Here is a 72,089-nt window from a genome sequence, read left to right as displayed (position 1 = left end):
TCCAGATATTCTCGGTAAGGCTATCTCTCACAATCCTTCTAAAATGGGAGATTTTTTCGAAGATGTTTGTAGTTCTCATGGTGATTATGTAGATTCCGAAGATCCAAAGATTGGATCAATATATGAGCGATAGGTATTTTGAGACACCTTGTTCTTCCTTTTGGTTTAATCTTTCGAATTGACAAGTGAATTAAGTCTCAATCAGGATTTGATAAGACTAGTTCCAAGAATATTCAATGTCACAATAGGGGATGGGTGGAGATGGCTTTTATTAAGTCAGATTTCGTTGCATTTACGTAAAAGTGGAGATGTAAAAACAGTTTTAGATTTACGAAAATCTCCTATGGGAAGACCACATAAAAGTCGTGGCTATAAAGGATCCTGAATTAATAAGGAAATCCAGCGAGGGTTTTGCCACCTCCAGAAGCTATAAAAGGAAAACGCGATGAATATCTCCAAGCCCACACCAAATACAATATATCTAAATAGTCTTTATCCTTTTCTTTTATCCTAGCATAGCTTAGTCTAGTCTTAGCATAAATTGCTACTATCTAACATTATTGCTTCGATACTATAGGAGTAGATTAAATGTCCACAATCTTCTGTTACTGAATTCCAATCAACTAAGTTCTCACTTGGAAGATCAAATATTTTGTTCACATCCGATTGACCATTCGCGTAGATTGTCTAGCCGTATGGATAGTTTAGGTATTTATTTATTTTATTATCTAGTTATTTGTTACTCTATCGATTGAGATGAGCTTTATTTATAAATCATTACTACCAAAAAACTGGGAAAAGGCTACGGATAAAAACCGTAGCTAAATGCCTATGGCTACGGTTATAGTCCGTAGCACGACCGTAGCCATTGATGCCGTAGCCATAGGTCTTTAAGCTATGGCTACGGTTTTAATCCGTAGCCATAAATACAATAGCTACGAATTAAAGCCGTAGCAATACTTGCCGTAGCTCTAAAGTATATACCGCTACGGATTATATCTGTAGCTAAAAGTAAAGCAAGAACCGTAGCAATAGGCTGAAATTAGAAACATCTACAGTTTCCAAATAAAGGGCTACGGTTAATAGCCGTAGCAACTGCCTATTGCTTTAAAAAATAATTAAAGAAAATATAATAATGGCATCTCTTACCATTATAGTACATGACCTGATAGATCAACTCATATAAAAGCTAATATAGATAAATACTTCATGACTAAATCATTTATTTATTCAATCAAATACAATCATTCATTCATTCAATCAAATACAATCATTCATTTTTATCCCTTGACAAAAGTACAATACCAACATAATAGTTATATGTCTATTTAAAGTTCTCATTGACAGCAAGATCCAACGCCTTCTCGCAGCCAAATAGCTTCTCAACAATCACAAGCGACAACTCCATGGATGTGCCTCTACTAGTTATCAATTTTCCATCAACTAACACTCTATTCTCAGCTTCGCTTTGATCCGAAAACTTACTGCACATGGTTGACCACCTCACGAACTACGCATTACTTTCATACTGCAAAACCAAACTTCATCAACATACAACAAGTGTGCAGCAGTTATGCTAAAATGCAAAATATCAAAGACAATTCATATGTCAACAATATATACCTTCAGGCTGCTCAACATTTTCACAGTAGCGGGATTAAAATATAGCTGCATAGAAGGAAATTTAGGTAATTAGATAGCAGGCAAAAAAGAAAAAGACATAGGTAAGAAGCAGGACTAGGAGCCAGAGTCCAATGCACAGTATACTCCGGTAGGTAGCGATGTTTTTCTTTCACCCTGACTGGGAATTAGAAAGCAAGTGGTTCATAATTTACCTGATTGGGAACTAGAGAGCTAGGTTGGACATTCCTCAGATGGTAATTCCCTTGCAGGGACAACCGGTAACTCACATTTCACAACCTGCAGCAGAAACTATAATTAACAAAGATAAAATTGGAGCAATTAAAATAACTCTACAGCAAGATTCATGCATTCTTGTTTCTAAATGAGACTCTGTTCCTAGATATCCAACCATCCATTAGTAGTGGATGGGAATCATGTACACAACCAAGTTTCAACTTGGGTCACATGTACGATAGGTGGCTAAGATGTTCCAAACTAAGAGATTTTCCTATGCCAAACATGATATAGTTGATGGTTTTCTATCCATTTTCCTATGCCAAACATGCTTTAGTTAGTGGTTTTCTGTCCATTTTCCTAGCACAAGCATGGCTCGTCGGATGAATGAGTCGGCTCATGTGGCATGGGCATACACATGCTGTGATTCACATTTTTTTCCCCTTCACAAATTGCTTTAGCAATAATATGAAAAGTTCTAAAAAGAGCTTGAAAGGTGTTTAAATGTCAGGGTGCATTTGGAAACTTCGCTTTTGGAATAGAGAATGGGCAATGGGCAAACCCAATTCCAATTTGGGGTAGCAATAGAGCGTAAAAGAAATCTGACTTAACACAGTTTGCATTTTCCTATGCCAACCCAAACCAAGTGAGATAATAATGTTCTAGAATTACAAACCCATTCTTTTCTCATTTGTGATTTGAGCCAAACCCGTTTTACTGATAAAAGTGGAAACTTCCGAACACATCCTTAGTTCTTAAATTTCTGTTTCTTTTTTATTCCAGATCAAACACAAAAAGGTACCTTATAAACGGGCCCAAATCCTCCCTCTCCCAACTTATTTGCCAGACGGAAGTCCTCTGTTGTAGCCCTTAGTTCAGAATAATTGAAATTGTTTGCTTTGGCAGCCATGATTAGACACTCTGCAAATTCAAATACAAAGGAAGATTTGGATCATATTATCTACTTAATCAATGCATGCATGCACAATCTCTATTTTTGAACATGGGCTTCACTAAAATCAAAATTGTATGGCTGTGTTTGCATGCTCAACCAATTGAATTGTGAGCATTCAGTTGCGGCCTGATGAAATAACCAGACCGTAACGACAATCAGTTGCTCTCCTTTCAAGTCCAACCTCAAAATTAATGTATTGCAATTTCAATAATATTCCATTAATATGAATATTTTATAATTTTTCCATTTCCAGTCCACTGAACTAATTATTGCAATATGATTCAATTGTGCATCCAAGCACATCCTAAGGGTGTGTTTGGATGTACCCTAAATCACAATCACAATGGATATTTTGGCAAACCAGATGTTCATCAATTCCGTTGAGTGTTCGAGACAACAGAGAAAATGGAAACTCCGGTATAGAGAGTAGCAATTGTCCACTTTTTCTGCCCCAAGTCAATATTTAGGATGTTTCAGGTTATGTTTGAAATGTTGCGGATATCGACCTAGGTGGAATGGAATCCTGCCCTCCTGGACATCTGAATATGGCCAAAGAAAGCGAATTGACCACAAGAGGTTTTTTTGGAACAAAATTGTAATTTCTCCTGTTTGAGACGGAAGACTATATTCCGCCAATTGAGTTACAAGTGTCTAAGTTGGAGTTTCAATGCATATCGATGAGGTTGTGTTTGGATGCTCAGTTGAATTGAAACGTAATAAACAGAAAGTGACCAAGTATGGTTAGTGTCAAGATTTGCGACAATTTCAAGTTGGTATACATGGAATTGCAATTACGGCATCACCCCCAACTTTGGTCATTCCTCTGCAATGATTTGAATGAATTGCAATCCACTTCAATTGAGCATCCAAATGCACCCTAATTCAGCAATATTGGCATTACTTTCATCTTCATCACTACCCCTTCTCCTGCATCTCCAGATAAAAACTGCGAAAATGGATTTAAAGCTCAGAGCGCCAACACCAACTACAATCCCAATGATCAAACCAGTCTTGCTTTTCTTTCCCCAACCTGGCGGACTTGTAACAGTCGGTATGAAATCTAAATTTTAAAAAAAAAAAAAAAAAAAAGAAAAGAAAAAAGAAAAAGGATATGTATATTCATTTGTTAGTATCAAACAGTTAGAAATTTGTAGAATTTAATTCTAATATTCAGTCCTGGATATATTACCTGGAGTGACACTGATGGCCGAAATGGATGGACCAAAAGTACCTTGATTAGGTGTACAGCAAGTCCCTTTCCCGACCCAAAAGAGATGGATTTCAAGGAAATTTTCAGTTACAATAGTCTGGAAAGTCCTCTGAACGGCTCTCCTAGAGACCCCACCTGCTGCTTTTTTATATCAAAATCTTTCAATTGAAGATTTCCCTGAAGAAGCAATTAATAGAATTTCAAAACTAGTGGAGACTATTCTTACATCAAATTCACAAACTACACTATCAGAAATGCATGTGCCGCCCACATGATCAGAAACGAATGTCCCGCCCAAAGATCAAGTACAGGTATTTTTTTTAGCATTTTAAGATTCGTGGGAACCAATTTCAAAGTTCAAGATGACCCTTATCATGACTGTCCTATCGATGTTCTATGGAACTGTCCGTTTCTTTAGACCACTTAACTATCCCAAGCCTAAATTTTAGTAAGATGTTTAATGGTGATATACTTAAATGGCATTTGGATGCACTATTATACGGATTGGCAATTATTGGTCTAAGTAGAAAAACTAGGTTCTATTTATGATGGATTAGGCTCCAAATTGCAAGTCCACTAGATTTAAGTTGGACTAAAAAGAGACCTGACTTCAATTTAAGGGCCACTCTCTTCATTACAGGAACTAGAAATCGTTATTATTATTTTTTCATGCTTACTTGGCTAAACAAATCAATCACTTATGATCATAGTTGATTTACAACTTATGATTTGAGCTGAACTTAAGTAGAATGATTTGAATCCCATTTTGAATCTTTTTTTATCTAGATGAATCCTACAATTCTATGATTTGAATCCTATGATTTAGATTTAAATCCGGATTTATAATTGTTCTCTTTTGTTTTCAGAAACTAGGATTCCTAGTAGCTGTACTACATGAAAAATGTTTGCTATAAAATATGCACTAATGATTTGGCAACATGCACTTATAAAATAGTATAGCATGGTTGGCTATGTAAATATGAAAATAAGAGAATTTCTCAATGTTAGGTAGAGAAAAATAATGACAACTTAAGATAACTTGAGATACTCATCAATGTCAGCCTTAATCTGCTTTGCTTTCAGAGCACCATCAACCTCAAAGAGAATGCCCGGTGATTGGCTGATTTCAGCCAGCAAATCAATCTGCATTCAGGAGAGAAGAAAGATGCTAGCTTAATAGAGAACTATTAAATATTGATTAGGAAGTTCAAACAAAATCGTAATGCAGCCAACTTCAAGTTGGGAGTAGAAGGATTGGGCAACCTCATGTTTCCTGGGAATGCACTTTGAATAACATTCCGCATTTGAATGCAACTGCGTGGAATCACATCACAGAAGCTGAAATGATAATCACAAAGGAACTCTGGAAAATCATGAAGTAGTACCAAGAGCACCCTTAGAGTGCCTTTGTACAGAAAGTGAACCTGCCCACAAGTAAAAAAAAAAAAACTGATTATACCACAGTTGTGTAAGATGAGGAGAAAGAAGATAATGATGACATTCATGAGTAACACATACCTGAAAGTTGGAACTATCAAGGACAGGGTCAAGGGAACCAAGGTCCAAAAGCCAGTTCAGAAACAATCTAAAATATGCCCTTCGGCTAAAAACAGCTTTCTTCTCTTCTGCATCCTTTTGGATAACTCTCACAATCACTGACAAAATCTGCCACATGTCATAATGAGAACACTGTAAGTAACCATAATGGAAGTAGAAGTATAAATTTTATTTTTATTTTAAAACAAAAAAAAAAAAAAAAAACAAAACAAAAAATTTTCCTTGTGCATGTGTTTCAATTAACCTTGGGCAAGAGAAACACTTACTTGATCCCTGGTCCACCATACAATACTAACAACAACAAAGATAAATGAAGCTACAAATCATCGAATTAATTAAAGCAAACACCTGCTGAGGTTAATGTAACTAGCAACATTTGTTACAACTGAAAGAAATTTCCCATAACCACAAAAAAAAAAAAAAAAAAAAAGATCGCTACCTTAATAATTAAAACCACAAGCTTTGCATACATATCAATAACAACAAATGAGAGATGTTGGACTTGTTGTGGCGTTTATAGGGACAATGAGCTTGGATTAATCATGTCAGTGGCCAAACAATTTGCTACAGAAATTTCCTGAAATTATAGGTAGAAAGAGAAGGAAAACTCTTAACAACTGTGAGGGTCTGGAGGATTCTCATGGAAACATAATACAAACCACGGAAAAAGTTTACCATGAGGATTCGGAAAAAGTGATCCATGAGATCATCCCCTTTAAGCAACCTACTTTGTTGTAACTGTGAGATATAATGGGTATAAGCGACATCAGTATTGCCAGGAAGTTCACAAATCCGAAACCACTCGGCAAACAGACGAGAAACCTGCAGTTTATTCATAGAAAATGGAAAGCACATAGAAAAATCAAGATCAGACTCAAAGAAAAATAAAAAAGCACATAGAAAATGGAACAAGCAATGTTAAATAAGACAAACAAACAAGCACCTGCAAGACAAACAAACAAGCACCTGCACATCAGGAAGGATTTTCATTCACGATTCAACAAACATAAAATTCATTTCATTTCCTTTTTATCACTTCATATGTTCGTTTTTGGGTTTTCTATGCTACTCCAATTTCCAATTCAATAATTTCCAAGTATCTAATTGGTCCCTAAAGAATCTGAAATTTGAAGAACTACAACTGATTTGATAAATAATGCAACATACGTAAGCAAAGGTACTACTTGAATTCTGTGGCCAGGCACATATATTACTACATGCAACTCATTAAAATTATTTTTACTCAAGTATATGCAACAACATATATATGCAAGCAAGGAAAACTATTACTAGAATTCTGATAGAGGACCACAGGCACATAGATTACTTCACTACATCTGCAAGAATTAATATTAGTATTTTTTTTTTTCCATAATCACCACCGCATCATCCTAGCCATTTGAGATTGGTGTTACGAACCCTGTTTCGCTAATCCCACTATTCTCATAAAGTAAAAAAATCCTTCATATCACTTCATAGCTGAAAAGGAGCTACTCCATTAGTCATTTCCATTTTAATGAATTGAAATTTTGCAATTGAATTCAACTGAGCATCCAAATGCAACCTCAATGAACTTGAAGAGATTCCTATGCCAATGAACTAAAAATGTAAATAACCACCATCCCAAAAGCTCTAAATGCCTGAAGTATATAATAAAGCCACTCCACTTTCTTCCCCAAAAGACTTTTTATCTGCAGTCATTTAGAAAGCAAACTAGGTATATATACAATATCCAATTATCCATGTTTGTCTGCATATTGCATACACATGAACATGTTACATATGCATACACAAACACATCTAAACCTACATAAATGGGCTATGCATAAGTGCATGTGGACCTATACAGGTTTATACATACATACAGAGAGAGAGAGAGAGAGAGAGAGAGAGAGAGAGAGAGAGAGACTGTGCTACATTCATTACATGATTCTGTTTTGTCTTCTGAGTTTCAGCCCAATGGTTTTTTTTGGGTAGAATCAGTTTAGGTTGTATGTTCTCGCAACTGTGATACTTCTAATCCAACACAAACTGACTATTTAGGCAGCATTTGGATGCACTATCCAATAAAATTGTAATAACAAGTTCAATAAAGTGGAAATGACCAAATTGCAATTAGTTAGTATTCATATTCAATAAAGTAGAAGTCCGCTATCAACAGCATAAATAAGTAGGCCGGATATCTACCAGGATGACTTTAGAAAAACATGGAACTGGAAGATGTGCGGAAATGATTCTACTCGATGTGCAGTCTCATGAACATATAAAAACTTGCCTCCATACACCTAGCCATACTACACAGACATGGAATAGGAAGATCCCCGTCGTCCATAAAATCAACTTACTTTGTACCTACCTTGGTCGAGAAAGAAGGACATAGTCTCAACTTCTAATCAAATGGGCCATGCATGTATTTTGAATGTAGGCTGTTTTTCATTTCCTTAGATGTCATTTTGATGAACCGCCTACCACACATGGACGCCATGCTTGTGAGTAAGTAGTGTGAGTAAAAATCCAAGAGTATCTTTAAAAAGCCATTGGAAAAAAAAAACCGTGAGTAAGAACAATATGACTAAGAACATGAAATTACCATTGAGAGCAGATCATGAGCTAATAAAAACCAAGTACAAAATGCATTAATAGAGGAAAGAACCATCAAGATGCATATAATTAGGGATTTACGTCGGTCCAAGAGACAACCGTGAGTAAGAATATTAGCTCTGAAAACAAAACAATGAGCTAAATACCATGGATATCTGGCTTCATGGTAAGATGATTTGGACAGTCTAGCTAATTTGCACCAACAGAGATAGCTGTCAGTCCAAAAATACTTACAGGGCCAATACATTTTTTTTTCCTTTTGTCAAGCAATGGATGTCCCACTTGAAAGGAATTTGATTACATTCTATTTACATTTACAATGTGCAAAATGGAGATTTCTGATATGGTTAGCCATAACAAAGCATTTTCCTGTTTACCCTCAGGCCATGACGAATATTCATTTCTCACCAACAGCTCCATATCTCTTTCTACGGAATCACTCATAGCACATATGGATAGCAAGGTTAAAACAACATTTTTATACAAGCGCTTTCTAAAATTTCTAAGTGGGATGGGAATTTCTTAAAAGAAACCAAAAAACAAAAAACAAAAACAAAAACAAAAACAAAAACAAAGCAAAACATAACCAAAAAATTAAAAAAATTAAAAAATAAAAATCATGCTGCATATTGCAGAGTGCAGACATCCAAATGCTATTTTGGGCAAAGGAAAAAACCAATGTATCAGACCATCAAAAAACTAAATTAAAGATCATCAAACATGCTAGCAATTATGAACATTAACAAGCCTGCACATAATACAAAAATGAATAAATTGGGACTGCATCACATCAAGGAAAGCCCTTCTAAATGGTCCATAGAATGATAACAAAAATACTGCAGTACCTTGCTACGATAAAAATATTCATGGCCAATTACAAAAGCAACGGTTCTTTCCATACACAATTATTGAATCACCTCCCTTGATCATGACACACTTTTCCTAAAACCATAGCTTAGCAAAACAATTGAATTGCACAGGCATAGGATATTCTATTGGAACCATAATTTTATTTCTCAAAGCAACTGGTTGATTTTAATAAACCTTTGTAATTAATTGCATGCTCATAGCATCTGTAAGAGCTTTGTGTTCTTATTGCGAAGCCCAAGCTTTCATAAAAGAGTGTTTCCTTAGCATAGCAGCCAACATGCTAAGGCAACTCGTCCCTGCTCCCTAGGCTATATTTTCAATTCCATAAGTCCACAAATGCATTACAACTTACTTCAGTGGTTACACTTCCACATGTTTGGAGGAGGACGTAGGATATATACCTGAAGGTGGTGGCTGTATAACCATATATGCATGTTTTAAGCTTGCTAGTGTTGTGCATATAAAGCATGCACCTGCCCAACAAAACCTACTTGCAATTCAAATTAATGCAACAACAAAATCAAAACCTATGATAACTATTGTAATATATATTTGAAATATTAATGGAAAGAAGTTGCGATAAATACATAAGAGGTGCATGCCTGTGCAACATGCGCTTTGGGAATTTCGTCAAACAGTTAGCATCCCTTCCTCCACATGTTCTTGGTCCCTAGACACTAGATTGATGTTAGTGAAGCAACGATCAATTGGCTCGGGATCAAACCATGCCGCAGCCCACAACACCACATTAAGCTTCACAATAGGGTACACCATGCATTTTCCAAGGGAAATCCCCCTCTACATCATCAGACAACAAATTTACAGATAAATTTTAGAAACTCTAATCTCAACATTCAATTTCAGTAAAAAAAAAAAGTATAAATAAAAAAATAATAATCAGAAACCCCTAAATCTAAACATCCGAAATTTGGAAACAAGCAACAAAAAATTGATTGAAAATTGTTTCTACATAAACTAACCTTTCCTTAAAGAGCTTGTTTGGTGCTCTGCCTGTTACTTTTGCGACAAGTACAGAGAGAGCTCTGCTTTCAGATCTATCAGCGGAAAAGGGGTTTTTGATTTTTTGTGAGTGGGAGTGAGAGAGGGGTTCCGAATCTTTCAGCAGAGAGAGGTTTTAGATCCTTCACAACCAGGAGTGCAAAAACTCGAAATCATCCATTGATGAAGAGGAGTTCATGAGATCGAGTGGGAGGGGATGGTTAGGGAGAGAAGAGGAGTTCGTAAGAGGGGAGATCGAGAGAGAGAGAAAAGGGGTGCGGGAGATCGAGAGAGAGAGAGAGAGAGATAGAGAGAAGGGGCGGGGGAGATCGAGAGATAGAGAAAGGGACGTACCTGAGAGGGAATAGGGTTGAGTGGAGGGAGGGAAATGAATGTTTCGTGAGAGGGGGAAAAGAAAAAAGGCAACGCGGTTTTGTGCTTTTTCCCTGCTACGGTCTTGCTACGGTTTTTAACCGTAGCTAAAATCCAATTTGACCGTAGCCATTGACTAATCCATAAGAGGCCCTCTATGGTTCACATTTGACAGGATTTGGATGTACGACTTTGTCAAGGGCTTTGTGGGGTCCATCTTGATGCAATCGATATATCCACTCCGTCCATTAATTTTGTATTTTTTTAATAGGGAATGGACCCAACATCTAGGCAAATCAAAGGTTTAATTGAACCACACCATCGATCAATGGATTAATCTACACTCTTTCCTACCGTGTGGTCCACTTGTTCTTTCGATCTACTTTCTTTTTTGGGTTCTTGCTCTAAAATACTCTTAAAAAATGGATAGATGTATTAGATGGAGTACATGCATTTTAATGGGCTTCGTAGAGTCTCTTATGAGGTATCCAAGGTTGCATGTATGTCTGGCGGAGTTAGCTTTTAGCTACAGTTTTAAAGCTTTAGCTACGGTTTTAAGCCGTAGCAAATGAGCTACGGTTTATAGCCGTAGCAAAAAGTCAGAATAGTCCGTAGCCTTTGGCCATTTTTTTTGTAGTGCATTATCTAGTTTTTGTCTTATTCATCTATCTTCGTTTTTTTAGAAGTACATTGCCTACAATTATTGATGAAAGAAAAGTCTTAAATGTAAAGCAAAGAAGAATTCATTGGAAATGACTAACCCCCTATCCTTTTACAAATCGCCTTATTGATGTAACAACCGGTGGTTGAGAGGGCGGTTAGATCCTAGTAATCGGTCTATCTCAGCACAGGAGCCACCAGTATTCAATGACTGTAGCATGCCCGCACTTCCTAATTGCACATGTAAACCAAATACAAGCACCCATTGTTTGATTGAATTGCGCCAATAATGCCAATATTCACTGGTCCTGTCATCTAGCTTCAAGTTACCAAATGTCAATGTGTCAATGCATGTCTTGTGCCATGGGCCACTGTACAACTTCAAGCACCTTGCATGTACCATTATACTGCAATTTAGCTTCAAGCACTTATATGTTATGTTTTGTATGCCAAATTGATGTAAAGCGGGTCGCAAATAGTTTCATGGCCAAGATGGACCAGAAAAGGGCCGGTCGACGACAGAAGTGATCCGGACCGTCGGACCTTAGATCGGGCGTATCTCACAATCCGAAATGAGTTATCGAGTGTAAAATATATGACTTTGGGGTAGAACGAGCTACTTTAGCCAACCAACCCTGCTATGCCGGGTTGCACAAGCTAGAATTGCGAAATACCCCTGGATCGCCAGTCATTTCCCTGTTTTAATTTCGTTTTTACTATAAATAGTAAGTTTTAGTTTGATTATAACTCTTCATCCGTCGGGCTTTTGGAGTCGTGCCCAACATGAAAAGAGCTTAGAATAATTAGGAGAACAGTTTGGTGAAGCCAAACAGGACACTTACTATTTTTGGCCAAAAACTTTGTGCACTAGTAGACATCACGACCATCTATAAATAGTAAGTTTACTATTTATAGTAAGTCACGGATTCTAGGAGTTTTAGTTGTAGTTTGATTCTGATTTCTTTCACATTGCTTGATACCCCTATTTAAAGGGTTGTGAACTCATTTTTATTCATTATTTAACCAATTTTGAATTTATTAGAATTATTTCTATTTTCTGCTTGCTTTCCTCGTGGATTCGAGAAGTCTCTATGAGGAGTCCAGAGAAGCTCCGTGGATTCGGAGTAGTTATCCTCATCATGTTCATCCCTACGTCACAAATATAATATTATCCATCTTCAAATATCTCACATGTGCCGCATTTTATTATAGCAAATGCTAGTGACTCCTTTAAAAATAAAAAATAAAAAATCTTTTAACCTAAACAACAAATTTGAAATGATACTCAAATTTTTTGAAAAGATCTCATCAAACAACAAACAAGGTAAGACAAAGGTAAATAATATTTTATTTGCCACAGTTTTCTAAAAATTAGGTTTCCTTAAAAAAACACTATTTTCCTTTCCTACACGTTTCATGAATCCAAACAAGCCCTCGGCAAATACACCATTAAAAAAATAAAAATACAACAACAGTCTTAAAGTCAACCAAGAAAACAAGAAAGATTTTGGGGTTTGGACCGAAGTATTTTCACCAATAGGCCATCCACTGTATCTATAATCATATTAATGGTTTGGATCACTGAACGGTGGATTGCATATGGACCAACTGAAAACCAGAGTTTAAGGAGTGTTTGGCATCATATTATGCAACATACTGCAATTCCTCAGGGGTACATACCCAGTCTCCTTAGGCTACATGTTGTATACATTAAATCTACTCCGTCCATCACGCGATCACCCTCATGTTCAAAGTAGATTCAAAATATCATTTTGATAAAAGACATATGGTCCACATTAACATGAAGAAAGAAAAAAAATGTTCCTAAACCTGGAAGTTCACACACTGTGGCCCACCTGATTTTTGGACCGTGCTGATTTTTGTATATACCCTTTATCCCGGTGGTTAACACATGATGAACGGGTTTGATTAGATATACTAACCATGGTGGCTCCACACACAAACCTATGGTTAGCATTCCATCCCCATTGTTCGGGCAACCTGAGTTTGTGGATCTTGTTGATTTTTGTTTTTTTTTTTTTAAAAAAGATAAAATTTCATATCATAGCATTGAGAAGCACACTCGATGGATGGAGTAGATTTCAAATATATAACGTGGTGGGCCCCAAAAGACTTAGATGTAGTAAGTAGCCTTCGTGCGCCATTCTCTTCTTCCTCCACCGTTGGCCATGTGGAAATCTGGTCCATAATAATAGGACCCGAGTCCTAATTCAACCAGCCTGAGAACTAAGGAATTAGGTTTGGTATGGAACATATCCACCATCCAAACAAGTAGACCAATTTAAATAAGGATGGCCCATGCATGTTTTTGGTGTCGAGGCAGGTGCAACCCCATCTTGTGCTCACTTAATCATTGAAATCGTTAGGGACGTGTTTGGCCGGACCGATCCCATGGGATTGGGAGAGATGGTATGGGTTTTAAGGTAATGATGGCAGTGTCAGTGTACGGTCGGATGTCCAATGGGATTCTTATATCCCAGGACCAAAACCCCCTCTGTTTGGACTGTCACAGCCATCCTAGGATCACGTGAGTGATCCCGTTTGGATGCAGATGGGATTAGATATGAAATCAACTGCAATTACACCCTACGCAATTGGACGTCCGAGTGGTCCCAAGCGGACTGTGGGATCAGCCGTTCGCACGTACGGCTTTGACCGGTCCAAAATGGGTTGGCTACCACACCCAAACCAGTCCACCGTAGCTAGTGCTCGGTGCTCTATGGGACCCACAATGATGTATCTGTTTCATCCGAACCATCCACGTGTTTTACTGGATCATTTGTGGCCACACCACTTGATCTCATCCATAAGCAACATTTGATATGAAATTTGTGCATACGGGTGGAAGTACTATATCAAATCCGTATGAGTGATTATGATATCAGCTAATACTGCAGCACCTACCTTGACTATACTAATGTCTTGAAATCATCCAAATTAAACAAGCTGTTCAAAGTATCTGTTTCAGTAAAACATTCCCAACAATATCTATAATTTAACCATAATATACAATGCAAAAAAAAAAAATAACTATAATTCCAATCAGGAGTGCCAAAAATCTCTCTACGACTGAAGGGGGGAGATCATTAGTAGACGTGGGCCTAGAAATAGTGGCCCAGGCTATTTGTTGGATAGATAGCGTTGCAGAATGATGAACATCAACTATGTCCATTGATGTGGCCACATCTCCCGAGAGAGATCCATGTCCATGTGTCGGTGGTACACTCGCCAGATTGAAAAAATTGTCCCAGCATGCTGTAGCCTCTCTCTAATTCTTGAACGCTTGATGACGGCCCCCACTGTATTCCTCCACCTCGACTCGCGCATCATCCCATGTAAGATAAATTCATGGCCGACGCCCAACCAGGACAACATAGTATTTTTCCTTCGCCATCTGTAAAGAGAGGTCCATTATCGCAATGAATAGTAACAAATTAAGAATCATATGCATTTACAAAGAAAGAGGCACATCCAATCATACGAAAAATATATAATCTAATAAAACCATTTGACATATGTTTGGGGAGCGTACCTTTTCTCCATACGAAGTGTGTGGTCCTATCAAAAAAAAAAGTTACATAACAAAAGCAATTAATCCAGAATTAGATTAAATAATTACATATCAAGAATATCATCCAGGAATGGTCTAAGGCCAGTGTATAACACTGTCCCTACCAGATATGAGGAAAAATATGTGAAAGTTATTACATGCCCAAAAAAAAAGTTTCTTGTAACAAATGTTCGACCACCTAAATTACTATATAAACCGTACCCAACTTTCAAAGTTTTGAAATTCCAAAGATCAACAACCATCAAATAGAACCACCACCATCATTACTCTTCAAATCGGATAGAGTTTTTTTAAGCTAATCAACACGACATTTCGGCCATAGAGCAACAAAAAAGGATGCAAGCTTCTCATCCTTATTCAAGAACTAACCAACCTCAATAAATTCAGCATTGGTTAGCCCCTGAACCTCTTCCAGTATGTCTAAGACCCTACTCGTTCGGTTGACTTCCTTTCCAAGTTTGAAGTTATGCACAGCCTCTGCGACACTTGTGAGAGACATGCCTACGACATCATAGGGTTAAGCAGGTCGCATCCTTTTTGTTGTCGCACTCCCACCACAACTACTATCGGATTTAGTTTTATAATTGGGAGTGTGCTGAAACGACCTATTTTTCTTGTTTGACTGTCAGTTGATCGGCCATAATTGCCAGGTGATTCATAGAGATTTTCCTTAAAGAGGTCCACGGTAGCATCTGTGTCATCGTCTAGCTCTCTCCACGACTCATTCAGGTCTTTATAAACACAAGACGAGGATGTCGCAATGTTCCTACTTCCTTGCGCATATCTGCCTGTAGTCTGGTCAAACCGACAATCACCGCTAAATCATCTATCTGTTCAATTTACTTGCCACACAACCTCTCAGCTCACAGATGAGACTACAAACATATGATAATTTTGAAAATCAGTAAATTTCAGTTAACTATTAATTTTTTATACAACAAAAACTATAGGTTATGTTACCTTTAAATACTCCTCCCAAACATCGTCTGGGGCCGTCACAACTATGAGCTCACTGTCCCATTTGAAATCGCTCACAGCCAGCATGTCCTTTACATCACCGTACTCCCTCTTATGATACCTTAATCTATTTTGGACATTTTGCCAGGTGATAAGAGTCTGTGTACGTTTATGGACCTTGTCGGCGACCGCTTGATATGCTTCTCGTTTGTAGCAATTATCTGCCTTTCGACCTAGCGCAATTTGCTCAATCAAGGTATCGAAAAAAACTTGATCCATAGTTCCAGTCCATTTGATCTTGGCAACGCGAGAGGAAGGCTTTGCTAGGAATTTTACAGACTTCTCACGTGGTGAGCAACGTGTCGGTAGAATCGGGCTACGCAGTGGCAACTACGTGGGAGTCAGAGTGGAACCTCCCAAATTGGCCGACATATCACATATGTATAAATGGGAAGAAAGTTACACAAAGAGAATCATGTGGATACAGTATGTGTCAATTAGAAGATTTCCTAACATTATAGGTAGAGAAATAAACAGTTGTTGATGTTTGCAGAAATTTTTTTTGTAACAGGTTGTACAAATAGCAAAAACTAATATTTCAAATTTGTACAAAAAAACTCAGTGTATCCATTAGTTCAGTCATCCAGTATGTCATTATTATCACAAAAATTGAGTAGGTCTATCGAATCCTACTATTGTTTTGAACGTTTGCCCACATGCGCTCCGCGATCCTGTCACGAGTTCTGATCCAGTCATCCTTCGCTCGTTAAGTGACTTGAACTAGTCATTGCCTTTCATCAATTGTTTATGCCTCATTTGGGGTGGGATTAGCCTCAACGTCACCCAAGTCACGCAAGTCTTGGTCTGATTCATCTTCTCTCCGTATGAAATTATGTAGCACACAACAAGCAACGACAATTTTAACCTGTGTATCAAAAGGATATTGCATAGCCATCTTTAAAATTGAAAATCTCCCTTTCATCACACCGAAACATCGTTCAATTACATTTTACAATTGCATATGTTGATAATTAAATAATTCTTTCATATTCATGGGTGATCTCCTGGTACGGTACTCTTGTAGATGGTATCAAACTCCATGATAAGGGGCCATGAACCCTGGTGAATCAGCGTGACCAGCGTCGACGATGAAGTATTTTCCTATACAATTGCAGGAATGATTCTTTCAGTTTTGCATGAAGACGATAATATGCACCAATTAATCCATGAATGATAATGAATATTAGTTATCGTGGGGTACAATAAGAGGATCGTCAGTTCGCGTCAGGGCATTATGTAGGACTCTCGCATCCGACGCTGAACCTTCCCATCCAGCTAACACGTACAATATTGACATATTAAAGGAACAAGCAGCAAGTACATTTTGCGACAAGATACCCTTTTAGTTGCGGAAGCTTGCATGTTCTGATGTTGCTATGTGTGTCGGAATGTCCCATCGATTGCACCTACGCAATCCTATAGTGGAAGAGTTTTCTAGCCTATAGGATTAGTATCAAATGATATATATTTTTATGTTTAGATTAATGAACGATCAATTGTTCTATAATGATACCTGAAAATAACTGGCCTAATGTGTATTTTCTTGAATCTTAATCGGTGTTTGTGCGCCTGCTTGCTTAACATACTCAGGGTATAGGGAAATAGCCGCATCTAGAACTCGGTGAAAGTGACGGCTTATACTTTCACCAGAATGACAAAATCTGTGTCCTATCACACGATTTCAGACGTTATAGCCGACTGTATGCAGGAACATGACTAGTTCCTCCAAACTAACGTTATGTATATCGCGTAGGGTCGTCTTATCATGCACTACTTCACATAGATGGAAAAATGTGTCCTGCTTCATCCTAAGTTAAGTAATGCAATCCCTATCACCTATTTAAATAGTGGAATTGATAAATCTGGCACGCGCATCATCCCCTATTCGAGCCGGTTCTCTAAATATGTAGTCTCGATAGTATTCCCCAACAGCTGCAACACATGCAACCATTGCAAGAACCACAATGGAATCAACCATCTCTTCCTCATCTTCATCATCCATCACCTGTCACCCACCTACGTATACAGGTGGAAGTAAAGGACTTTAAAATTAGATTGATCCTCCTATTTAAAATTACTTTTTTTGAAAAAAATCATATTGTGAATTTGTTTCCCTTAGTGCTACCCACCTAAAAAATAGATGGGTATATTTTGAGCACCAAGTCTAACTTTTGATGTGAAATCTAATGAGAACACACAAAGACTATGGATCATGTACAAATAAGGGTTTCATCCCCTTCTCAACTGCTTAATTCCCTTGGAGTGTGCTCACTTGAATCACACATTCACCTGGTTTTTTGACCCTGTATGGGCTAATATGGGTCATGCACTTGAAAGTGAATTGCAGGAAATTTAGAACCACACCATGGAAGATCCCACCTGAAGCCCAAACCCTTTACTTGCTTGCAGGAGACCATCAATATTTTATGTAAGCACTCTTAAGGAAGGCAACGTGCCATGTTAGGGTCAGACTAAGCTCCAACCCAGTTATTACTTGGGAAGTAGGGCTGAGCCTAGCTCAGTTAATAATCAGGCCTTTGATTTTAGCCCCATTATGTCCGTTTCAATCTTGCCTCCTGCAATTCACAGGAGGTAGAAACATGAAAACATTTTGCAGATTATAATTAATCTGCTTTCAAGATACAATAAGCTAACCTGTCTAAATAAAGAGTGTGTGGAATTTCAGTTTTAAGATGAAAGCAACGCTCCAAACAACATGAAATATAAACATGAAGTTGGCCTCAGGTGGCCATGCCAAGTAAGACCCTAGAATTACTTTGATTTTCATAAAAATAAAATTTGAAATTTGAACACATGGTCCAAACCTTTAAAAAATCATTTACTTTATTTTTGAAAACCCAATCAACAGAAGATGCATGCATACAAACTTGTAATTGGTGGCATCTGTTTATAAATTTCTAATTGTGAGGAAGTAAAAAAAAATCAAAAAAATAATAATTTTTGAGTATCAAAGGGGCATGCAGATGAATTTCACATATTGCCCATGCACATTATCAACCTAGCAGTGTCCAAATTGAGTAGAATGTATTAGAACATACCGGGACTATATGTTGTAAGTATATGAATGCTGTGTCGCTATAGGCGAATGTCTCACTGTAATCTGCAAAAAAGCCAATAAAAAATATTGAAACATTAATAGTGTTTAAACCACTTGACCATCAAAATATATTTCAAAGTGAAATCAGAGCATTCACAATATCTGTTTGAAGACGTAGCACTAATTCTCCCAGTCAATGCATACATACTTGCTGTTGGGATTTTGGCCTGCGGAATCACACAGATCTAGATCTAGGATAGCAATCCAATGACACCAAGCACACACAAGAGAACACAGATTTAACGTGAAAAACCCTTGCGGAAAAAAACCACAACACAAAGCGACAGATCTCCACTATGAAAATAGAAATTACAAAGAGAGAGGACTTACCCGATTCGAACAACCTCGAATCTCACCCTTGCTACACCCTTTAGAAACCCTTAGAACTCCTTTAGAAAGCCTTAGAATACCTCCCAATCCCGCATTCACCCCCTTATATAAGTTTAGAAAGAAGTAGGATTGGAATACGAAACAAAAATCGCAAAATCTGTGTTTTTACAGAAAATCTGCGTAAAATCTTCGATGTTATCGAAAGTCCATCGATATCATCGAAAACAGACCAAAACTATCCAGTGACCAGGGTTTAAAAATTCTGACAATTATCGATGGCATCGAGTAACCTTCGATGTCATCGACGACTAGCTTCGATGTCATCGAAACCCTGTCGATGTCATCGACAGACCAACAGAAAGATTTAAGACATCCGTCTATAACAATCTCCACCATGTCTTTCATTTTCATCCGTGTAGCTTCTTGACCTCTTCTCTTATCTCTGCATTATATCATAGCTTTTCGTGCACACTCCATCCTTCTTTTACGCCATCGCTAAGCCTAGAGAAGTTGTACAGAACTTGAACTTCTCTGTATGAACGATATAGGTGAGCATGTCTGCCGGATTAAAATCCACATGCTCAACCACCTTTGCTCCTGTCTTCTTAAAAGGAAAGATGTAGTCTTCTTACCATCTCACCGCTATCCAATATTACTTGTCGGGGTACTTGCTCACAACACTGATAGCCTTTGAAATAACCGGTCTAATCCAGACCATGACATACACTACCAACCGCATTCGAATAAAGCTCATGAGATATCCTACTTTTCCTCATCTGTTTTAGGACATGTCCTGAGGAAAACTTGAGGAGAGATACGTAGGGAATGCTCTCTGGCTTTATATGGTCCATCACCTCCTTGATCAATACCTACACACAAGGTATTCCTCCTGTGATTACCAAAGTTTACTCCTCTTTTAGTCTTAATGCCGAGAACCATCTTTGCAGCTTCCCGATCCTTCATCCTGAATGTCCCACTTAACCGAGTCCTTAGTGCATTGATTTCAGACATGTCATAATTGGCATCTACATGTCATCAACTCTTGACCCACCATGAAGGAATCAAACCACTGCCTAGGCGACAGGTCAAACCACGACCTCCTGCAAAGTCTTTTCTCAGCCTCTTTAACTTCGAACCGCTCTGGTTGCTTCATGTAGATCTGCTTTTTACTTTCCCTTGCAGAAGTGACTCCACATCCATACTTCCACCTCAAGATCACATTGGCCAACCAGCGCCAATTACAAATCTAATAGACACCTACTATACTGTCGACGCGAATATCTTTGAGAAGCCGATTCCTTCTCTCTGAGCATAACCCTTCACTACCAATCTCGTCCTGTATCTATGCTGTATCCTCCTGAAGATCCACGCACATCCAACTGCTCTCTAGCCCACTGGAAGCTCCATCTGCTCCCATATATCGGTCTGGTACAACAAATCTATCACATCGCCCATAGTCACCTTTCACTTTTCAGTATCAGGCTCACCTAGAACCATCTGAATAGAAGATGAATCCCCTGAGATATTGGAGTCATCCATGTATCTCACCGATATCCTGCGATCATGCTGTGTGATTCTTCTCACAGGTGGCTACTCCACCTGCTCTGTATCCCTGTCTGCGCGTCTCAGCCTTCTTGCCCTATCCGCTCATGTGGCCATGCCCAACATGCCATACACGTGCAGAGGTGGAATCCGCTACATCCATTGCAGCTCCACCATTTGAAGTGCTCCCGATCAATCTGTACATATTACCGAGTCGTTGCGCTTTTATGATTAGCCGTGCCCCCTTAGATACCTTAAGAGCACTATCAATACCTATGTACTTGCATCCTTTTGCATCAAGTACACCAAGAGAAATTAGATTTTGCTTCAAATCAGGAATGTGCCTGACATCAGTCAAGGTACGCTTTACCCCATCAAACATCCTGATGCGCACCGTACCAACAGCCACAACATTACAGGTAAGGTCATTGCCCATAAACACCTGTCCACCATCGTACTCCTTGTAGTTGGTGAACCAACTCCGATGAGGAGTCATGTGAAAAGATGCCCCTATGTCTAGCATCCACTCGTCCTTATGATCATCGTATGGCCGCTTGATAGTAGACATAGACAAAACATTACCATCACATCTACTCGATCCATCTGACGTGGCAGCATTGGCCTCCCTGTACGAAGTATCAGAATCTTCTCTCTTTGATTTAAGATTTTCACAATCCTTCTTCATATGTCCTTCCTTCCCAATTCCAGCACTTTATCTTTCATTTGCCTTTGCCCATGGATTTGGATCTATAACCTGAAGAACCTGTACCTTGCTCAGAATTTTTGTCCCTCGTAAACAATGCCTCAGAAGATGTCCTCTATCGCCGTTTAGCTTTCTCATAGCCTTCCCTTGAAGGGCTGAGATAACGGTGTCCTAAGAGTTTTATTCGTGCTGCACATAGTGTTCTTAAATGACTCATATGACGCCGGAAGAGAATTCAGCAACATACATGCTTGTTCTTCATCTTTCATCACTTCCTCCATATCCAGCAATTTACAAACTAATTTATTAAAGTTGCTGACGTAAGCCTTCAGATCTCCACCCTCTGTTATCTTGAAGTTATACCACTGCCGCTTCAAGTGTAGACGATCTTTCAAGAATTTTTTCGCATAGACATCCTCTAACTTCACCCATAACTTAATCGCAGTTTTCTCCCTCATGACGTTGTAGAGAACCTCATCCGTGAGATATAAACGGATCGATGATAGTACCTTCTTATCAAGAGTATTCCATTCATCATCAGTCATAGTACACTTTCGCTCCTTAAGAGCACCATCTTCGGTTTGCTTGATTAAGAACTCATCATCTTGATCTTCCATAACTCAAAATTATTTTTCCCTGAGTACTTCTCAATATCATACCTGGTGCTTTCCATTATTACTAATCCCTCAGATTCAGATCTGTGCCCCAACGATTTCTCTGATACAACTTGTTGGGATTTTGGCCTGCGGAATCACATAGATCTAAATCTAGGATAGTAATCCAATAATACCAAGTACACACAAGAGAACACAGATTTAACGTGGAAAACCCTTGCGAGAAAAAACCATGGTACAAAGCGACAGATCTCCACTATGAAAATAGAAATTACAAAGAGAGAGGACTTACCCGATTCAAACAACCTCGAATCTCACCCTTGCTACACCCTTTAGAAACCCTAAAATCCCTTTAGGAACCCTTGGAACTCCTTTAGAAAGCCTTAGAATATCTCACAATCCTGCATACACCCCTTTATATAAGTTTAGAAAGAAGTAGAATCGGAATACGAAACAAAAATCGCAAAATCTGCGTTTCTACAAAATCTGCGTAAAATCTTCGATGTCATTGAAAGTCCATCAATGTCATCGAAAACGAACCAAAACTGTCCAGCGACTAGGGGTGAAAAATTCTGATAATTAACGATGGCATCGAACAACCTTCGATGTCATCGACGACTGGCTTCGATGTCATCGAAACTCTGTCAATGTTATCGACAGACCAACAGATAGATTTAAGACATCCATCTATAACACCCGCATTGCTGACTGACTTAAAGCGCAAGATCAAATACAAATATGCCTATCCTACTTATTGGTCCACCTTTTGGATTGGATGAAATCACTTCAACATACACAATGAATCAATCTCAGATGGTGATTTTGTGATAGCTGTATCAATACAAGTTTTCATATAGGTTCCCATACGAAATGTACATTGAAACAGATTGTTAAAATAAAATCCCCAAATGACACAAACATCTATTTTGCATCTGCATGAGCCGAAAGGGGAGGAATACCTACTTTTGACATAATTAAAGAACTTATAAATCAAACTCTACTATGAGTTGTAAACTATTAAAACTCACATAAAATCCTTTCCATCCATAGAAGGACGAGAATCTCAAAAATTGTCATAATATAATAATCAACAAAGATTTAAGCCTCCAATCATCCCAGCTCTAACCCCCTGATCCTAAATGAAACATGCACCACATGCATATTAGGAAGGCTATCATGTACAACTGGTGATCATAATAATGAGAACTAGGAGACCTCCAAACAAATTTCAAAGTCTAAGCCATTTACAAAAACCGTCTTCAAATCCAATTCCACGCATTAAAATAGATAACTGGTGCTGGTAATAGAGAGCAGCTATCAAAACATTTTCACCCACAAAAAAAATAAAAATAAAAATAAAAATAAAAAGACTTTTATGGAACATCTATTGAGTTTAAGTTCCAACAGATGTCCTTGGCCCTTCACGAAAACCATATTGTTCGGTTATGTGACAGCAGGACAAAACTAGAAGACACTAACAGTAATCAAGTAATCTTTGAAAACTAACTGTAAATAAAAAATAAAAAATAAAAAAAATAAAAAAAAGCTGTTTTGCTTCCTAATTTAACCAAATCCATTTTAAGACACCACCATGTCCATCCGCGAGGTATACACCATAAATTTCTGTGTCATGCAAGAAGTCGAGCTTAACAACACTCACTGATACGGTATGAAATACCAATAGACGGAACAATTGTGTGTAGAAGCCCTTTATGATGGATTCCATGCCCAAATCTGTTTCCTATCCAAGTCCTCCCCTCAGCCAAAAGAGGCCTTTAATGTGCATGCATGCCAAGCTACAGCTCCAACGGCCGTAGCTTCACATCGCAATGCATGTGGGTCTCGAATGGATTTTTAGAACTCAACTCCTCCCAATCACACATGAAATTCATTCCAAACATGAATTCATGAGAGGATTACAAGTTTTGAAAAGGGACGGCATCCGATCCAAGTCAAGATAACAATAGAAAGTCCTGAAACGGCTAATCCATATCCAGGAGACAGATTGGGGGAAAATCAGGGTATAAGGAAACATACCTCAATCACGAACAGTAACCCTCTTCGAGAGGTTGGACCTTACCTTCTCTCCTTGCTTCGATCAATGGAGCTCCACAACATGCATCCATGGCTATATAACTGGAGATGGTCGTCACTGATGAAAGCCCATATCAGAGATCATTCATCTCTACCTTGTACGGATTTGAAAGTAGGGACAGGCTGCTGCAGGCGGCGTCGCCATTTCGTATCTCCGTATGGGCGAAAAATCCAACAAGAGATTGCAGCTAGCAATCCCGCAGGATTTGGATGGTGGGTTCGAGGAGACGAGAGAGATGGGATGGGATTTCTCATCATTATCCCACCATACGCGAGTAATAACCGTGGGATAAAGACGGATTGTCTGGATCCTAGCCAAAATAAACGTGCGCGTGGGATGGGCACGTGGGATCGCGGGATCCCATCCATCGTAATCCATCCTAATTCGTCTGCCCAAACACACCCTAGGAATATTTGTCAGGCACTAACATGGCGTGAACGGCCATTGCCGGAGATCTATCCTATTCACCATATAAAAACTCAGGTGGACCACCATACTCCAACAGTTGAGATTAAAACCTTTCAAATAGTTAGTGGGGTCCATTGTAGTGTATACATGCCCACTATAATGAAGGGATGTCACAAATGTTAGGTCATTGTTGGGAAAAATGGCGAAATTATACAGAAATGAATCTAGGATAGCAATCTAAAAGCATCACACAAAAGGAAGAAAAACATAACGATTTAACGTGAAAAACTCTTTCGGGAAAAAACTATGGCACAAAACAACAGAAATTCACTATAAAAGCAGAAATTAGAAAGAGAGAAGGCTTACTCGAATCGAACAACCTTAAATCTCACCATTGCTCCACACCTTTGAAACCCTAGAACTATTTATAAACCATTGGAATTCATCCCAATCCCATTTACAGCCATATTTATAGCCTATGGGAGAATCCCAAACAAATTTCGCAGATCCGGTGGATCCACAAAATTTTGTGCAAAATGTTCAATGTCATCGAAACTTATTTTTCGAGCGTATCAAAGATGGGTCGACGGCATCGAACTAACAACCAAAGACAAAACCCGATTTTCCATAAAATCTCGATTGCATCGATTCAATTTCGTTGTCATTGAAGGTTCAATCAAACATCCATCAATGACATCGAAAAAAGTGCCCAGATAAGTCGGCAACCAACTGGAGAAAATCCAAAAAATCTCGATGGGATCGAGCACTATTCGATGCCATCGAAGGTGACATCGAACAGACTATTGATGGCATCGACAGAATCTGTATTTGACAAGATTTAAGACATCAAATACAATAGTCATTTCAAAACTCATACCAGCAACATCTCATGAATTTAGACGTTTTAAAGATGATTTTACAATATTTTCTATGGATTGGCCCTACCTTAGTACTGGTTAGCCCTGAGTTTTGGAATTGATCTGGTGCACGTTCCTCTCATGGCTTGTGTTCATGCATAGTTTATGCCAGTGTAGAACTTAGACCCTGACCAACTCTCAAGGGCATCAAGCCTTACTTAGGGTGGCAATATGCTGTGCAGCCCGATCTGACCCAACACGCTCAACCGACCGTTGGGCTGGGCTCGGACCTACTAGCTTAGCCTATCGTCTGGGCTTGGGCCTTTTGTGCATGGTCCAATCAATTTTTAAATGCCTTGGAATTGAGTTATTTTAGCCTGACAGGCCCACCCCAGGCTACTCCAACCCAACCTTATGTGAAGGTGGTATATCCTACTACTAATATGCCATTCCAATAATATAGACTTTGGTTTCATTCCTCTAAAGTGTTTATTTATTTGTGCATGCGTGGCCCACTTAATAAATCAAATAGATTATGAAAATCAAGAATGAATTAGGGATGTTGTCAAACTTTCAGGCTGCCAGGTTGGATTGAGTCTGGGCCCAATCAAAATTTTGGTCTGGGGCTCAGTTTTTTGTTTTAAGTGTCAGGGTGAGCCAAAACCTTTTTAAAAGTGAGCTGGATATGAAAGGGCTAGATGTGACATGCACTTCGGTAGTTATCATATAGCTGGACTATAGCTAATGGTGCTACAGTATGACCTGAACACACCTCCCCCACCCTTCTGGAAATATCACCCTTTTTTGGAACAGGTTGACGATAAACACCTACCTTAAAATTTTTTTTTTTTTTAACGGGCCCATCATGACGTATATACAAGATTCACTTGGACCATTAAATGTGTGATGTGTATATATATATATATATATATATATATATATATATATATATATATATATATATATATATATATATATATATGAGAAATGCTCACACACAACTAGTTAGACAATGCGTTTTGGTCCAACTAGTTGGGCATTTAATGCGAAATTTTTCTCTTAAATAGAATAAACACCCTTAATTTTGATTAATTAATGCTAATTAATGTTGCAAGACTGTGCGTTTGCTTCACCTTACCCTTTCAAGAAGTCTTTTGAGAATGATCCTTGGCTTGGGTGGACCCTGCCGTGGTGTTAATGTAAAATCTACCTTGACCATCATGTGTGTCAACCCATATTAGACCTATGAATCGAAAAATCAACTCCATCCATGGTTCAAGTGGACCATACAATTGGAAATAATGTGTAAAAAAGACTTAACTTCCAAAATAATTCCTTTGATGAGGCACACTTAAATCAAGTATGGTCATGATTTTTTAGTTCTACGTCTAACCTTTGGTATGACATCTAATGGTTGGAGTTGATTTTATTTACTTATGATTGTAGGTTTTGTAAAAATCAAAGGTTGACATCTCTCCCTCTATTGTACTTTTGGTGTGGCCTACCTGAATCAAAAGTTAGTTTGATGTCTTGTGTGTGAGCATTGCTCTCTATATATATACATTAATTAGCAGAATAGCTGAATGCTCAGCAGGGCACCAGTTCACATGGAACTCAAGGACTCCACAGAACTTTGGATCTGCCTTGTTCTTTGATTTATGCTCTAAAATAATCTCTCCAAATATCTTCTCCTGAAATCCGCACGGATCACGTCCTGACTCCATTGGTCTCGAGTTATGAATGAGCAGGATCTTTGAGTGGTCACATGATGTATGGGTTTTATCCACACCATCCATCCATTTTTTCATATCATTACAGGGCATTATCCCAAAATTGAGGCAGATCCAAATCTTAAGTGGACCACACTACAGGAAGTAGCTGCGATAATGATTCTCACCGTTAAAATTTTTTTAAGGGCCCACTGTGATATTTATTTGATATCCAACTTGTAGATTAGGTCATATAGACCTGGATGATGGCAAAAAACAAATATCAGCTTGATCCAAAAATTTGGTAGCCCTAGGAAGTTTTTAATGGTGAGAGTTCAATCAATACTATGTGGCCCACTTGAGATTTTGATCTACCTCAGTATTGGTTTCATACTATAAAATTATTTTTAAAAGTATATGGACAGCGTGGATTTATCACTAATATCTTGGTGGCACCCACCTAGTATTCTAGTAAAAGAACTTCATGTGAAAGGTATATGCCGCATCCTTCGGAGAGTTAGAAAATACGGAGAAGAAGTGTGCCGGATAAGGAGATTCGTTCTTTCAAACTCGTGCATAAGAGCACCTTCAAATCGTCTGCCTTGTCTAACTGTTGATAGCAAGGTTCATGTAAGGACGTGTGAACAGTTGCGCAGCTGAGTCTCTCTCTCTCTCTCTCTCTCTCTCTCTCTCTCTATCTATCTATATATATATATATATATATATATATATATATATATATATATATATATATATATATATATATACACACACACACACACACGGAAATGCTCACCTGAGAACCAGTTCGTAGGTACTACGTACGAACTTTTTTGAGAACCCACCATGCGTGATGTGGATCCAAAATCTGAACCGTGCATGTGAAGCAGCACCTCCTGAAACCCCCCGGGCCCAAGTTTTACTTTGATCTAAAGCTTTGATGGGCCATGAAAAATGAAAATAGTTTCCTCCCTTGATTTGCATTTCTCTTTGCTATGGCCCACCAGAATATTAGATCAGGGTGAAAATTTGTCATATGGGGTTTTATGGGATTCTGCATCACATGGACCATTCAGATTAGACGCCCATGGCACATGTGTAAAGGTGCGCACGTGCGTAGGTGCGCAGGGGAGCATGACTCTACACACACACACACACTCACCAACCTAAATAGTTGTGATAGAGATCATGTCCACTCTTGATTTTTATAGGGTCCACTGTGACAATTATATGCAATCTGCTCCAACCATCAGGTGACACACCAAAAATTCAGTTTGGGGCCTAAAAATCAGGCCCATTCATGATTCGGTTTGGCTACACCAGAGGAAATAGTTTGGAGGGTGGTCGTTGCCCTATATACTGTTTATAATCGTGGAGTCTACATGAATCACTAATGAAGCTAGGCTTTTGGCCTTAGTCATAACATGGGGTGATTCGTATGATGATCAGTATGGATTTCACATAAATACTAAGGTAGTCTCCAATCCACCAAGTGATTGTACGGTCCAAGTGGTTGGACACACACACACACACGAACTGTAAATGGGCCAGGCCAGAGGGTCCCATTTTGTTGCGCCAACACAAGCCATTATTGGGCTTTTTTTGTCAAGCCTGGCTCTAAATACAGGATAATTCAGTTTGAGTCTGTATGACCTGATTTTTAATTGAGGCTGTTCCAGCCCATATCCAAGCCGCACTTGGGCCAGGTAAATTAACGGTTTGGAAGTGGACTTTCTAGCCCATGGGTCAGTATTGGATCTGATCTTAGGCCCTCATCTGGCACAGGCCTGATTTTCACATCTATGGGACAGTTATAGTCATGAATGTATCATATTAGGCCTAAAAATATTGTGGGCTTGCTCAGGCATACTCATGTCTGACTAGGCCCATATAGTGCCCTACCTGGGCCCAATCAGAATTGGTGGGCCCCATCCTTTCCACCAAGTTCTTAGACGTTCCTGTTTCGTATCATTGCTTTGAAGGCCATTTTCTTAGCGGTTTTGTTTTGTTTTTTCTCCTCCATTCACCGTTGGGTCAGCAACATGAACGGTCTGGATTGCCTTGAAACGAAGCCATGTGTGGGTTTGAAGAGTCACCACCATTTTAAAAAAATGGTGGCAAACAATATCACAGGAGTCTTTTGCTGAGTGTTCTTTGCGTGAGAATGAGATGGTGTTTTTTCTTGCGTGGGTTGATAGATAGATGTTTGCTAAGCTACACGAGCGTAAACCGCTCCATTCCACATACAAGCAAACGTGTGAGGACAAAGCTTTTCATAGGGTGGGCCACACCTTTTTATTTATTAATCTTCTGAACAGACTGATGGCTAGAAAATTATTTTCTAGCCGTCCATTTGTTATGTTCATTGTGGCCCTGATGAGGAGTTAAAGATCCAGATTTTCAGGCTACAAGATCTAAACAGTGTGGTTCACCTCATGGAGAGCACTGATCAAGCACAAGCATGCTGTATTGAAAAGCGGATTGAATGGTGAGCAGAATACCACCAGGGCCCATGGAGATACATGTGTTTTATCCACCTCATCCATCCATTTCGCCAGATCATTTTAGGACTCATGACCCCTAGAAAATAAAGCAGATGAAAAGCTTAAGTGGACCACACCATAACAAACAACGGTGATTGAACGCCCACCACTAAAAACTTGTTGCAGGCAACGAACCTTTCATATATGTGTGCAACCTTATCAACGAGTTGGATGTTACAGGGGGCCCTAGAAAGGTTTCAACGGTGGTATCGTTACCCCACCGTTGATCTCATGCGTTAAACGGATGGACAACTTGGATATAAAACACGGAAGCGGATTTGGAAGTGAGTAGACTCTGTGAGGTCCACCATGATTTAACGTCCATCCATTTTCCCAAATAATTTTAGGACTTGAGCCCAAAAATAAAGCATATATAATGTTCAACATACAATGTTCAAATGGACCACACTACAGGAAGCTGTTGACTTCTACAGTAGAAATTTTCTTGGGGGCCACAAAAGTTTTGGAGCAAGTTTATATTTGTGTTTCCCGTTCATCCATGTTTGTATGATCTTACTAACAGGTTAGATGACAAATAAACATCATTGTGGGGGCCTAAAAAGGTTTCAATGGTGAAAGTCATTATTTTGATCGTTTCCTATGGTATGATCCACTTAATCTTTGGATAAACTTTTATTTTGCGCTCAACCCCTTAAATTAGATGGAAAAACGGATGGATGACATGGATAGGAGTTGCGCCCAATGTGAAAAGAGCTTAGAAAAATTAGGAGAACAAGTTGGTGAAGTTGAATAGGACACTTACTATTTTTGGCAGAAAACCTTGCGTACTAGTAGACATCAGGACCGTCTATATGTAACGTCATAGATTTTCACTGTTTAGAATTCCAAAAACCCATGAAAATTTTTCGCTATAATTAGCTCGCATTGTCACTAACCGACCCTTAATGCTCGTGGTGAGCCTATACACGGGCAGTACCAATAAAGAACAGTACAAATTTCATTAATCAACCGTATAAAGTCAACGAATCCGCCTAATCACTTAAGTATCGAGTTTAGTCTCGTGATTTATTCATATAGGGCTCAAATCTAGTCGACCTATCACTGACTAATCAAAATGATCACAACTAAATTAAAAATTTACCCGAAGTCGAGACAATTAGGGGTTGAATTTTAATTAACAAACCAAACTGACCCAGTATCATTTTAACCTAAGAACTAACGGTTTAGGGTGATTACGTTCAAATCATTATTTCCGCTAGTTACAAATAGGCTACACTATAAACTTATATAATCCAAACCCCAATCATTATGCTTAAGAAATCTTGATACCCAGTCCAATTAGGAAATACCTCAATTATCCAAACAAGCTCTAAATTGTTCGTTAGTGGGCCACTAAACCCGAGACTATAGAAATATGTTCGTCTTAGTGGGCTTGACGTCCATCATGGAACATCGAGCTGAGATCGCATCTTAAATTATTCAACTTGGACTCATAATGTGAGTGTTTGGGTTGTGCAAACACCTTATATAAAAATTTGAAACTTACGTGAAACTAACTCATTACTCTTTCGCAAAGTTGTAACTTTCGGACCGTCGGTTCATAGCCAAAATCAGAATATCGACTAAAGATATTTCTCCAAACGTATCCGTAAAGCTGCGGTCCTGATCGATCATCGATAACTGTTGAACAGACTTCTAATCATATCCGTCGATCAATGCATTCAAATGGTGGGCCAATCATATCCGTACGTAGATCATCATTATGACTAACTATCACACGTTGTACATTAACCCCTACACCCCATAGTGGGCCCCAAATGTTAGAAACAACCCCCTCAAGGGTTAATATAATGAATAAAGGGCCATATGCACCAAATCTAGTGCTATAAATAAGGCATTTGGGGGCCTCTTTTGCTACCATATGAATTTCATACCTTATGAGAGAAAGAGAGAAAGGAAAAGAGAAAGAGAAGAAGAGAGAAAGAAGAAGAAAGATTGTGAAAGAGATGGAAGGACCTTGTGCTTGGGGGTTAGTAGCTTATCGATCAAACCCTTTAACTCACTAATTCCTTCGCCAAACCTACCGCCGCTTGCAACTGGAGGTAGGACTTACCTTCAACCTTTTGATTTCACAACTTATACTCACTTTACTTGTGATTAACAATACTTTATTCCTTTACATTAAGAATTAGTGATTTCTCTCAAATTTTCAATCCTAGGAACTCAAATATTGGAAATCCCCTCTTGAGGTGTGGACTATAAGCGCTTAGGTTGCGATTTATTAATGCTACTATTCCAGTTAATGATTTATGATTGCTAATGTAGTATGTGCATGATGATTTAGGGCCTGTTTGGATTCGCATATAAGGGTGTATTGTATTGGATTGTATTAAAGGGTTAAAATACATTATACAGTGTTTGATTTGGAGTTAAGATCCGTGGAACACCATGCGCGCGAATACATCTTTTCTTCAAAAAATTCAAACGACAACAGTGTATTGTCAGACGATTCTGTTTCCTTCAGTACAGCCTATTCAAGATGCTGTATTCGCGTGCGATAGAGGCGGAGTCTGTTGCAGAGGGTCCGAGGAGGACCTAATATTTCTACTCCGAGAGCGCTTTAGATCATCTCCGACCTTCTACATGTTGCCATTCAGCTGAGAAGGTTTGCTTTCGAATATCTGATTTCAAAATACAGTCGGAAAATACATTTCTTACAACGTTAGATCGTGGCAAATTGGGCAATCGTCCACCAGATCAGGTACGAATATCTCCCTTCCTGATCATACTGCAATATGCATCTACCTTGTAATTATGAGCTGATTCAGGTTCAAAGTTGCATGGCCCTCTTGGAGTGCAAGAGGCCCCTCGTTGATGGGGTGTATACGGACAAAATTCTGATCGAACAGGAATCGATTTGCTGTTAGGTCCTAATAGATGGACGGTGTGGATGAGTGCGGATCTCATTGAGGGACCCACACAGAAAATCGAGAATCAACTTTACTCTACCATGCGTTCGAATTTCCTTCATACGCCTTCACATGAAGTTCCTGTGTTGGTAATTCAGGTGGGGCCCACTGTCATGTTTGTGAATAATCCTCCTCGTCCATCAAAGATGCCATCCATACCGTTAATAACGTCATTCCAATTGGGATGAATTGAAAAAAAAAATATTAGCATGAATCAAAACTTCCGTGGCTCCATCCCTATTTCAACTGTGGACGTATAATTATCCTGTATTACACTCACGCCCGCTTTTGATACGGTTCAATTTCGGTAACATGTACTAAAATGAAACCACAAAACGGATGGATGGGTAAGATTATTCACAAACATGACAGTGGGCCCCACCTAGGTTCTCATTTTGAGAACTTAAAAATAGCCACCGTCGTACAAGTGCTATCAATATTATACGTATATACAATATGCAAACTTATACTTCATATCCAAACATTGATCGGAGGAAGAATCTGTATACTTGCTCGAACAATACGTCCTATCCAAACATTGATTTATGGCATGTTGATTTGGATGTATTATGAAATTAATCGACTATATACATGAAAAGTAATTGGATACAGTATAATACACCCTTATCAGCGAGTCCAAATAGGCCCTTAGGAGTATTTCGATTTTTGCCCAATAAATTGCAAGTTGTAGTATAACGATGCTTATATGTTCGATGAAATGCCTGAACGAGTAGATTACTGATTTTGATGATTGAATGTAAATCTAATCATCTTTAATGCTTGTTGACTTCATTAAATTAAAAAGTAGGACTATAAGAGTACTCTAGTTAGTTGGCAAATTCCCGGATATGGGTTGACCAAATTAGGTTGTCCACCCCAGACATGTTCGATTGATCCGGGTCGAACATGGATGATCGACAGTGGCTGGATTATGCCGGGTGCTTACATACTCCATGCCAGTTACGCCAATGTTCGCCCGTATCAACTAAAATTGTCCAAAGAACCAACTAATCCTGTATATATTCACCTTACCATTCGCAAAGGTCTACTATTAACTATTAGCATCGCGATCCTCGAGACTCCATTACCATCGCGATCTTCAAGACTCGCGAGTCAGACATGGTGGTATGGGACACCGTGTCCGTGCTATCGGCTTACGCTGGGTTGACGAGCTTTCTCGTAGTGACCGCGAGCATTACGTTTACAACTTGCCTTTCGTATGTATTCAGCTGGGAGTGATGAACCTAGACGGATCAGGGATTACAGGCGTAGGACCGCCATGGTCGTCCCACGTCTAGTAATTTCGTTAAGACCAATGACTAAAAGGGAGGTATCCGAGCTTCCCCAAAATGCTGGATGAATATGCATAATTAATCACCCGACTAACATGATCATGCACTGCATTTCATTAGTTTAAAATGTGGCAAAACAGACGTTGAAGTTGCATGTTGAGGAAGTGTTGGCATGTGCAAAACAGGTGGTTGGAGTCGCGTGTTGAAGGAGTGTTGATTGGTGAGAGCATGCATCATTTCATAAACTACAAGAGTAGTTAGGAAGTGATTGGTTTACATTGAATTATTATTACTGCATTGATTGACTTGATAACATGTGTAACTTTTGCTTTATGAAACCACTGAGTTGATTACTCACTCCCACTCTGGGACGACGTTTTAAAACACTAATCAGACGCTAGCATAGATGTCGGTACCATTGATGTCGATGCACTAGAGTAGACATTCATGGATGATGAGGAAGAGCTTTCCTATTTCCAGCTTTCAAATGGGCCGATGTAGGCCATGTACCTCTAGATAGGGAGAGCTAGAAATACAGGCGTAGTTGAATGTTATATTAGCACATTTTGTTTATTTTTTTGGAATTGTATCAATATTTATTAAACCCAACCATGGACCCATACTCTGGAAGAAACTTCACGATATATATGTTTTGATTTATACATCTTCTTTAATCATATTAAACTTGGAGTATGGTACGTTGTTTAGTATAATTCTATACATGCTCAAATGGCCAACGTGAAAGTAATCGGGATATTGGCTTTCGCAAAGTATAAGTGATGTCCGAAATCTTTAGGGCGTTACACTATAAATAGTAAGTTTACTATTTATAGTAAGTCGCGAATTCTAGGAGTTTTAGTCGTAGTTTGATTCTAATTTCTTTCCCGCTTTCTTTCCTTGTGGATTCGAGAAGTCTCTGTGAAAGTTCAGATAAGTTCCGTGGATTCGGAATAATTATCTCTTGAGGAAGACGGTGCTCGACCTCACGTCCTTCCCTGCATCAATTTGTGTTTTCCATTCATCCATGTCTGTATGATCTTACCATCAGGTTGGATGACAAATAAACATCACTGTGGGGACTAGTAAGGTTTCAACGGATTGTTTCCTATGGTATGATCCACTTGATCTTTAGATATGCTTCAATTTTGGGCTCAACATCTTTAGTTAGATGGAAAAACAAATGGATGGCGTGGATATACCACATACATTCAAGGTGGGCCCAACTGAGTTTACTCAGTACGATAAGAGCATACTAGATTTTATAAAACACATACATCATAGTGGTTCCCCTAATCCCCAAAATACCTAGATGGGTGGTGTTGGGGTCACCACCCAATCCGCTTCCACCATATTGGCATTCGTGTTGTGGATTGGAATGGCACAAAACGAGTGTGCTGGTAGAAAAACCTTCACATCCACCGTTGGGTTGGTGGGCCATGAAGCAATGTGCGAAGGAAAAGGAGTCGAACTTCCAGGTTCAGCTTATCTAACTCATAGAAATTTGTATCATGTTACTGTAGATTGGAGTGTCAACGTCGAACGACCAACGTACCCTATGTGGACAACCCATCAACAGAGTTGTCCGATCGTTGTAATAATTTTTAATAAAAGCTACCCGTGGGTCCCACTCTCCAACGAATAGATGGGTCAACCTACTGGTTGGACAGAAGTGGATTGCCTCTGACCGTGGGCATAGAGATATACCTGTTGTCGGGGTTGTGTGGGGCCCTCATAGATTCCGTGACAAATCCACTCCGTCCATTTGTTTTAAAACACCACAATAGGATGGGCATTTAAAAAATCAGGCAGATCGAAAACTCATTTGGGCCACAACAACGAAATAGTGGGAACAGAAATGTCCACCGTTAAAACCTTCCCGGAGCTGATCATGATGTTTATATCACATCCAAACTGTTCATAGAGTTATTACCACTCACATAAACTGTAGAAACCAATATCATCCCGATACAAAACTTCTGTCATCCCCAGGCGTTCAATCCCCAATGTTTCATGTGATATGGCCCATAGGAGTTTTGGATCTACCAAAATTTTAGAATCTTATACTAATATGGTCTTTCAAAACATATGGACCGAGTGGATTTGTCACGAACATCTCTGTAGGACCCAAGCAACCCTGGGCACAGGAATATCTCTGTGCCAGGGCACAGGCAATTCGCTCTCTGATTGGACGGGAAAATTACTTGGTACTCTGGCTGAGTATCATGCTTGATGAGCACGCACTCATAAATTATACAGTTGTCATAGATTAACTCAACATAAACCGACTTGAGTGTTGATCCCATCGTCACATGGTCACAGTCCCAAAATCAGATTGGTTGAACTGTCCTGACCTCTCATCCGTTGTCACTTTTTGTTGAAATAGAACCATGGATAGTTTTCATTTTTAACCGTCCAACTAATTCCCACCATTCAATCAGATGATCAAATTAGCATGTTGGTTCATGATACATCTAAAGTGGGACCCTCAAAGTTTTCAATTTCATAATTCACCATCCAACTTTTATGCCATTGATCTGACGGTTAAAAGTCATCCAGTTAGTGTAATTTTTTAATGGGAGCCTATGAAATGTGTGCTGGACCTAATGTACAACCTAGATCAACCAATTGGACGGTCCAAATATACTGATGCAACTAGGAGCACTATAGTGCTTAAGAGCACCGGATCATCACTGCATCGAGACCCTTCTCAGTATGACACTGGCCCAGGCAAGATAGAAGATAAAACTTGAATATTCTGGCAGTATGATGGGGATGCATTCCTGGCTATGGGGCCACTGTGATGTATGTGCCTTATATCCATGGGGTCCATCCGTTTTTAAGTGGTGATTGAATGCTCACCGTTAAAAAACTTCTTGGGGAACACCGGAACGTTTATTTGCCATCCAACCTACTGAGAACGTCATAAGAACTTGAATGAAGAGACCACACAAATATCTTCTTGATCTTAATCTTGCGTGGCCCTCAGAAAGTTAACTGTGAGCATTCAATCACCACTGTTTCATGTAGTGTGGTACACTTGGGATTTGGATCTACTGCATTTTTGTGCTCATGCTCTAAACTGAGCTGGCGGAAAGGATGGATGGGGTGGATATAAGACAAATACATCATGGTGGGCCCTTTCATTCATTCAAGGGGAAGTGGTCGGTGTCACAATAATAAAAACCTATTCCCTCCCCAATAAGGCAATACAGCACCTTTACTACTAACCATACGTACTCAGTACACCCACTGACAAAACCATAGTAATGTCCAAAACATGGGGCGAGTCTTCGGTGGATTCCCGGATCCAATGAGCTGGTTGGGATCCCTGACTGTGGGCCCATCCTGATTTATTTTCCTTACATCCATGCCGTGGGGCCCACAATTATGTATTTCCCTTACATCCATGTCGTCCAACCGTTTTGAAAGCTCGTTTTTAGGCAAGATCCAATTAATGAAGCAGATCCAAATCTCATATGGTCCATACTGCAGGAAACAGTGGTGATTGACCATTAAAAACTTCTTGTGGGTCAAATTTTTATTTTTTTGGATCAAGTTGATATTTTTTTGAGCCATTTCAGCCCTTTGTAACCTTATCAAAAGGTTGGATGATAAATAAAAGTTTTTAATGGTGAGGATGGCATATAAACATCATGGTCAGCTTCAGTAAGGTTTCAACGGTGGACGTTTCTGTTCCCACTGTTTGATTTTTTGTGGCCTGAATTTTAGTCTCCGAATCTATTGTGGTCTTTCAAAAACGAAGGACAGAGTGGATTTATCACAACATCTGTGGGCCCCACAGGTATATCTCTCTGCCGGTCGTCACAGGCAATCCGCTCCCTCTTGCATCGTATCCAACCCATTTCTTGGAAAAATTGCCACGTAAGCTTGAGCCTACGTGGATCCCTATGATTGGGCCATTTTCTTTGATTGGTAGATGATCATCTTCACATGATCTAAACAAGAAGACGTGAGCCGTACATTTGGCTCATCTTGGTCCCATCAGATCCCTTCCTGTTTGGAATTTTGGGTGGATTCACCAAGGTTAGGGTGTCCTTATCCAATTCCTGTCTTTTGTTTTCAGGGTTTGTCTCTTTCGTTGATGTTATGAAGGGCCAGGATCGTCTGTAAACCCGTTTTATCCACGGTGTACGACACCCAAGCTTGTGGGGCCCAGCATGTTGTCTATGTAAAATCCACTCCGTCCATCAGCTTCTATTCTCGATTCTAATACTTTTAGGGATAAAGAATTGGCGATATTTGGAAGTCAGGTAGCAGATACTGCAGTGCACAATATGAATGGGATGCCAACTCTAGATTTGTGTGGGGGCCACCATGGTGGTTATCTTCTGTCAAACCCGTTAATCAGGTATAAGTCACCAAGATGAATGAAAATACATAACATAACCCTGATCTAAATATCATGCAGGCCACACCATACGAACTTATAGGTTTTAGGAGAATTTTTACATTGTTTTCTTTGGTGTGGTTCATTATATATTTTTATTAGTCTGATATTTAATACGTACCGTTAAAATAATTTTTATCACCTTATGGACGTGGTGGATTTACATATAAAACAGAGAGGACCCCAAAAATTTTAGGTGTTTATACGCATATAAGTCTGGTCCGTTTTGGTGTTTCACAATATCAAATGGTATGGTCCATAGCATCCATTGCACAAAGCGGGTAAGACGCCTGAGCTCCGTGGGGCCACCCTGTTGTGCTCGTCACATCCACTCCGTCCATCAGGTGAGCCCCGCGATTTAAGATGCAGTAGCCAAAAATCAGCGACATCCACAACTTAAGCGGGCCAAAACACAGTGGAAAATGGGGAGAAGACACAAACCATTTGTTTTTGTATGGACCCAAAAATGATTTGTATTCCATCCAATCCATTCATCAGGTGTGTCTCATCATCTTGAGTAGTCACTCCAAAAATTATCCCTATAGAACATTCAGGCGAGCCACACCTCTTGAACTTAGAGATTTTAGGCATGATATAAACTTGTTAACCCTTGTGGTGCCCACCTGAGTTTGGATTTGCATTATTATCAGGCTGCACTTTGAACATTAGAAACATTAGCTGATGGACGGAACGGATGCCACACGAACAACACGGTTGTCCCTAAAGAGCTCAGGTGTTTTACCAGCAGCATACAACGGTTGCTGTAGAGGATTCCGCTCCATGGAATCTCTTGCCTTGTTCTACATTTTGGGTTTTTCTCCAAGGTCATGCCTCAAGTGAAACGGCATAGAGATGTTTCTAATATTCTAGATTTTAACATTTTATAATTAATAAGATATGATTAAAAGATAATCAAATTTCTGGGTTCTGATTGTTTTATTCATACACTTGGTAAACAAGCTTCTAGTTGTCCATTTCTTTAATCTTAAAATAATGTATATCATGCATTTTATTTTAACGTGGAGCAGTGGTCAATTCGCAGTCCTTTTAATTTTACATTTAAAAAAGAAAAGATTTACACAGTCATTGGTCAGCTGGCGCCAATTAGTTGGAATAAGGCCATGGCTTGCTTCGCAAAATGCTAAAAATGAGTTTGTCTTGTTCTATTTAATTAAAATTATATACAAGAGGTGGTGATTATTGGTTGTCAAGATCATTTTAATGGTTAGCGAAAAGCTCTAATACATAATTGTGATTAACTATGATGACATGAATTTATTTTTAAACGTTTACTAAATAGGACACATCTGATGATGGTGCACCTAATGATAGTGCGCAATGAACACCACTAATGCATAGGTGCAGCGTACGTGCTCCACGAATAGCGGTAGAGGTGAGGGAGACCGTGATGCTGTTAGGCTATTGATCACTAGCCATGGGATTTTTCCGACCAAATTATGGATATATTTTTTGTCATCATGTCTTTTGTTATCTCCTTAATATTTGGGTTTTATCCATTTCATGGGTTGGAAAAAACTCCCTCAATTTTTCAAAATTCAGTCGCGCAAAGCTAGACTGAAGGCCTCTTGACAACAACACCAAACCAATAGGATTGATTGTGCACTTTGAGACTTATCCACCTTGATATTATTGAGTTCTATAAAATAATAATTTATGAACTTGTTGGAGTATTAAAAGTCTCTTAATATACATTATTACACAATCCTCTAACGGCTCGAGTTTTTAGAGAAAGTGGTTGCTTAACATGTTATTAGAACGAAATATATTGTTTTTAAATTATTTTGTTTTTTCGTTTTTTGGGATCTCACATTAAATTTCAGAGCCACTATTTAACGCCATCGTTTTAATAGATACATCCGTATTTTCGTAATTTGGATACATATATCAAACAAATTAGGGTTCATTGGAGATCTTATATTTGGAATGCAAATGGAATCTAAATCACAATTAAAATCAAGGTAAGTCTAAATTCTTAGTTGTGCTTGGTAGTTGGAATGAAATGCACTAGAATTCAAAAAAATTAAAATGCATTGAAAATTTGTAATATATTTATAAAACTTTATTTTGATTACCAAATTAACTTTAATATTTTCAATTAGTATACAATGTGATTTTTGACAGGGTGATTGTACTAAGCCCATAGAAATATATACTATAGCAAAAAATGATAAAATTTCGAACCTTGGGTGAGACACAAGCATAAAGATCACAAACAAGCAACTCACTATTATTTTGTGACTGTTAATTTACATGGACAATGTTTAGATAATTTAGATAATTTTATTGATGTGATTTTAATGATGCAGGTCGATAATTGAATTATTATCTAATATCATCAGCATGCCATATATATAGTAGATTAGTAGCTTAGTAACATCTTTGTTACACATGTGACTTTCATGCAATTAAAAGAAAGCTAAAAAGGCATTTCACTTCAATTATAAATGAGTCATGACATAAATGTGAGATTTCAAAACACACAAGAGTGGTGTATTTCATTTACTTCCCGTTTTATTTACTTCAAATCTATGTGGAAACAACTTTTGAAAGCAGAATGCACTCAAATACATGCAAACCGCCCTTGGGTGTAAACATCACTACTTCTCTTCATTTTCTAGCCTTGCCACATTATCCCATGAAGAGTTTACCTCTATGGTACCAAATTAACACTTTGGTAGGGCTATCATAGGCCAGGTCTAGTGTTGGTTTAGGTCTGGATTTGGAACTGTTAGGGCTGGTCCTAACCAAAATTTTGTATTTGTTGAGCCCAACGGGCCCATTAACAAACCCACATTAGGTGCTAAACGGTGAAAAGACATGTACATAAAAAACAGGCTTAAAACAAGCGTAAGTTACGATATAACGTAGATATTAAAAAGACGGCCGCATTCAACTACCCCTATTACTTTATTATAAATATGGCCATGCTTTTTCACATGAACTCCCAACCAAACAGCAAATTTTCTGCCTTCACCAAACAATAATGGCAGTGGTGGAAGAGAAGGGCGTTAGAGATGGGTTAGACGATTTCACCCAAGATGGGTCAGTTGATCTCAAAGGTCAGCCCATCTTACGATCCAAGGGTGGGAGATGGACTGCATGTTCTTTCATTGTAGGTAAGGGACTCCTTTCATATGTTTTTTAACTTCTATTATTGAATTTTCAATCCTCTTTCAGCTTGTAGAGAGAGAGAGAGAGAGAGAGATTTCACATAGAATACTTCCTTTCCTGCAAACGTGTTGCATGGTTAGAACATCTGTGCCATGAAAATTGTGGGTTGCCCTATAAAGATCGCCCATAGCTCTTCAGAAGGGCTTTGAAGTTGAAACCATCGGACGGCTGATAATCAGACTGTGTACGGGTGTAGCCCGCCTAATTAGTCTAAATGATTGGATTTTTTTCCGAATTGATCTTTATGGTGCGGCCCACCTTTTCCACGGATAGGATGTTCTACACAAGTGATAGCTGGCAACAAAAACAAAACAGTCGAGAAATTAAAAAGAAGAAGAAGAAGAAGCTGAGAGAAGGATTTCAGCAGTGTTCCTCAATTTTTATTTTTATTTTTCTTTGAAGCGTACGAGGTGTTTGAGAGGATGTCTTATTATGGAATAGCAACGAACCTAATCCTGTATTTGTCAAATAAGCTCCAAGAAGGCACAGTCACTGCATCAAACAACGTTACAAATTGGGTTGGCACCGTTTGGATGACACCGATACTCGGCGCATATATTGCAGATGCACATCTCGGCCGATACTGGACTTTCGTTATTGCATCCTGCATTTATCTTGCGGTAAATACAATCTTCATATTCCACATACGTGCTTCCATTATTTTACTTCACGTCCTTAGTAACTCTACACATCTATCTTTATTTCTTTCTTTCTTTCTTCACACACACCAGACACGCAACTGATTTCGAGGGAGCGAAAGAACCACACTTATGACATATGTTGTGATTTTATGTAGATGACCCACAAACTACTTAGAAAAAAAAATTAGGGTAAACTAAAATATTGAAATTAAAGTGTTTTTATTTTTTTATTTTTTTTATTTTTTAAAGCAGTGATAGGTTGACTACATTTGTTTCTTCATTTCTTCTTCTACGATTTGACAAATCCAAAGGGGTCTAGGATTTTGATGAATAACTGACATTTATTCCATGTGTGCTGTGGATGAGTCAGAAGCATTTAAGAAATTGTGAGGAACTCACACTTTAGCCGTGTGCTTAAAATTACTTTGCTAAAGTTGACACATGGCATGGAAACATCGCAAAGGCGTGACTAAGGTTTCCCGAATGAACGTGAAAATCTCTTTTGTCTTTCTTGGAAACCCGCTGATGTGATGTTTTTTGCATGATTAGGCAGTGGGGCCCACCAATTAATGGGTTCACACTGCTCCTCGACAAGTGGTGGGCCCACCGTCTGATCAACGTTAGATCAATATATGTTATTGAACCAATTCTGAAAGGATGATCCGGTCCATACACCGGATAAGAATGAAATGATAGTTCACCACCTTTTTTTGACGGGAATCCTCTGCCACACCTAATAATAGGTGGTGTTGCTTTGTGATGTGCTGGGCACTGTGGGGCCGCCGTGATGTGTGTGTTTTATGGACGCGGATTAGCTACTGACAGGTTGAGTAGCCAGAGTGGCTACCGAAGTAACGTCACCAAGTTTCATGTGGCCCACCATGATGTATGTGTTGCATCCACACCGTCCATATATTTGGAGAGATCATTTTAGAGCATCATTCAAATAATGAGGCAAATACGAGGCTAGAGTTGAGCCACCATAGAAAACAGAGGGGAGAGTGACGCCCACCGTTGAAACCTTCCTAAGGTCCACCATGATGTTTATTTGAGATCCAAACTGTTCATATGTTAACGCAGACGTGAAAGAAGGGAAAAAACAAATATCCGGTTGATCGAAAACTTTTGTGGTCGTTAGAACTTTTTAATGGTGGGGCGTCACTCTGGTCCACTTGAGCTTTGGATCTGAATCATTCTTTGGATCATGCCTAATATGGTCTCTCCAAATGGATGAACGGTGTGGATACAAAATATACATCATGGTGGGGCCCACATAACTTGGTGACGTCACTTCAATAGCGAGTCTCGCTACTCAACCTGTCAGTAGCTAATCCGCGTCCGTGTTTTATATCCATGCGGTCCATCCGTTTTTTGAGATCATTTTAGGGCATGAACTCAAAAAAGAAGCAGATCTGAATCTCAAGTGGACCACACCATAGGAAATAGTGGGGATAATGACACCCACAGTTGAAACATTCCTAAGGACCACCGTAATGTTTATTTTCCATCCAACCTGTAGATAAGGTCGTATAGACCTGGATGAAGGAAAACACAAATATCATAATGGGCGTTCAATCACCACTGTTTCCTATGGTCCACTTGAGATTCGGATCTGCTTCATTTTTGTGTTCTTGCCCTGAAATGAGCCCACAAAATAGATATGGACGGCGTGGATATAGAGTACATATATCAAGGTGGGCCCTACATCACCCAACACATCACTACACGCGGGCTGGGGGTGGTGCAAGCAACACCACCTGATCCACGTCCACATGCAAAACACCCAAACTCTGTTTGACCCACCACGTTATATATGTGAAATCCACTCCATCCATCAGGTGTCCTTTGATGCTAGGCCCTTCGGCCAAAAATAAGCGGATGGATGTAAGCCATAGGTTTGTATGTGGAGTTACCATCGTGTGTATCTTTCATCAAACCCGTTCATCAGGTGCGACTCACAGGGATGAAGTGAAGTTATAAAAATCAGCCTGCTCAAAAATTCATGGGGGCAACAGCGGGTGATCTTAGTGGCATTCGACGCAATATTACATTGTTCCCATTGGTGTGGCCCACCTGACTTTTTTATGGGATGATCTTGCATGGAGTAAGGGATTAATGTCATTACCTGACTGATGAACCAAGTGGATTTCACATGTGTAACAGGGTGGGTCCCCTAAATCATATATGTTTGTGTTGTGGAGATTCAGTCCCCCTTTTCCAAGTTGTGGTGTCCCGTTCACCCTGAATGTGGCATACGTGCGCACCATGCGCAAAAGGTGCACTCATCACATGATCCTAACCGTCTGATTCGTGGTTCTCAAATGAAAGTTTAAAAATAAATTGACCAGTAGTCCAAATTCAATCACCAAAATCAGATGTTTTAGATCGTCCAGTTGTTGTGAATTTTAGATTGTGATCCATCCATAATAGGGCCCACCATTTCGACAGTCAGGATGCATGCATGTCACACGTATTGTGAATTATTGGATACAAACTATTGCATGAGAGAGAGATATGGGCCTGGGCCCTACGGAAGTTCATGACACTTGGACATTGTACACAGGGCATGTCGTTGCTGACACTAGCCGTCTCGATTCCATGGCTAAAGCCACCGCATTGCAATGGTCCCTGCGAACCAATCTCTACGTATAAAGCGGTCGTGTTCTACTTCGCACTCTACACAATTGCAGTGGGGACAGGTGGGACCAAGCCCAACATATCAACCATGGGTGCAGACCAGTTCGACGATTTTGAGCCTAGAGAGAGGGTCCAGAAGCTCTCATTCTTCAACTGGTGGATGTTCAGCATCTTCTTTGGGACACTCTTCTCCAACACATTCCTTGTTTATATACAAGACAATGTGGGCTGGGCCTTGGGTTATGGGCTTCCCACATTTGGGCTTGCTCTCTCACTCCTGGTTTTTCTAGTGGGCACTCCCTTTTATAGGCACAAGCTGCCCTCTGGGAGTCCCTTTACCAAGATGGCTAGGGTCCTTGTCGCTGCCCTAAGGAAATCGAAGGTACCCGTCCCTACCAACCCGAAAGAGCTTCATGAGCTGGGCCTTGAGGAATATGCCAAAGCTGGGAAGTTTCGGATAGACTACACGCCGTCTTTGAGGTTAGTGTTTTTCACCCTTGTTTAACCTTCAAAATCTCTTTCTTTTCTTTTCTTTTAAGTCAGAATCAAGGGTTCAGATCTTGTCTTCGGGTGGGCCACATGTGTGTTTTATTGTTTTCAATGGGTTGGGTAATTTAATGGGCTTTGACGGCCTACGGGCTAAGATTGGGCCCAAACTATTAGTTTCATGGGCCTAAGTGGCATTGCCCATTTCTTGTAGATATATCAAATCCAAAACAAAGATCCAATTTCATCCAATCACAACAAATGGAAGTGTGAGCGACTGGGAAGTGATCCGGTGTGGGGCCCACCACTTACAAGGGTGGTCCTTGCACCTGACGGCTATATCGTCGACTTCAGTGTGGATGGTGACACTAGATCAGTACAGGTAGGGGAGATTCGGCCCATGTGATGTGAGGGGATCTTCATCAGTCTATAGTGTACACGTGGCATATGGGTATGATGGTGCCGAACCATTCATTCATTCACCATAAGGCTCTAGGGCATCGACCAAACCACACGTTGGATGTACCATCCTGGCCACTACAACATTTTTAAATGGTCGGGATTGTCCAATCACTTTGGTTTTTTGGTCTATGAACCATTCATGGTTGTCTCAAATAAATGAACGGGTACGATCATCGTACACATATGCCACGTGTAGGGCCCGTGGACTGAGAAATTTTATAGGAAGCCGGTTGCATACTCAGTAACTCAGTACGCTACTGAGTAAACTCTGTGGGGCCCACCATGATGTGTGTGTCTTATCCACGACTTTCATCCGTTTTTCCAGATTTGAAGCATATGCTTTGGATTTTAAGCCGTAGAATTTATTATCCCCAATGTTTCCTGTGGTGTGGTCCACTTAACCTTTGGATATGCTTCAATTCTGGATTCATTCCACAAAATGATATGGCAAAACGGATCGACGGTGTGGATAAGACATACATCACAGTGGACCCCACATACTCGACCGCGTCCCATTTTTTAAGCTGTTGGAAATGTCAAGATTCAATGAATAGTTACCATCTTTTTTCGCCGACATGAAGTTATTGATATTCTGGCAGCGTATGACACCTGATACTCGGGCACTCAGAAACGGTACACATAGCACACATTAACTCAAGTGAAACCCACTAAATTGTAAAACCTACCGTCATTAACATACTATTCAAAATCAGATTGGTTGAACAATTGCAACCACTGATTCATAGTCAGTACTTGCTTGTTGAAATAAGATGATATGATATTTTACAATTTTGGGCGTCCAATAGATGTCCACATTTCCAATAGTCATATGATCGAATAAGAGATTTTATTTTATTTTATTATTATTTTTTTTTGCCATTAGAACAGTTTAGTTTAAATTAGTTGAGTGACACGTATGCAATCCCAAGTGTCTGAGTATCATCCATCACACTCTGCAGGAGTATCAAAGCTTTAATATCTTTAGATGAGCAAATGGTTAATTACATTACAGCAAGAGTGATTGATAGCCATGCAGATGTGACCATTCAATGAAAAGAGAGAAACAAATCATGAGTCAACTCCAACCATTGGATCGATCGGTCAGAGACTTTTTGTCTCAAACGAAAGGATGAGTTGCTTTCCTTTCAAACATCTTATGAAATAATTGCTCTACCTAGACATGTACACGTGAAACACATCATACCAATCGAGACCGTCCAAATCGTCGGCCCCATCCTAGATGGACAAGTCAGACTCATTGGAGGATTTTTCTGTTGTCGAATTTGGAAATTAGGAAATTATTTCAGTGCCTCTCGAATTTTATCCAATTGAGTAAGGTTTTTTTTTTTTTTTTCAGTCTGGACCAAATCGAGTTGGTGAAATCTGGTCAAACTGAGTTGACTCAGGTGAATTGAGTTGCATTCTTTTGAATTTTTAAACTATTGTATAAATAAATCAAACGGAATCATCCAAGTTGGGAGCTCTAATTTAGATAGTTCATCAACAAAAACTAATTTTGATTTGGTTTTCCAATGGGCTGATTGGTAGACATTTATTCAATGGTCTAAATTCAATCAAAGGTTGGAATTGTTAACTCAATCTAAATTTCAACCATTGGATTCCATTGGACATTGCTAGCGTGAGTTTTTTTTTTTTTTCCTTCTTCTTTTTGGGTAATCTACTCACCACACAGGCCACCCCATTGAGATTAATGTACAGCCATTGATTTTCTTTCAAGTACACACGTTCACCTGATGAGTGGATTGGCCCGATTTTGATGGTAGGTCATCTTAATGGTGGGGCCAAACTTTTGAAAAGGTTAAACGTCCCTGATTAGTGAGATGTTGGCACTAATATGGTAGTTGATGGTTGTATGTGTGACCTACACATTGATCCATTATTGGGTAATCCAGTCCATCTATACGTCAAAATCTTTGTTGATAGAAAGATCCCAACAGTCAGTATTTGGACCTTTTTCAGTTGAATGTAGACCATTGTTGTGTTTCTCTTATTAATTGTCTATCTGCAGACCCTGAATGAAAGGCTGAGATAGTTCCATCTGGGAGAGTAATCCATGCATAGTTCATTCAAGGTTAGATGTAGAGCGGGTTGAAGACACTTTCATGGCAAAGATGGATTGGAGAAGGCCTAATTGGAGGCGAAAATGATCCGGACCATCAAAATCTTAAAACAGTTGTCTCTCGCAAACTGGGATGAAATTTTTGACATATCATATATGATTTTGGGGTAGGACAAGCTACTTTAGCCAACCAACCTGCTAGGTTGGCCATGCTCGATTTTCAAAATTCCATCAGATCGATGGTCAAAAGTCTCTTTTCTTTTCATTTTTTCTATAAATAGTAAGTTTTAGTTGGAGTATAACTTTTGATCCTTTGAGTTATAAGAGCCGTGCCCAAAATGGAAAGTCTTAGAAAAGTCAGGAGAATAATGTGGTTATGCTAAATTGAGCACTTATTATTTTTGGCCAAAAACCATAAAGTCTAGTAGGAATGGAGACCGTCTATAAATAATGAGTCACGTTTTTAGGGTGTTTGAGTTGGAGTTAAGAGTCTAAAACTCAGTCTTAGGTTTAAGCTCATTAGTTGAAGTATTGTAATTTCAAAATTTTAAAAAAAAAAAAAAAATTCATCGACTAATTTATTTTGAATTTATTAGAAATTATTTCTAATTTTATCCCTCGTGGATTCAAGGAAGCTTTGTGAGGAGTCCAGAGAGCTCAGTAGATTCGGAGTAGATATTCCCTGAGAAAGACGGTGATCAACCTCATCACGTCCCTCCCTGCATCAAGGTGGGATGCAACAGATTAATGGTCAGGATTTGCTTAGCGATGGCCCAACTCATCGGTCACCATGTCCCTTTCTTAAACATTGGCTGGGTCATGCAGGATTAGGTCGGGTTGGTTGAGACTGAATTACAATGCAACGGGTTGGGTCGGGCTTAGGCTTCATGGGCTTTAAATAGATCTGGTTCGACCACAGGGTTAATAGGTCACAGGTTAGTTTTAGAGTTTTTGCTAAACCCACATGCACCTCTAGTCACCTGTTCAACTGTTCTTTCTAATATGTTGGTTTTGAAGTTCCTAACAACACATCAATGATAACTTAGTTACCTTATGCTTGTAGGTTTCTCGACAAGGCGGCAGTAAAGACCGGTCTGGCCACGCCATGGATGCTATGCTCAGTGACCCAAGTGGAGGAAACCAAGCAAATGATCAAAATGCTCCCGATTTTGATCGTGACATTCATACCAAGCACCATGATCGCCCAAGTCCACACCCTCTTTATCAAACAGGGGACCACTTTGGACAGACACATGGGACCCAAATTTGAAATCCCTCCAGCCAGCCTAACTGCCTTTGTAACCATCTTCATGCTGATCAGCATCGTGATCTATGACCGATATTTCGTCCCGGCAATCAGGAAGTACACCCACAATCCTAGAGGGATCACATTGTTGCAAAGGATGGGGATTGGCCTAGTGATGCATGTGATCATCTTGACCATCGCAGCCATCTTCGAAAGGAAGAGGCTAGAAGTCGCGAGGAACCACGGCATCACACAGCCCAAAGGGGTAGTCCCTCTCACCATCTTCATACTCCTGCCACAGTTCGCGTTGACGGGGATTGCCGACGCGTTCGTGGAAGTGGCCAAGATCGAGTTCTTCTATGATCAGGCGCCACAAGGAATGAAGAGCTTGGGAACATCATATTTCACTACTAGTTTGGGAATTGGAAATTTTCTTAGTAGTTTCCTACTTACAACAGTAACTGATATAACTAAGAGGAATGGTGGGAATGGGTGGGTGCAAAACAATTTAAATATCTCTCACTTGGACTACTATTACACGTTTTTGGCTGTGATTACTGCTCTGAACCTTGTTTGTTTCGTGGTTGTTGCAAAATCATATTCTTATAGTGTTGATATTATTGAATCAAAGATAGAATTGCAGGACTCGGGATTGCCTAACAAGGCTGGTATTGAAGAGAATGCAAGCATGGAGGATGATGGAAATAGCAGGAAAAACCTGTTGTAGTTTAGTTTGTGTTTTGTTTTGGGAATAGTAATATAAATGAAATCCTGAAAGCATTTGAGATGGAATTTCCATGGCCCTCTCTCTCTCTCTCTCTCTCTCTCTCTCTCTCTCTCTCTCTCTCTCTCTCTACCTCTTCTTGTTTTGAGATTCTTTGATCTTATTTTGATCTAAGCTAGTTTTCTGTATTGCGGCCCCAATGCCTAGATGGTTGAATATGAAAACAGAGAGGAGCTAAAAGATTTTCTGTATTTGAGACAACCCAAAGGGGTTGAATATATAGAGATTACAGTCATCTATACAAGGAAAATAATAAAATCAGATTCCTCTACCCATGGAAACAAACTATACAAGGTATACTAGCTATACAAGGTATACAAGGTATACAAGGCATGTGAGCCTGTCTAACAGAATAAATGGAATGGTTCATCCTTTTGGATGCCAATTATGGATTGGTCGTGGTTGAAGAACCATGCTGAGAGGATGATCCAGACCATTGATTTGTCTGCTTTCAAGTTACATACAAAGATGGTTATAATCCACCTGTTCGTTTCTGAATTAAACCTCAGCTCTCGATTATCCAACCATTTCTTGATATGGGTCCCTTAGGAGCGATACATGCTGGATGAATGTGTATAAAAAATCATGCGAAACTTGTTCATTAAGGTGAGTAGAGCCTTTTTCTTAACATGGTAACTGAACAAGGTGAGTAGAGCCTTTTTCTCAACATGGTAACTATTATATCCAACTTCGCTTGGCATGGAGCTCTGGCCTGACACTTCGAGTTCTCAGAAAGCTTAAATTGAGGGAATGCAAAGAATCTTTCAAAGAAGACATGAAATCAGAACCATCCATCATCACATGATCAAGAACAGCGTCTAATCACTGTACTAACCATGTACTACCTATTTCAATCCAATTTTTTCTGTGTATCTTGTACACTTTCACACAACAATCTCATGGTACTAACCATGTACTACCTATTTCAACCCAATTTTTTCTGTGTATCTTGTAAACTTTCATACAACAATCTCTTTTCGTTTGTGGCAGATTGATAAGCCAAAAGGTATACATTGTACTTTGAATCAGACCATGATATGATACATGTCACCCCATATCAAAACACCACCTACCCTGCAATCTTCAATGTTGGTACACCACATGATTTTCAAAACCGGCATCCAATACGATTCACTTCATTGTCTGTCATTGCTTCTTGATGCATAGAAGACCACTTTTGTCTAGGTACATGTACCCCAAAATGACATACCACAAGAATGAGAGGCTCTTCTCCATCAAATCGAGTGATAAGATTTAAGTTGATGACACTTCATGGTTACTAGCGCTCAATGCCAACTTCCCATTTTCTTCATGGTTACTAGTGCTCAATGCCAACTTACCGTTTTCTTCATGGTTACTAGTGCTCAATGCCAACTTACCATTTTCTTCATGGTTACTAGTGCTCAATGCCAACTTCCCATTTTCTCCTTCGATCATTTCCATCGAATCTGTTACCTCGGCTTTATATACATAGAGCTTGACTACAATTAGGAAGAAAATGAAATTCAATACGTTCAAGACAGCGAAGAAAGCGTAATAGTAGTCCAGATGAGAGGCATTGAGATTATTCAGAATCCACCCTTTGTGGCCATGTTTCTCAGTGATGTGGGACACCGTTGAAAGAAGGAAACTGCTAAGAAAGTTCCCCATCCCAAGACTCGTCATGGAGTAAGAGGTCCCGAGGCTTTTCATTCCTTCTGGAGCCTGATCATAGAAGAATTCGATCTTTGCCACCTCAAGGAAAGAGTCTGCAACTCCCATAAGCACGAATTGAGGGAGTAAGACGAATATAGTGAGTGGAACTTCCCCTCCATTTTGAACTACGCCATGATCTCTAGCGACTTGCAGTCTATGCCTTTCAGTTAGAGATGCAGTCAACATGATCACAATGTGGAAGAGAAGGCCAATTCCCATCCTCTGGAGGAGGGTGATCCCCCTCGGATTCTTGGTCCACTTTCTCATGATCTTAACGAAGCAACGGTCATATATCACAACACAGATGAGCATGGTAAGTGTTACAAAGCCGGCTAAGCTGGCAGGGGGAATCTTGAAGCTGGAACCGATGTGTCTCTTCAGCGTTGTACCTTGCTTGATGAAAAGCGTATGGACTTGAGCGATCATCGTGCTTGGAATAAAGGTTGCAAATAAGATTGGAATCATTCGTAGCATTTGTTTTGTTTCTTCTACTTGGGTGACTGGACAGAGCGTCCATGGAGAGTCTAGGTTGGTTTTCACAGCCGCCTTGTTGAGAAATCTGCATCCATGAATTCAATTACAATTCAAATTACACAAATGTAAGGCATTGAGAACTTAGCTTAATCAAGAGGACTTAGAAAAAATAGTGATGTTTTCCTAGCATTCATAGCAAGGAAGTAGCTCTTGAATTACAGTTCTATTTCTTTCAAGTCCCAACTTGATTGAAATTTGAAGTCCAAATGAATCAATATGAATCCAAAGGGAGGATATCACAATTTGTTTATTATAACTTTATTAGATTCATAATCGAATCCGAATCAATAGTTCATCCAAATGCTGGCAAAATATAGGAAACCCCAATTGCACCAATCTCATTTCTAAATGCCCGCATCTTTGCACAGTACAAAAGGGTATTCCGGACCATTTTATCAGTGTCCCACTGTGGATGTAGAACGCTCCAAAAATCTCCATGACTGGAAGACCTGACCGACCAATATTCGGACCCCTTTCAGTTGAATGTGTACCATTGTTGTGTTTCTCTTCTTAATCGGCACAAATTGAAAGGCTAAGCATGTCCATTCAAGGAGATATTTGAGCCGTAGCCCATCCATGGCGGGAATTACAAAATCATCCACCCCACTTGTCAGAATCGAAGACTGCAAACACTGTGCAAGATACAGGTCACACACCATACATTTCTTCTCTATCACTTGCATGGCATGAGCATTTTACTAATATGGCTAGTCTCACTACCTAGAAACTAAAATGAAGGAAAGAAAGGCAATCCAAGAAACAGATTTTCTAAGAAAAAAGATTCCATTATCATGTTTGGGCACTTGGAAAGAGAAACATTAAGCCTAAAATCTGCAAGCCAGATCTAAGGTGGGGAGCAAAATATGTTCATTAAACTTATCTGTTTGGATGCATGGAATCGAAAGTAAAACATTCAGTTTTCCATTGATGTAATAATTCCACCTATTTGGATAGCCTATACCACAATTGGCACAAGTTACGAGGTAACTATTATCTAATGGAAAACAAGACTTTCAAATGCTATTCAACCCTCCATCCTATTAGGAATCCTCAGGTGAACAGTAATGAAAAATGTAATCATTACAGATATCCATCTCCACATCATAGATTCCTCATATCCAAACAGACAAGTCTATCCAATGAGGGAATGTGTTTTTTGGGCCTTTCCTCACATCTAAATGTTTTGAAGCCATATATGGAAACCATGGATTCCACACCAAATGATAGGAAGGAAAAAGGGTGTTTCTTTAATGTGACAAATTGTGTTATTTGGATAGCAAAGAAAAGGCTGAATTCCACCCAGTAATCATTATACTTGTATAATTTATAACTTGGAATAAAAAACCAAGTATTGTTAGAGGAATATAAAATTTTCACTTTCTACTCAAACACATGAATCCATGTTTTAATAGTTCCCATGGAAATCATCATTAAATAATAATAATTATTATAATTATTATTGTTGTTGTTGTTGTTGTTCTTCTTCTTCTTCTTGTTATTTATGTTTTCTTTTGGAATATTCCACTTATCTAAAGGAATGTTACCTAAGGAATAGGTTCCTTTCCAGGTAGCCAAACGACCCACATTTCACCCAAATGGGAATTATTATATTTAAAAAAATCACTGACCTCAAAGAAGGGGTAGAATCGATCCTAAACTTGTGTTTTCTTGCATACTCTTCCAAGTCCAGCTCATAGAGTTCTTTGGGGTCGTTTGGTAATGGGACCCTCCATTTACTAAGGGCAGCAACAATGACTCTAGCCATCCTTGTAAAGGGACTCCCAGAGGGTAACTTGTGCCTATAGAAAGGTGTCCCAGCTAAGAAGATTGCCACTGAAATCGCAAGCCCAAGCGTCGGCAGCCCATAGCCCAGCGTCCACCCCACATTGTCCTGTATGTAGACAAGGACTGTGTTTGCGAAGAGCGTCCCGAAGAATATGCTGAACATCCACCAGTTGAAGAATGAGAGCTTGTGGGCCCTCTCCTTGGGCTCAAAATCATCAAACTGGTCCGCGCCTATGGTCGAGATGTTGGGCTTAGTCCCGCCCGTCCCGACCGCCAGTATGTATAGCCCACAGAAGAATACACCAAGTTGAAATGTAGAAGCTTTCTTGCAGTCGGCAATGTTGTCTAGATGACAAGGAGGCGGTTTTAGTGAAGGGAGGGATACCGCGAGTGTCAGCAGACACATCCCCTGGAAACATAGAAGATTGATTAATAGAAATTACGAAAAAAACAACCATGCATGGTTACATTTGCACTAATGTATCTTGTTAGATACCAATTTTAGAGTAATGCTGTGGGTGAAATGTGTTCATCTGATCATGATTTGAAGGGGATTATAAATGGGCCCCACTTAATCCTACCAATAGCTAAGTTTCACTACTGGTTTCAAGGGCTGGACTCGTGTGCTGTTTTTTTTTTTTTTTTTTCTCACAATTTAAGAAAAGGGTGGCCCACTTTTCGGCCGTACATTTGGCATGGTTGTATGGCAATTCAGGCTGTCCAAATCACTGGCCCAACAGTGGATGGAGCATGAGTGAAAATTTGCACTGAGAAGATAGTAGTAACCATCTGATTTAGCCCTCTAATTTGGCTACTCACTATTTCACTTTCAACCATCTATTTGATTAATTGGATGATTAGGATTTCTTGATCAGTATGGTTTAAGAGAGATGCTCCATCAACAATGGGACCCACAATTTGGATGGTCTGGATAGCTGTACATTATTAGTGTCAGATTGAGGGGGATGAGTCACCACCCTTTTTCAAATTGTGAAAACCTTATCATTTCTCCTAATTTGAATTTGTAATGCAGGCCAAACGCGCCAAAAAATGCACCTAAGTTCTAACAGTTGCAATTGCAAGGCATGAGATAGTAAACAAAGCATCAAAATCCATTCAAACTCTGTAGCAGGACGATCAAACTGATTTAATGGGCCCCACCATCTAATTGTGGTCATGGGAGTGAACGGTTCATGCATAAAATGGTCGGTGGTCAGATTTTTTTTGGGCGAAATCAGATGGTTAAGATCATCCACTTGGTGTGATTTTTGGGCTATGGTTCATCACACTAGGACGAGCAACTTGGACGGTTTGGATGGCTATATGAATGATCAATGAGTCACCACCATTTTAAGGTAAAGCATCGCCCTAGTCGAGCTCAATTTAAAATGCTGCTGAGTCACTTCGGGATGAGGGGACCAGAACCGTCTACAGCGCCTATTTTACACAGCTGCGTAAGACACCCAAACTCTGTGGGGCCTGCCACGCTCTATTGGTAAATCCACTCCGTCCATCAGGTAGGAACCCTTATTTGAACCGTACATGAAAAACCCAGCCTAATAGAAAGCTATGATGGGTAATATGCCAATGGAAACAATGTGAATTTGCTCCTCAAACATCTAAAAGTTCAAACGGTGTGGCCTACATGATATTTGGATCAGGCTCTTTTTGTTTGTTCACTTCATGACAGTGAGTTACACCTGATTATCGGGTTTGATGAGAATAAACAGAATGGTGGCCCCACACACTGTCCCATGGTTGGACTCCCGTCCCTATTGTCGCCAATGGTGTGGCCCATCTCACTTCATGGCCAAGAGTTGAGGATAGAACCTGATGGACGGAGTAGATTCTACGTATACAATAGGGTTGACTCAATACAGTCTGAAGTAGAACACCAAAACTAGAGAGAGAGAGAGGTGTTATCTGTTACTGAGAGGCGGATTGCCCGCAACCCTAGGCTCTGTCAGGCCCACTGTGATGTCTGTGTTATATCCACTTGGTCCATCTATTTTTTAAAGCTCATTGTAGGACAAAAACCCATATATGAAAAAGATCCAACCCATTTTTTTTGTGAGAAGTAACCCCATCGTCCGCTTGCGTGTGGCCCACTTGAGTTTTGGATCAGCCTCATTTTTTGCCTTACATCTTCTCTTGGCCAGGCCGAGATGATAGATGGAGTAGATTTATATTATCATTAGTGGGACCCACCATATCTTAAAAAAATAAAAATAAATAAAAATAAAAATTATATCTTCCGCACATTGACTAAACCACTTTCTCCATTCTTCCTTCCTTTTCGTATGGTAATGGGCACTGAACTCTCCCACTAAATGAAACCATCCTATAATCCCCACTCCTCCATTCCATTATGTACCCCTTTATAAAAAAATTTTAAAAGAAAGAAAGAAGAAATGAAGGAAATAATCAAATCAAAAATATACAGAGGGAGAGAGAGAGCTCTATAGATCAAGGGAGAAAGATTAGAATGGGGCCGAATCATCAGACTTTTAAGGTAGGTGATCTTATCCTGAAGTTTATCATTTTCAGTTATTTATTATGTTTATTTAATCCAAAATTTTGATTAGTATGTAGGGAATCCTACTCATTTATGAATTTTTATATTTCTAATATTTAATGTTAAAATAATTTATATATAAATAAAATAAAATAAATTTACAGAATAAAATAAATAATTTATCTAAGTTTATATTTTAATTTATTAATTCTTAAATTTTTTTGTTAAGATTAAAAAATTAAATATGAATTATTCCTAAATTTTCAAAAATTAATTGATATGAAAGTAAATTATTAAAAATAGATTAAATTCAAATTAATTTATGAATTTATTTAAATTAGTAAATTCAAATTAATTTTAAAAATATTTTTAATTAATGAGTATGTTAGTTATTAAATTTAATCGTTTAATTAATCCGAATTATATATATATATATATATATATATATATATATATATATATATATATATATATATATATATATTCAAGTTTTTGGCATTGTTGTCGGGGATTGCCGGTTGTATTTTTCTGAGATTAGTTAGTTTTGGAATTAGTTTAAGATTTAAGTTTTTCTTAATAATAATAATAATAATAATAATAATAATAATATCCAAAGTCCAAATTAATAACTTCTTTAAACTTATTAAATTTAAATATAAAAATAAATAATAATAAAATCCTGAATTTAAATTTAAAAAAATTAGATAAATTTTTTTAAAGATAGATTAACTTAAATTATTAAATAATAATTTTTATTACATTATTAATGTTATATTATAAAAATCAGTGTAATATTTTTGTTTCTGTAAAGATTAAAATTCAAATTTTAATTCTAAAATTTTAAAGAGTTAATTAAATTAAATTGAAATGAACTTAAGTTTAAGAAAATTTTCAAAATTTTGGAATTGAAACTAAAATTTTTTGTACATTATTTCATAGAAATTTCTAAATTAAATAATAGTAAAATAATATTTTATTTAAGTCTTTGAATTATTAAAGTCTCAACAAAATTTAAATCTAGAATTATATTGTTGATATTTTTTATTGTGAAATAATTATTCATCGTACATGTATGTTTACCATTTATTGAGCATCAATTTTAATACGTTGGATGTAATGTAAGTAAGTAGGGCAATCGTGTCCCTTAGGTAAAAGACCCTAAAGTAGCAAGTAGGGCAATCATGTCCCTTGGGTGAGAGACCCTAAAGCTAGCAAGTAGAGCAATTGTGTCCCTTGGGTGAAAGACCTTAGAACCCACTGAATCCTTTGGAGTCTCCTTTGTATACAGCGTATGGGGTACAATTGTGTGCGCGGACATATGTCAGAGGTACAACTGGAGCAGTAGTCTGACCAGCTAACGTATAAATGGGTCCTTTACAATGAGGTACTAGTGCGTGGGCATTAATACAACGTGACCATCCACTTAGGTATGGTGTTATAAGAAATGATATAAATGTTATGAGTATTCATGGAAATTATCACATGCATCGCATTTTCACATTTCTTTTGCTTAAATTTATTATCTGTATTCTATTTTTCTCAATTATTTTTTTTTAAAAATTAATATTATCTGAACATGTTAAATTTTGGATAAGAAATGACCCTACTGAGCTGTTATATTCATCTTAATAAAAAAAAATGCACAAGTGCAGAACTGGAATACTACGAGTAGGTGGGCTTCTACTATTAGCTTTATTTTCTAGAAAATTAGGTTTAGTTTTAATTCAATTCATTTTTTTTTTTGTTATTTAGGTTTAGTTTATGTTCAAATTTCGATGTAGAAAGAAAAAACTATCAAAAGAATTGAATTTAATAAACATTTCAGTTGTATTTTCTTTTAAATGATGATGAATATTTATTGAATTTGATTGAATCAACTGGATTGTAATAAATGTCATTATATTATAACTCACGAACCTTAGAATTCGGGTCCTGAAGACCTTATTCGGGTACTCGAATTTCGAGGCGTGACAAGGAATCCTACCTTTAAATAGTGGCAAACAAATGGACATGGTCAGAATCTTCCAATCTAAGGTATTTTTGTGGTTGACTGTCCATGTTGTCACATCAAGGGACCTACTTGTCCAAGGCAAGGACTCCAATGATAATGTACAACCTAACCTTTCGGCCAGAGCATTGCATGTTAAAAAATAAAAAGTAAAAAGTAAAAAAACAATGATGAGGTCAGATCCATGAAAAACAAGTTCATCATTGATTGAGTGGTGAAACCTCCGTAGTAGACATTGTGTCCCATGTTGGGGTCATGGATTCAATTGCGTTAGGTACCTAATAAATAAATAAATAAATAAAGCTCCTTTCAAACTAACCAAACACATCAAGCTAGGCCCATAGAACCGGCAAGGATCTTATTACACGGGGCAACCGAATACCAGAAGGATCTTAAACAATAATAATGAACGACCATATAGTACCACTTAGGGAATGTATTTATTATTGATTTGACTGCATCAGATATAATGACTCAGATAATATTATGTAGCAGTAAAATCTCAATAAGAAATAAATGGAATATCTCTTTGGCTACATTAACGGCCAAATATGATCAAAATCTAAAAAGTCATTATTAGTCTAAAAAAGATAAATTTATCGAGATACAACCATAAAATAAGTCTTGTGTATCCTGTTCAGATGGTAAAACCAACTATTCATCGTAATGACCTTATGAACGAAGATGGGTATCAATCAAAACACGGTCACCGTCAGTGACATAAATTCAATTAAGGCATCATAATATCTTGCAAAAAGCCTTTACAATTGAAACCACTTAAGCAGTAGAGCGACAACAATGCCAGGTTGGCCGAGTTTCATGTGCACTATACACATTCGTATGGAGAAATAGATAACTATCACCAACACAGGATGTCTCGAGAAAAACTCATCCACATAATAGGAGCTGGACGTGCACGCAACCAATAGCCAATTTACGACAAATTGCTAGTATGCATGACATATCTTAATAGACTACAACTGTTTTCGGGCCCAAACGATTATTTTCACATCAACAAGTGTGAGAAGTGACTATAAAGATCTTTCTCCAGATACCGTTTCAAAAACTCTATAAATAGGAGAAAGTTGAAGACATCTAGGTATTCACCAATTCAATACAAATCAAATCTACGTCACAACGATGGCTAACCTATTTTTATCTTGTCTTAGTTTATCCTAGACTAGTAGTAGTGTACTCCAATCTTTCGATGCTATTACGTTGGATTGACTTTATAATAGTAGTATAATATCGCCCGTCTACGTTGCTATGTTGGATTGACTTAGATTAGAAGTAGTATACCATCTACGCCAAGCGTTGGATCACAAGTATGATATATATATATATATATATATATATATATATATATATATATATATATATATATATTAGTAGTGTAATTACTTTTATCTACACATAAGTCGTTGGACCAATGAAGACTTAGATCAAAAGCATTACTATCTACATTGCAAATGGGATTGGATTGCCAAGGGATATTATTATAAATTTTTATTTACATTTTAATTAATACAATTGAGTTCATTCTACATATTGTATGAATCGAGTTATCTATGCTATTATGGTAACAAAAAGCTCTTTCGACTGAAAGTTAAAAAAAAAAAAAAAAAAAAAAAACTCATTAAAAGGATGAATCTCCCATTCACAAATCACTTGATTTCATTTACAGGATAGTCGAATTGGTTTAATTCTTGGTCATACACAACCATCGACGGTCTCTTTGTATATCTCAATGCTTGGAGTCACCAGCGTTCGGTTTGGATTGACTCTAACATGCTCTAAACACTCTTGGCACCATACGCATGTACCAACTACCAAATTTCGAGACAAAATATGGTCCCCCTACCGTAGTACCAAATAAGGTCCCGTTTCCACCCTTTAACTGCATCTTAAATAACGATATGACCCGTTCATGTTTTGAATTCTCTAACGCCCAGGCGATTGTAAGAAACATTTGTTGAACAAGTGATTATCTAAAAAGATTAAATATTTAATGGCTCATATTCAGTTCGAAATACAAAGGTTAATATAATTAAGTATGATTACAAGGCCATAGCCAAGGGGTGCGAACTGGTGTATGGAACCGTGGCAGGTTAGCCACTGTAGAAGCCGACCTCAATTATGGTAGCATTCTCTCTAGCTTGTGTTAAAACAAAAGTAATGAAAAGAATATTTTGTTTCTTTTTAATTTTATTAATCCCACTATAATAAGAAAGCATATGAAAAATGTAACCGATTCTTTAGGTCCCACCATCCACTCCGAATAGCCTTTCCACCTAATGGTAGGTTCCATTCAAGGGGTGGAACCTTTTGCATTTGAAAACCAAACACGTGTTTCGCCTTCAAACCAAATGTTAGGGAGACCGAATCAATGGTGATGAAACCCATCAAGCAAAAGCACTTAAACCAATGTGGAACGTAACAAATACCTACCGTACTATAATCATAATAGGAACCAAGTGATAGGGCCATTATTTAGTGGCCGAAAATATTGATCTGATGGACACCACCATGTATGGACCATTCTCTATAAATCTTTCCCAGTAGAATATCCTAACAGTCCAATCATTGAAACTTTTTTTAAAACCATGTATTTGCATGCAGGCCACTAATCTAAAGGTCGATCAGGAAAGTCTATAGACGGTATTTTTTGGCATTGTCCTAAATCAATGAATTTAGGAGGCACACTTCTACAGTTTGACCTTTTGATATTTCCATGAAAATTAACTGTGACTCATGTCCATGGTTTTCAATGTCTACAGGATTCCACCTGGACTATCTTCCTATCCAAGCAAGCTGTTAGAGGAATTGTTCAATGCTCTAACTATGAGTTTCTATTAGCGGGTCCATTAGTTCAATGATCCAAAACGTTGATATGATGATGATGATGATGATGATGATGGGAATACATTACCGAGAGATAAATACAGGAGGCGATGGAGAAAGTCCGATAACGGCCGAGATGAGCATCAGCGACGTAGGCTCCCAAGATGGGCATCAACCAAACGGTTCCGGCCCAGTTGGTGACGTTGTTGGAGGAAGAGACAGTGCCCTGATGGAGCTTCTTCGTCATATACAACACCAGGTTTGACGATATTCCGTAGAATGCCAGCCTCTCAAACACTTCGTAAACTGCCAACCATACACATCCAAACATCCATTTTAATATAATTATTTATATAGATACATGGCCCACTTGTCAAATATCCAGGCGGTCCATCACTTGGGTCCGACTGTCTAGTTGCCCTGTGGACCAAACAACACGGTTTTTCACTACTTTTTAGGTGGGGTCCACCGCATGGACGGATTGGGTCTCACACATGCATGACATGTAGCCATTTGCAGATCAGGCCGTCGACTCTAGGTGCATCTAGGGGTGCACACGATTTGGACCCGAACTATTCCCAACAGTTCTAGGAAAACTAGAACCAGAACCGAACCGTTTGCACCTAAATCCGAATTGGAACCGGACCTGAAAAAAACGGTTTGGTTTTGTTTCAGTTTTACAGTTATGGGTTTTTATAATCCAACCCAATTGCATGGTTTTTTATTATAATCCATCACAAGCACCTCTACTGAAAATTTTCAGAGAGAGTAACCTTGTTATAGTTTGTTTCGATGACCATTTGATGTTTCCAAAATGATTTTGATGCCAATGTCTATTTGTGTTATAATTTATTTGATGAGTGGTCTAGTTTTTTTTCATGTTTTAAAAGAAAATAAATTTTAAATATTTATTGACCAATCGGTTCAGTTTCATGTTCAGTTCCATGGTTCGATTCTATAGTCCGGTTCACAGAACGGTTTAGTTCTATCGAACTCCAAACCGAGAACCAAATCAAACTAATTGACTATATGATTTTCGAAACCAAAACCAGAACTGGTGCACTTTGGAACCAGACCTAACCGTGCAGTCCGGTTAGTTCCGGTCCGATTCACCGGTTCTACCTCTTCCTAGTGCACCCCTAGGTGCATCCTAGGATATAAAACAAATAGATATTAGAGCCCTTCATCAAGTGGGGTGTAGTGTGAAAATGTCCAAGACTGAAAACAATATTGGTCCACTGATCATGAGTGAGGCCTGACTGGTACTGACAGAAAATTTAATGTTAGGAAAGAACCCTAATAATCTAAGTTCAACCTATATTTATGGTTCAACCACTGGCGCTGGCGTACTATCTGATCTTTGGCATGGTACGCACTTCCTCATAAATGGCCTATATCTCCAGTCCAGCAACGGTCGAGCCGGCCGCGGATTGCCTACTGACGTCGGTAGCTATTGGATGGTGCTCTGTGGGGCCCACCATGATGTACTTATTTCATCCAATCCTTCAATTCATTTTTATATCACATTTTAGGACACGCGCACAAAAATGAGGCAGATCAAAATAACATTTGGACCACACTCAAGGAAACAGTGGTGATTGAATGACTACCATTAAAACTTCTCGAGGGGCACAAAGTGATAGATGAAGCTGATATTTTTGTTTTCCGTTCATCCAGGTCCGTGTGACCTAATCAAAAGGTTGGATGGAAAATAAACATTTTTTTTTGAACAACTACAATGGACCTTAGGAAGTTTTTAATGATGGGCATTCAATCACCACCGTTATCTTCTTGTGTGGCCCACTTGAGATCTGCATGTCTCATTTTTTGGTATTATCCCCTAAAATGATTTGCAAAAGTAAATAGGCAGTATTGATAAAACACATGTATCGTGGTGGCGCCCACATCAGCGTCAGGTGGAAGTGGAACCAAGCTTAGGATGGTAGCCATCATGCAGCATGACTAGTTTCTATCAAAACAGGGCATGGAAATTGAGAGAGGGATTATTCAAATGATCAAATATTGCATTATTTAATGAAGCCATTTTTCATATAAAAACCTAATCATTTATTGCATATAATAATAAAAAAAATAAAAAAAAAGAAACAGAACTGTTTCCCGCGGTGTGGTCCACTTGAGTGTTGTATATGCTTCATTTTGGGCTAAAGATATGAAATTATCTGTTAAAAATGTATGGACGGAGTGGATAAAATACAGAGTGACGGTGAGCCCCACTGAGTTTCCTTAGAGTTACTCAGCATGCAATTGGCTTCCGAAGAAAGGGGCTAATCACATATCCAGCTGGAGAAGAGATGGTTGAAAAGACTCTCATGGGCGTGGATTGCCCACGAGCTCAAAAATTAAAGCATACGCAAGCTCAAGTGGACCACTCCATAGAAAAGAGTGGGAATTGAATGACCACTGTTGAAAACTTCACGGGGCCACGGAAGTTTTGGATCAAGCTGATACTTGTGTTCCCCTTAACCCATGTCTTTGCATTATGAACAGATTGGATGACAAATAAACATCACATTGGGGCCTGGGAAGGTCTCAACCGTGGATTTCATTATCTCCACTGTTTCATATGGTGTGGTCCACTTAAGCTTTGGGTATGTTCAATTTTGGATTAATGACATAAAATGACATGAAGAAATGGATGGACGGTGTGGATAAGACACATACATCACAATGAGCCCCACAGAGTTTACTCAGCACACTGGCGTGCATACCCAACCAGCATCCGACTCTTATGTTATTTTTGCACCACTCAAAAATGGCGGTGGTTCTTCAATTGCACACAGTTGTACGGCAATCCAGGCGATCCATTTGATAGCCATTAATCGGACAGTCAGGATTACTTGATCATTCTGATTTTAAAATAGATCCTCCATCAACAATTTGGACGACCTGGATAGCTGTACATTAGCGCCAAATGCAAGGAAGACGAGTAGCTAATCTTCTTAGATTGTGCAAAACTAACACAGAAGTCCATTCCCATTGTCAAAATGCAGAAATAAGCCAGCTTCAAGATAAGATGGGCATACAAAATTCAAGGGCGCTCTGACTCTTGAGATACCAAAAAAACATATCTCAAACAAAAAATAAAAGAAGAAGAAAACCCTTTAATGGGAGTAACCATTTGTCCAATCGAATTTGGGTACTTAATGACCATGGATTGGATGGTTAGGATTGCTTGATCAGTGTGGTATTCCAACTAAGATCCTTCACAATGTTCCCCACATGAAAGCAGAGCAGCCCAACTAAATCCATATGACATGAAATGAAAGTGCCCACAAAAATAGAAAAAAGAAGAGAGAGAGAGAGAGAGAGAGAGAGAGAGAGAGTATTACCTACAACGAAACCACAAGCCTTCCATCCTCCTCTCTCTGATCGACGGACAGGGTTCCCTTTCAGATCTACAGAGCCGTCCTGTGTGAAATCCCCACGCGCTGTTTCTACGCAACTAACCATCAGATCTTTTCTTTTTCCCTTTTTCCCTCTTGTTTTCTTTATTCTTACCCAGTGCTGCACCCAACGCCTTATTTATAGGGATTTCTGTGCTTGCAGAGGATCCGAGATGATTTCCAAAATGCCGCCCGTCTCCTTTTCTCAAGACAAGTGGGCTTCATTAATAAATATATGTTCGCTTATTTTACTAAATGGTGGTGGTGGTGACTGGAATTTTTTTGGTTTTTCTTTTTAATTTTTGGTCACTTCATGATTTCGGGTATTGGTAAATCTCCGTGAGCCCCACCATGATGTATGTGTTCTCTTTCCATGCCAGCCATTCATTTTGCAAGAAAGTTATATGATATGAACTCAAAAAATGAAACTAAAAAAATAAGCAGATCCAAAGTTCAACTGAGGATAGTTATTCACAGCTTTGAAACTTTTTTACAGCTCTATGAAATGTTTATTTACCATCTAACGTGTTCATAAAGTCATGTACACTTGGATGAAGAAGAAAATAATTAGCTTTATTAAAAAACTGTGGCCTATAGAAAGTTTCACTGATATGCATATAATCCTCCTTGCTTCTTATGATATGGACTACTAGTGCTTTGTATCTACTTCAATTTTAGAATAATGCACTAAAATGAGCTAGCAAAATGGATGAATGACGTAGATAAAATAGAAACATCATGGTGGGAGCCAGGGAGCTTCGATCTGGATGTGGCAATCCATCTCTAACACTCTTCACATTTTCTTATGTTGTTACCAACGTAGGTCATAGATATGATCCTTTGTTGCACAATCTCCCTTCTTTTATGCTCCATTTAATCCAAGGATAGGAAGGACTTGAGCAAGCTATGTGATTTGGTAAAAAACACAAAATTCCATGAACAATTACTTTTTTTAGCTTGAAATTATATCATAATGCTTATCATATACCTGTTGGGAGGATTTGGTCCGCGGAATCACACGGATATGAATCTATGATAGCAATCTAAGGGCACCAAGCAATCACAAAAGAACACAGAGATTTAACGTGGAAAACCCTTACGGAAAAAGACCACAGCACAAAGCGATAGAAATCCACTATGAAAATAAAAATTACAAAGAGAGAGGACTTACTCGATTTGAACAACCTCGAATCTTACCCTTGCTACACCATTTGATAATCCTAGAACCCTTTTAGAAACCCTTGGAATACCTTCAAGAAGCCTTAAAATCACTTAGAAAGGCCCTGGAGACCCTTATTTATAGTTTAGGAAACTCCACATACGCACCTCTCTGAAACTGTATGAAATTTATGCAGTCCACGCAGAATCCGCGCAGCATCTGCGTAACCCTCGACTAGTCAAAGGAGGGCTTCGACTAGTCAATGCACCTCTTTAACCGGTCGGGCCTGACCTCGATTGGTTGAGTGTCCCAGACATTAAAAACTTTGTTCGCTGGACTTCGAGTCGAACGGGCCTCAACTGGTCAAGTAACCCCCTCGACCGGTCGAGCTGCCCAGAAGAGAAATTTAAGACATTTGTTTTCAACAATCTCCACCATGTCTTTAATCTTCAACCGTGTAGCTATTGAGGGTCAAATATTACATATTAGGCCCCAGTTATCATATGGTTTTATGAACATGATAATGTTTAACGTCCTATTTTAATCATATTTTTGTTGGAAGGTGAATTTAAGAGCTTAGACTAAAAAGAGTACTAAAAACATAGATTTGATGCTTAAGAATCATCAAGGCAAAGGACGGATCTTAAGAGTCCAAGATTGAAGAATTCACACGTTAAAGATCCGAGAAAATCAAGTGATTGAAGATAAAGATCGTCTTGAATGCAAGATCACAAGGTTCTCACCATCCGTTTGGCACGAAACTTTATATCCGGCCTGAGGATCATAAAGTAACCGTACATGTAAAATTTCAGCCCTCGGATCTTTGTGGAAGTGGTCCAACAGAAAGATCAGCCACAAAATCACTGATTTGGGACCCACCTGATCTTTGGATATGCTTCAGATTTGGGATCATCCCATATATGAGACGGAAGAAATGAATGGATGGAGTAGATGTCTCAAAACATCACTCAGGACCCCACCTTGAGTGGTGTGCGTGTGCACAGCACACGTGCACTCGAAGTGCACTCGAAGTCAAGTCGACTCAACTCCCAACAAAAACGGAACTTTTCATTTTTTCTCCCGATGCGAAACCGGACGCACCACGTTCGTGCGAATGGCTATGGGCCACCATCATGACTTACGTGGATAATCCAAGCCATCCATCATGCAGAGGGGCTCGAACCAGTCAAACCCATGTTGACCTTGTGCTCCCATGCACGTGTACACACGCAGATAACTGTCAAATGCAGGGTGAACGGTAGTGTGATTTGATACAGTGGGCTGCACCAAAACTCAATCAAAACCACCTATTTCCGACCGAAATCTCGCCAGGAATCCAATGGACGGGGTGGATTTCTCCGAGAAAATCACTATGGGGCCCATTGAGCATCTCAGCGCAACCTGTGTAAGGGCTACTCACGTCCGTGAAAACTAGGAATTCCGGGAACTTGTGAGCTACGATCATCGATTGAATCAATGATCCAGACCGTCCAAATGCTAGAGAAGGGGGTTTTGACCCTTTCCATGAAGTTAGAATGAGCGAAGTGGATGCTTCCTTCCCCGAAAATCACTTCAAACACAACTCGTTTTCGCTACGCAAGGTGTGAAAGGAGAAAGCTGCGTAAGCTCTCCACCGACTCCAGCCTAACTGACCGACCTACACCAGGTTTATAAAAGGGAGAGAGAGAGAGAGAGAGAGAGAGAGAGAGAGAGAGAGAGAGAGAGAGAGAGGCATCAGGCGTGGAGGCGTGGACGTGTAGAAGAGAGAGAGAACAATCGACTGGTCTAAAGAGTTCCTTCTTTCCTTCCTTAGTTGTTTTTCTTCATGCTTTTAAGAGATTTTTAGTTCATTATGTTTATGATAGGCTAAACCTCTTAGCTAGGGCTAAGAGGTGAAGCTTGTAGTGTGATGGGATGTTTTCTATGCTTGGATTCATGTTAAGTTGTAATCTCTTTAATTTTAGTTTGATTATAAGGAATATTCATACTTTTTAATGGTTTATAGTGACTTGAATTACAATAGATCTGTGATAGCTTTGAGTATATTCTGTGCATGTATTGAGGTTGTGAACGTAGGAATCCTGTTATTCACCATCATCTCATGAATATGGTTGGATGTTGGAATCCTTCCTAACGTTCATAATTCTCTCAGATTGGTTGTGGATTAGTTGAATTCTATTGTTTACTTTATCTCGTAGGCATGGTTTAGTGATGGAATCATTTCTAGTTCTCATACCTATCATTCATTGAAAACTAGATGAAAGGAAGTTCAAATTTGATTTTTAATGGAATATCTTCCAATTGGATGAAGATGGGACTCTGAATCCAGTTGTGTTTATGAATTAAGCATAGATCTCCTTGATATCTATAAGTGAATCCTTGGAAACTCTAGTTTCCCTCCTTTGAATTCACAAGTTTTAGTTTCATAATTCACCATTATTCTCTTACATTCTCCTGGTTTAGACTACATCTTCTTTTAGTTCTAATTCTAATTACTTTCAGAATACGTACAAGGTTCAGTCCCTGTGGATTCGACCTCAATCTTACCAAGATTATTACTACATCGTGACCATACACTTGGGGTTGTGAACAGTAGCTTCTTGACCTCTTCTCTTATCTTTGCATCACATCATAACTTCAATTAATGCTTCTCGTGCATACTCCATCCTTTTTTTATGCCATCGTCAAGCTCAGAAAAGTTACACGGAACTTGATCTTCTTTGTAGGGACGACCTTGGTGAGCATGTCTGCTGAATTCACGCTGGTGTGAATCTTCTCTAGTGTTACGCCTCCTTTCTCAAGTACCTGTCGGATAAAGTGGTGATGAATATTAATGTGTTTAGTACGTGAGTGATAAATAGAATTTTTAGCCAAATTGATAGCACTCTCGCTTCACAGTTAATCGGCACGACCTCACGCTAAAGTCCCAACTAATTTATCATGCCTCTTAATCGAACACCTTCCTTAAACGCTTCCATCATTGCCATGTATTTTGCTTCGGTAGTGAAAAGATCCACCACGGACTGAAGCTTTGACATCCAACTGATTATTCCACTCGCTAGTACAAATGAGTATCATGAAGTAGACTTTCTAAAATTCACACTGCTTGCATAGTCGGAATCCACATACCCTACCAATTTTGTCCGTCTTCGTAAAAGTTAAGGCGTAGTCTTTCATACCTTAAATCTATCGAAGTAGCCATTTCACCACTTCTAATATTGCTTACCGAGGTTTGACATGTATCTACTCACAACATCGACTGTCTGTGAAATATCTGGTCTCGTACAGACCATGACATACATTAAACTGCTAACCGCATTCGAATAAGGCACATGAGACATAACCTGCTTTTTTTCATTTGATTTAGGACATTGTTTGGAGGAAAGCTTGAAATGAGCTGCTTGTGAATGCTCACCGGCTTTGCCTGGTCCATCCCATACTTGATCAATACATTTTTAAGGTATTCTGTCTGTGATAACCAAAGTCTACTCTTCTTCATGTCTCTATGAATATCTATGCCGATAACCTTCTTTGCAGCCCACAGATCTTTTATCTCGAATGTCATTGATAAACGAGTCTTCAGTACGTTGATTTCAGACATATAATGACTAGCGATCAACATATTATCAACATACAATACTAGAATGATGAATCTGCCATCACTCAGTGTCCTGTAATAGACACAGTGATCGTATTTACTTTGAGTAGTTTCTGACTCAACATGAAAGAATCAAATTTTTTATACCACTGCTTAGGCGATTGTTTTAGGCAGTACAACGACCTCATTAACCTGTAAACTTTTTTATTCACCCCTTTAATTTCATAACCATTTGGTTATTTCATGTAGATCTGCTCTTCCAATTTCCTGTGCAGGAATGCAGTCTTGACATCCATTTGTTCCAGCTCAAGATCGTATTGGGTAACTAACACCAACACAAATGTGATAGACACCTGCTTAACAACTGGAGCGGATATCTCTGTGAAGTCGATTCCTTCTATCTGAGCATAGCCCTTCGCTACCAACTTTGCTTTGTATCTAGCATATTTCCTTTTGAATAACCACTTGCATCTAATCACTTTTCAGCCCAATGGTAGCTTCACCAGATCTCATGTGTGATTTTTGTGCAACAAGTCCATCTCATCGTCCATAGTCGCCTTTCACTTTTCTGCATCAAGCTCACTGAGGGCCTCCTGAATAGTAGACAGGTCCCCCTTATCTGTAATGAGGGCATATGCAATATTAGAGTTGTCTCTGTATCTTGCTGGTAACCTATGATCACGCGGCGGGTTTCTTCTCATAGGTGGCTGCTCCACCTGCTTATATACCTCTATCTGCGCATCTGTCTCTGCCTGAGTATCATTTGTGTTAATTTAGATGTCTACGATTAACCTTTCAGGTTCCTTTTGCTCCTCTTGATCATTCTTGCGGAATAAAGAGCTTTCAGCAAATCTGACGTCACGGCTAGTGATGACCTTGCATATGATCTTGTTGAATAACCTATAGCCTTTCACACCAATACCATAGCCAACAAGGATATACGTTTTTGGCTCTATGGTCTAGCTTATCTCTCTCAACTGACGATACATGCATGAGAGTAAGCCTCGAAACTAAATATGCGTAGATCTGAGTAGTTGATTTTTTAACTACTCCATACTTCCTCTGGGATTTTGCATTCAATTGTCGTTGAAGGAGACCGGTTCACCAAATAACAAGCCGTGTTAATGACCTCTGTCTATAGGTCTTTGCCCAATGCAACATTACTTAACATGCATTTACACCTCTCCAAGAGTGTCCGATTCATTTGCTCAGCCACACCAATTTGCTCGGGCATGTAGCGCACTATTGTGCCTGATAATCCATTCATCCTTTCAATTATCATTAAACTCAGTGAAAGTAAATTTTTCACCATTGTCAGTCCTTAAAATCTTTATTTTTCGCCCTGACTATTTTTTCACTATTGCCTTCCATTGTTTGAATATGGTGAAAACTTCAGATTTACGTTTCATGAAGTAAAGCCAAACTTTCCTAGAGTAGTCATCAATGAATGAAACAAACCATGACGACTCTTCAATGAAAATTTCTAGTGATGGCCCCCATACGTTAGAGTGCATATAATCAAGCACTCCCTTACATACATGTTTTCCAGATTTAAAAGATGATCTAGATTGTTTACCATATATACAGTGCTCGCATATATCTAAATCAGAATTTTTAGAAGTTGGAGTCAAACATCGATCAGAAAGTGCTTTCATGCCCCGCTCGCTCATTTGGCCTAAACGAGCATGTCACATACGTAGAGACGTATAATCTACAATAGCTACTGCCGTTCCACCTGAAAAAGCCGAGCCAAGAGTCCTAGAGGGGGGGGGGGGGGGTGAATAGGACTTTGCCAAATATAAATAAAGATAGCACTTAAACAATCCCACAAAGCAGAAATGAATAACAACCTCAAATGTATAAGTATTGAGAGGTTGATACAGATGTTGTTCTAAGGATAACCTTATACCAATAACCAATGGTTTATGGTAGGACAACCTGATTCCTAAAACGGTCTGTGTATCAAAATCTCAAACCGATACAAAGGAATAAAGAATAAAATAGCAAAGAAAGAAACTAAGCTATTCCAACATTCCCACACTTACATAAAAAGGATTACAACATTCTCCACAAATGCATAAAGAAAAATTACAACATCCACACAATGCCACAATCAAATGATCACCACAAGACTAGAAGTTATAGTGGTTCGCTTGTGTGTACACCAACTATTTAGAAAAACAGCCACACAACTACTCCACTCCCAATATCCTCACACAGTGGATATCGGTGTTCACTATGAAATAGGTTCTTCAAGGTTCACCTAAAACTTTCACAATTGTGTTTTTCAAGTGGGTTTACACAATTCAAAAAACCTTACACTCTGAGTTTTTTGGATCACCTCAGACAAACCAAAAGAAAGAGATTTTTCTGGCACAATCTCGAAGAAACTAAAAGAATAATTGATTTACAAAACTGTAAAATACTTATCTCGATATTCTTCTTTGTTGCAGCCCGGTATAACCAATTCGGAGTAGAAGTTCAACATAGATGTTCAATGTTCACACTCACTTATGAAATGGTTCTAAGTTCTAAATTGATTTTAGATTAAATTACCTTGGGCTAGCTTGATTTGATTTTGATTCCAAGAAATGGGGAAACTTCATTCCCTTTTTCAAATAAGATTGAAATATAGAATACAAAATCAAATGCAAAAAGTTAATTAAAGAGAATATAAAATGAGCACTAAATAGCTTAAGAATATCACTAACTTATCTCTCAGAGCGATATCTTGATTTTCCTTGAATTGGATATCAAACTCCAAAAATCGTGCTCTATTTATA

At 38.8% G+C, this 72,089-nt stretch overlaps 3 protein-coding genes across 6 annotated transcripts; 1 reads left to right on the top strand and 2 right to left on the bottom strand.

Moving 5' to 3' along the window:
- Positions 1–4,953: 4,953 nt before the first annotated feature.
- On the bottom strand, positions 4,954–5,955 carry LOC131239018 (uncharacterized). The gene is made up of 5 exons (XM_058236580.1): positions 5,928–5,955; positions 5,824–5,840; positions 5,541–5,687; positions 5,286–5,446; positions 4,954–5,165 (listed from the first exon to the last, which is right to left on the bottom strand). Exons 1-5 carry the CDS (start codon positions 5,953–5,955, stop codon positions 5,102–5,104), a joined length of 417 nt encoding a protein of 138 aa, XP_058092563.1. The 3' UTR covers positions 4,954–5,101.
- A 35,215-nt stretch (positions 5,956–41,170) lies between these two features.
- On the top strand, positions 41,171–49,762 carry LOC131240516 (protein NRT1/ PTR FAMILY 5.2-like). Of its 4 annotated transcripts, none has more exons than XM_058238790.1 (4): positions 41,171–41,372; positions 41,905–42,051; positions 44,636–45,189; positions 48,801–49,762. In XM_058238790.1, exons 1-4 carry the CDS (start codon positions 41,244–41,246, stop codon positions 49,708–49,710), a joined length of 1,740 nt encoding a protein of 579 aa, XP_058094773.1. In that variant the 5' UTR covers positions 41,171–41,243; the 3' UTR covers positions 49,711–49,762. The 4 variants fall into 4 exon arrangements, with proteins under 4 accessions (XP_058094773.1, XP_058094772.1, XP_058094774.1 ...); XM_058238789.1 differs by having other exon boundaries at positions 41,173–41,376; positions 41,834–42,051; XM_058238791.1 differs by having other exon boundaries at positions 41,238–41,376.
- An 810-nt stretch (positions 49,763–50,572) lies between these two features.
- LOC131240515 (protein NRT1/ PTR FAMILY 5.2-like) lies at positions 50,573–64,700 on the bottom strand. The gene is made up of 4 exons (XM_058238788.1): positions 64,496–64,700; positions 61,234–61,451; positions 53,625–54,190; positions 50,573–52,021 (listed from the first exon to the last, which is right to left on the bottom strand). Exons 1-4 carry the CDS (start codon positions 64,614–64,616, stop codon positions 51,022–51,024), a joined length of 1,905 nt encoding a protein of 634 aa, XP_058094771.1. The 5' UTR covers positions 64,617–64,700; the 3' UTR covers positions 50,573–51,021.
- Between the last annotated feature and the right edge of the window lie 7,389 nt (positions 64,701–72,089).

This window comes from Magnolia sinica, chromosome 3 (assembly GCF_029962835.1).
Source record: "Magnolia sinica isolate HGM2019 chromosome 3, MsV1, whole genome shotgun sequence".
NCBI lineage: Eukaryota > Viridiplantae > Streptophyta > Magnoliopsida > Magnoliales > Magnoliaceae > Magnolia > Magnolia sinica.
This window is presented reverse-complemented; position numbering and strand designations above follow the sequence as displayed.

Coding starts and splice junctions, on each gene's coding strand:
- LOC131239018 (XM_058236580.1), bottom strand. CDS start 5,955: ATGTTGCTAGTTACATTAACCTCAGCAG. Junction 5,447..5,540: donor TTGATAGTTCCAACTTTCAG/GTATGTGTTACT, acceptor ACTTGTGGGCAG/GTTCACTTTCTGTACAAAGG. Junction 5,166..5,285: donor GCATTCCCAGGAAACATGAG/GTTGCCCAATCC, acceptor TCCTGAATGCAG/ATTGATTTGCTGGCTGAAAT.
- LOC131240516 (XM_058238789.1), top strand. CDS start 41,244: ATGGCAGTGGTGGAAGAGAAGGGCGTTAGAGATGGGTTAGACGATTTC. Junction 41,377..41,833: donor TGCATGTTCTTTCATTGTAG/GTAAGGGACTCC, acceptor TTTTCTTTGAAG/CGTACGAGGTGTTTGAGAGG. Junction 45,190..48,800: donor GACTACACGCCGTCTTTGAG/GTTAGTGTTTTT, acceptor TTATGCTTGTAG/GTTTCTCGACAAGGCGGCAG.
- LOC131240515 (XM_058238788.1), bottom strand. CDS start 64,616: ATGGTTAGTTGCGTAGAAACAGCGCGTGGGGATTTCACACAGGACGGC. Junction 61,452..64,495: donor GGCTTGTGGTTTCGTTGTAG/GTAATACTCTCT, acceptor TATGGTTGGCAG/TTTACGAAGTGTTTGAGAGG. Junction 52,022..53,624: donor GATTCTACCCCTTCTTTGAG/GTCAGTGATTTT, acceptor TCATGGATGCAG/ATTTCTCAACAAGGCGGCTG.